A 72,089-nucleotide genomic window follows, 5' to 3' on the forward strand; every position below is an offset into this window, starting at 1 on the left:
TCTCTCTGAACGATTAGAAACAGCAAGATGGAAATTGATAACTTTCTTAGCAGCCTCTTTACTCTCAGCACACAGCAACAACAACCAAACACTTCCTGTGTATAGCCTTCATGAATACTGCACTGGCCACTCAAAGCCAGGAAAACCTATACTCAGATCAATGCAGGGAAAACAACTAGGTATTTTCAGCACATACTTATTACTGCTTTGAACATGCATGTGTAAAAATTCAGATGCGTAAACATGTAAATAGCAAAGCATGTAACCACTGAATGGGTACATAACTAGCTCTTTAACCCATTTAAACACCTCTTTGTGTATAAAATAACATTTAAATTTCCACTTTACATTTATATATATACATATGCGAAACCCTTCCTGGATGCAAACCATGTTGGAAATGTCTAAATAACACTAAACAGCTTGTGTGCTGTATCTTGCAAATGTAACACATGAACATTTCACAGCAAATGGAAATTGGGCCTTGAAAAGCTCATCAGGGCTGCAACCCCAGTCTACATCTCTATTCTGTGTCTCACTGTACATCTGTATAGTGAAAATAAAGGCATTCTATTATATTCTATGGATCACACAGGGAATCACCTTTTGATTTCTTCATTGTCTTAACAATTTAGAAATTCTGGATGTTGTTCTTTCTTTCTCCAACACACAGGAGGAAGAGCTGAGCAGCCATTTTCCTTGTGAAAAGTCTTCATGCTACCCACCACTTGAGAAAGAATCCAAGTGAATTACGTTAAACAAAACTGGGAGTCCGATTTTGAGTGCCAATATTAAAATGTTTAACTCCTGGTGCACAGTTGTTCCGATGTGCACATTTAGTTATAATAGAAACAATCCTGTGTCTGTGCTGCAATACCAAGCTTATCTGGAATAGATAAATCTGCTGCATGTTGGGTCTCCTTGCCCTTGATAATCCACATCTGTTCACATCAAAAGTGAACTTCTACTTCAATACAATTCTAAAAATCACATCTTCAGCAGCCAACTCAACACATATTTTGGGTCCCTCACTCTAGCAAGCGGTGAGCGCAGCGCATGCCGTGTCCGATGTGAAAGGGCCTTGAAGCAGATTTGGCTTGGCTTGAAGAATGTTGGCCACTTTGGAAGGAATTTACCAGACAACTTCCTCCTAAATATTTTGAAGACTGGCTACCTGGCTTTGAATACAAAGCAATCTGAAATAACAACAACAAGAAATTAATATAGAGCATCTACCAGGCTGTTATAAAAACATTCAGCACTACCAACACTAATAATATTTCATTATTAGTATTGGTAAAAAAAAGATAGCTAATTGGCAATTTTCAGTTATAACATCAGATCCTGAAACTAACTTACATTTCTTGCAATTTGCTGTCATGAGGTCCTCATATCATCTGTCTTTTCTGAGCTTTGGTAGAGTATTATTGTTGAGTCTGGTCCCAGTGATTATCCTTTAGATGCAGGTGACCATGGTGATAAAGATGAGGCCTCTGAAGACGACACTGCCACTCCAGTAGGTTCCTTCAGGACCAAATAAGTGGAACCTGGCAAACTTAATTTCACAAGTACAAGTAAATCAAAACTATATTTATATGAATAGTAGACAAATAAATTGACTTAGTTACATTCCATCACTGCACTCAAATTGCCCCCTTGTAAAGATAGAAATCCTGTACATAAATCCTATACATGTCTGGGGCCCGGATCTCCTCCAGTCGCTGATGACCTGGGGGGCAGCGTTATGGCTCCCCATACCCACTATTAGACACTTACATGGAGAAATCTTATGAACATAAACGGGCCCACACACACAGGTGTATACACAAGTGTTCAGACAGGTGTACAAACAGGTACTCACACACCATCTTGGTTGGCTGCTGCCTCTAAACATATAATGTATTATTAGCACTGTATGCTGTTCACTCAATATTTATTACTTACTATTACTGATGCTTATGGTTGTTGCTGTGGTTTTCCTACTATGTTGTCTGCTTTTTGCCCTTTTTTTCACTCTCAGCAGGCGATCAAGCAGATTTTCAGTATCTGTTCTCTCTCATTTCCTTTTCTCCTCTGTTTTTCTTCCCGTCTCCTTCTGTTATATCCCCGCCTCTCTTTCTTCCTCTATCCTGTCCCCCGGTCCCATCCATTCTGATTGTAATAACTAAAAATGAAATAATAATAATAATAAAGGTAGAACAAAAAGCCAGACAGGCGATTCCAAAAGAAATAAAAAATTGCCCCCTGCGGACGGACTATTCTTCAAGCTCAGGTCCTCTACCAGAGGCCTGGGAGCTCAAGAGTCCTGCGCAGTATCTTTGCTGTTCCTAGGACTGCACTCTTCTGGACAAAGATCTCGGATGTTGTTCCTGGGATCTGCTGGAGCCACTCGCCTAGCTTGGGAGTCATTGCACCTAGTGCTAAAATTTACATTGGATTTATGAAATTCAGTGCATCATAAATAGACAAAGTAAGTTGAACTTTTCAGATTTTATTTCACTTTTCCTGTGTAAAGTTTGAATCTAGCCAGATTTTTAAACATTTAGTATTCTCTGATTGGTTAACAGGTTACCTGGAATAACAGTTTGTGTCTCCCCAAAAGTTTGAGTGAAGAGCAAAATAAACATGTATGCATAAAAGAAGTGGGGGAGTCGATCTGTTGGGTACCTCAGTTCAACTTCTCATTAAAAAAGCCTGATTGGAAACACCTGCCGGTAGGAAGGACCGATAAAGACAGCAGCATGTCCTAAACACGTAACTCAGATGTACGCTGGTGTTTGGTCGGAGCTGATGTGTGTGGACCCGTGGAAATGTGAGTGCTTTGCATGCACAGTCCAGCTGGAGGGTTTGTGAGGACAGTGAGTGCAGCTACTGGAGTCATGGTTGCCCGGTTCTTAATTGCAAGGTACAATGTTTAAATGTATTTTCATGATATGCACTTCCTGTACTTGAATGTGAGGCTTTGGTCTGGTTTTATCTTGACTGTATTTGTGCTGCTTGACAGGTTTTTACTGCTTTATGTTTTGAGTGATGTGAACTATTCCTCAGCTCTTCCCAAAGGTGAGCATGTTGAAACCTACTCTAATGATTTTATGAAATGACAACTTTATGTCTTACCTGAGGAGTCCAGTGAAGTCCTGCCTGCATCCAGAATCTGCAGCATCTCTTTAGATAATATTTGAAAGAGGTTTAACAGTATTTACACTGGAACAAAATATGTAGTATGTAATCCAGGCAGTTTTTTTCCTCTCCCCCACTTCAGGTGATAAAGCTGTTGGTCACTAAACAGGTCTACCAGTGTACCTTATCAGGACTTTGCAGCTACTGGGTTAGGGTCGAGATACCTCATGCTCAAATTGGCAGATTTGATTTGGTTAAAGCAGGGTATTTAAATGGCTCACAGCACACTGAGAGGTAAAATGTAACGCTGAGTTTGCATTACTTTAACGTCACAGCCGGGTTTCATTTAGTGGGGGGGAAACTCTACAGGTTCCATGTATGATGCATTAAGTTAACTTGTAGATGTTTAGATACCAAAATCTCAACTTATGTAATCAGTCATCGTAAGCATGGTGTTTTATCTTTTTACTTTAGTAATTGCTTTGAAAAGACGGAGTTCTTCAGTGTTAAATTTGGAAAAGGAAAATTCAAGCTGGGTAACTGTAGATGGTATAAATGTATATGAATATTATGCTTTCTGTGAGTGGATCACACAAATTAACAGACTTCCTTCCTCCTGTTAAGAGTATAAGAATACAAATGTCTTTGACACTGGCTTAATAAACTCAACACTGAAGTTCTATCTAAACAATACTGACAAACTGTAGATGTGTTCTAAGCTTTACCAACATGATTATAATCTGTACTCATACCCATGTTCTTTCTCAGCCACAAGTTCTGTGCAGCCTAGAACGTGGCAGGGTGGAAGAGGGGAACAAGATGTGTATGGAAATCCTCGCCCTTTCCAATACATGAGGGCTCTGAGGCCGACAGATCCACAGATCTACCCTAATGTGCGTAATCAGGTTCAAGTCGAATCCCCAAGATCATATCAGCAACGCTCTAATATTCCCACCAACAGACCCATGGAAACATCGCTGGTCCAGCCACGAGCACACAGAAACAATCTTGTGGCCAAGCCCAGGAGCTTTGACATAAGCCTGAGGATTCCTTTTGCTCACTCTCATGATCGTGCTAATCCTCCTCGGTACGGACCAAGCGGCCTTACTATTGACAAGAGTTTTAATAATCCCCGCAGAGACCATGCCCATGATCCTTCAAACCTGGGCTACCAGTTCAGCTTATCCATTCCCTTTTCACATGGTTCTCCACGCCCTCCAGGTAGCCAGGAACATCACGGTGGACGTCGACACAGGCCTGAGAAAGATGATTTGAGTCGTCAAACAGAGCATTTGCCAGTTCACACAAGGCTGTACCCTGACCAGCATCATGATGAAGGCCGCCTGCAGGAGTTTGCATTTCCGAAGCCAGCTGGAGAAGAACACCCATCAAGGCCACATCATCCTCAAAGATATGCCGACCCTTACAGTGGATACTACAACTTCCAGATGAATCCTACGTGGAATAACTACTAGTGGCATTACCGTGGACCTCATTGGGGTCATGTAAAGCATCCATCTTCTGACCCTTGGCCAAATTTCCATCGGTCAGCTTCAGACTGGCATGGATGGAAGAGATGACCCAAACTCACAGGGCAGAGGTGGGTCATTAGTTTTTAGCTATTACAACATGGCATTTCATGTTGTTAAAATCTGTTCCTCACAAATGTCTCCTCCTTTACAGCTCTACAGTGCAAAAAGGATGATTTCCTGTATTTATCTAAAATAAAGTGAAAGCTCCCCTGTAGTTTCTCTTGTCTTTTGTCAGGTTGTCTGAAAGAACGGCTGAACATTTGGGCTGAGGTTAATTTTCAAGAGCTATTGACCATTCATGTCTGAGTCTTGTCCTCATAAGCAAGAAGCAACAAGTCTATGCCCAAATCTGCTTTTTCTAAATACTTCGGTGATGTGCATTTTGAACCAACTCCAGTCGTCAGTTTCACGAGAGGCGTATCAACACCATTATAAGTATTCCAGACTTTACACTGAATCAAATATCCCATCCCGATAGTTTCTTGTATACAAACATTGTAGAACTTCAGTTGAGTGCCTGCCATGAGATTGCTATTAATATTGCTATTCCTTAAAACAGTGCATCATTGTGGCTGAAGTAGCAATAGGACTAATGGTAGGGAAAAGTGGCAGAAGATCTTTTGGAAAGATGTACTTGAGTTTCAGGGGTGATTTATAAAAGCTGGACGTCCCAGGTCTGGAAAAGCTGACAACAATGCATCTTTACACAAAACACTAATACCTTCATTATTCAAATATAATTTGTTTTAAAGAAGTTGAAGTGCTCCACACCCACACGGACTGCTAAACCCCAGCAAGCACAAAGGGAATGTGCAGCTGACCAGAAAAATGCTTTAATTCAGCAGCGTATTGGCACAATGATGCATCCTCTAGGTGGACAAGTACTCTCTGTAAGAGCTATTGCATCAAATGTGTTTGGAGGAACTGGTGAGCACAAACTGGTTGGAGTGTAATTTGATGGTGCTCTGTTGTGCAGAGTTTCAGGTTTTTCCAAAATTTGAGAGATTCACCTAGAACATCTACAACTCACCAAACACTTTTGTTTAAATAATTGAAGAAAAAAAAGGGTTGTGGAACTGTTTTGTGGCAAGGCACACTGACTCCAGTAGTCTCTTTGATACTGCACCGTGCAGCGTGTAATATTTGGCTAATGTGTACTCAAACATGTAGCCCCCAGTACAGTCAACTTATAACTTCAGTGAATAAGTCAGACTTTGCACTGTTTTGTTTTGTGTGATATTTAAATATGATGGCTGTCAAGTTTTTTCAGTAAACCTTCTTATAGTCATAAAGAAATGTTTTTGCAAAATATTTCAAATTGTTCTAACAAATCTGTGCTCAAAGGAGTTCCTCCTGCTCGAGGTGTCTTGCAAGAACACTAGCATATAATGTGCATGCTGCGTTATTGCCATCACATGTATGAGGCATGTATTTACTTTTTGTACTGCACTTTTTCTTACTGTTCTTGCTTCTGTTCCTTTTTGGTACAGATGAGTTAATTCGAAGGCTTCCACATCTCAGCCGACAACTGAAACAAAGCAGCTGACAAAAAGGCATCTGTACCTCCAAAAAGTGATGCAAGAGGCTCCTACCACCAGCAAATGTGTGGGCGTGTCTCACTGTCAGACAAGCTATAAAACTGTGGACTGAATATTTTTTGTTTGCATTATAATTTAAAAAAGAAGAGAATGGAAAGGCATTAAAAAAAAACAAAAAAACATTTCCCCTCGTGATTACTCTTGAAGGCCACGGCATCCTTAAATATTATTCTTCATCTCTAGTTTTTGTATCTCACCAGGCTGCCAGCAAGCCCATCTCTTGCTGTACAAGATTATAGCTCCTATAAAGCAAATGAGCAGAAATTAATAATGAACTTAGATTAGTTGAGTTTACTAAAGATTCGCATGGAAACCTATTCCCCTAGACCAGTAACTAGGCAGGTGGAATGTGACAAAACAAAGAGGGCAGCACTCAACAAGACTGAAGAAAAGTGCAGCCTCATGAAGACTCTATAGCACCCTTCAGAGGCAGAAACGTTTATTACAATGAATGAGCACTTTTAAACATGCAACTATTCAAGCTGTTACACAGTATTACTGTGTATGACCAAAATACGAGGTTGCATGGAAGAAACTGTATTCTATGGTGTCACCAATGGACTTTGGATGCATGTGTGTGATATTTTCAGACTACTTAAAAGTCGAACAAATAACTGGACATTAGTGTTTTCCATTTTATGCTTTTCAGTAAAACACGTATTTATGGAATCATGTCCCTCTATGATTTAACCATAACTCACTAAAAAAACAACATCAGAATCAGAAGTCATCTCAGTGAGCTATCAAATTAAAGATATTAGTCAGCTAATCATCTGAATATTCTACTGCACACTTGAATCCTTGAGGCTAAAGCATAAAAAAGCTATACTTTTAAGATGCATCCATATTCAACTGTACAGTTCTAGTTTTTGTCCAACTAAAAGTTCCAAGAGCAGGAAAAACGTAGGCTAAATAATTAAATCGGTAAATGTCACAGTAAATAAAAGAAATCTAAATTTATTTTATGTTTCAATTTGTCAGCCTAGTCGAGGAAATGAAAACAAAACATCTTTACAGTTTTTAATCACAGAATATATTCATCACCATCAGTGCAGCTAAATAAAATTTTATTGTGGATGTGAAAGATCCACTGATAAAAATCCAACTAGAGTGAAATAAAATATGTGATTAAGGAGAACAATTTACATAAACAAACATCAATCAATTTCTTTCCCTTAGCAGCACTCTTCATGCACATTTGGGCTTTTTCAGCGCACAAATTCAACCTGTATAAATCTTTAAGGCATGTATCACTCACTAGTCCCCCTGCTTCGGAAGACATAGCCAGGCTACTAATACAAGGTCAATGTAAATGAAATAAGCAGCTATTCAGTTGAAATGAAAAACAAAGCCCCACTATGATGATATTTAGCAGTTATTTCTGAGCTGGCTGCACAGTGCTATTAGCAAAGAGGAGCTGGGGATTTTGTAAACTGAATTCTCCTGTATCTCAGCTCCATCTTCAACTTCAAGTTAGCTTTGTAATACTGAATAAATCATCTGCAAAAAGACCTTACAGCTCCTCTAAGGATCAAAAAACGGCTTAATTATCCAAGATCACAGATGCCTTACATTGTTAATGTGTTCTGAGCAGTGTGTTACAGTTTGCTGGTGAGCTGAGGGTGTGCACGCGTGCTGCTTACTCCCGGAAACCCTCCATCGAAAGAGGCGTTGAGCACCTCGTCCAGGTTTGTGGCTGTGATAAAGTCGAGGTTGGCTCTGACGTTTGCTGGAAGCTCCTCCAGGTCTTTCTCGTTGCGTTTCGGGAGGATGACGCGCTTCACTCCTGCCCTGTGTGCAGCCAGCACCTTGTCCTTAATCCCGCCCACCTGCAGAGGACGGGCCACACTTGTCTGTCAAAACTAGAGTGGACTAGAGATGATCGTTTTATGTGTGTTTACTACGATAACTTACTGGCAGCACAAGCCCTCTTAACGTGATCTCTCCAGTCATGGCGACGTCTGATCTGACCAGTCGGCCGCTAAACAGTGAAGCCAGGCAGGTGACGATTGTAACACCAGCAGAGGGGCCATCTTTGGTGACGGCTCCAGCGGGGAAGTGGAGGTGGATGTCTGTCCCCTCTAAAGGATCTGAACCCCCCACCACTGTTCAAACACACACACACAGTTGCACAACATAAGTTGTTTTGTATTTCTCTAAAACTACAAAATAGAATATAAACACTGGTGTATCTGGACTCACTGTTTGTGAGCTGGTAGGTTTTAGCATTCGCTCTGAGCCAGCTGATGGCCAAGTGGGCAGATTCTTTCATAACGTCTCCCAGCTGACCCGTGAGAGTGAGCTGACCTTCTCCCTCCATCCGACTGGCCTCCACAAACATGATCTCCCCACCAAGCGGCGTCCAGGCCAGGCCGAGAGCTACACCAGGCAGGGTGAGCCGCTCAGAGACCTGCCAATATGCACACGTGAAAACATCTTTTTCAATCCTCATAAAAGTACATAGAAAACAAGTTCCACATGACCTGGAGAGATGAAGGGAGAAAGGCAAATGACTTTAATCTGACAGGATGAGCAGCAGCTGTATGGAGCTGAGAGATCTGCTCACAGGCTGCCTTTATAGAGTCATGGATTGTGATGGAAACCAATCGCATCGGTTGAGGTCCAGAAAATTCAGGCGGTCAAAAATGTTCATGAGAATAAATTCTGCATGTTTCTGTAATAAACTTGTGGATTATGAACACTGCACATGCTGCTCTTTCTCTCTCTGCTTACCTCCATTTCAAACACTGGAGGCCCCAGGATGTCTTTCAGTGCGATATGATCAATCACTATGGGCAACTCTGGAGGTGCTGCCTTGTCTGAAAACAAACATTACAGCAAAACATTCACTGAAAGCTAAATCAAGGACTGCCGTGTGAATAACTGCATTCAGTTCCTGTCTAGAAACAACAAAAAATCAACAAACATGGTAACACCTGCAACATTCAGGATTCAGAAAAGGGTTTCACAAATTTGTGGATAACATCACATTGGCTACATCCATATTTTTTTGTAGCCTGTGGTTCAGAAAGCTACATGTCAAAGAAACAATATGTGTTGTTTATACCCATGTTCGTGCAGTTAGGTGTTAGGAATATTCTTACTATTTCAAGTGAACGTAAACACACTGCAATCATCAGATCTTAGAGATTGTTTAGTTAAAAAAAACAACTACATACACCAGGCTTCACGGGGAAAGGGGAAAAAAATGGCAGTGACATAGCTGCGAATGAGAACGAAAAACCAGCTGTGAACACATATACATAAATCGCACCAACATGACGCAAACATGCACACACGTAAAAGTCAAACAGAAACACAAATATCACAGATGAACATCAAAAACCGCTACCACTTAGAAAATACAAAAAGAATGCATGAGAACATGTATCAATTGTGCGCATGCACACACACGCACACACACGTGTGGTTACCTGGAAACACAAAGGCCGCATTAAAGAACAGAAAGAAACACTTATGTCACGTTTATCCCATTTTTCTGTCTTTCTCTGTAATTAAACCACTCTACCTAAAACAAAATTTCCGGTCTTCATGTCTGCTACTTAATGATGCAAAAATGAGTTTTGTAGTTCTTTGTTTTTATTTACTCTACTGAGAATCCCGCAGACAAATCAAAAACTGAGTACTGCTGTGTAATATCCAGTGCTTTTGAGTAGGACACTGCACAATAAGGTTTATTTAGGATATTAGCATAAAAATCATAATGTTGTACTTGCGAGCATGCTTCAGATATCTAACACCTGACGTAAAATTTGATTTACAAATGATCATTAGACAAATAAACAACCAATAAGTAATTTGTCACCACGTCAAACATCTGTCTGTTATAACATCACATTATGAACCAACATCCATCAAACTGCTCTGGTCAAGATTTACTCAAAGTTTATTTTTCCCAGGCTCATTTCAGCCCCTTGTACCCAACACTCGCACTCTGCAACAAAGAACAGAAGCACAAGTGTTTTAACTCAACATTATTAACGGCTGTTACCCGAACTATATTGTGGGAGATATTTCTCCTAACGTATTAGCCAGTTGTTGCTCACGTGCAGTCAGTCTTTGTTACTATGTCTGTAGTTCTTTGTTTAACCACACAGATAAGATCTGTGTCAGTTACTCGCGTCATCTGTGTCGCCAAACTAAGTCACAGGTTGACATGAAATTTATTCTGAACAAGCTCAATCGACTTTTCGAGATGTCCAAATAATATCAGTTAGTTTTACAGTGTACAATACTATGATACCAAGTAAAATATGTTGCTGTTCATTACATATGAGGCCTGTTACATATGTTGTTGTGATTTGGCCCAATATAAATAAAACTAACCTGATTGGATGAGAAAAAAATTACATTCGATTCTGGATTACAGTAAAAAAAAACATTTACTTTACATTATGACTCAAGCAAAAAGGGATCTTGCAGTTCAATAAGACTTTGGAAGCTTGTTTCCCCCAATGAAAAAAAAAAACATGTTTTGCGATCCATGTGTCAGAATATGGTGTTATTATCTTAAAATGTCAAGATAGGTACCTTAAAATGTTGACTTACTAACTCAAAACTTTGAGAAAAAACCCTGCAAAATGTAGAAAATAACTTGAAATTTGAGTTGAGTCAAACATTTGCGGTAAAAGCCTGAAATATTCCATTCTGAAGTGCCTTCTTTCACCTGCACAAAATCTCAGAGAGCTGCTAAAACACTAGTCCTTGTTTCTATTTTAGTTATAGGCTGGTTTGTTGTATTTAACAGAGGAAAACCCAACAACCATAATACCCCCTATGAGCAAGCACTTTGGCGACAGGGGGAAGGAAAAACTCCCCTTTAACAGGAGGAAAGCTCCGGCATAACCAGGCTCAGGGAGGGGCAGCCATCTGATGCGACCGGTTGGGGAGCGACATGGAACACAGGTTAAAAGACAGGATTAACACCCTACAATAATACATGCCTCAGAATGCTAAATGTTAGACTTCATGGCAGTACAATTAGAAAAAGGTTGAACAAGTATGGCTTGTTTTTGGAAAAAAACAAACATGTAGCATATCTGCACAAACACTTCATACCAGCTGTCAAGCACAGAATTGGACGGGTGACTGGATTGGATTTGGGTTTGTTCTGCTACCACAGAACCTGAGCACCTGAGCATTGAGTGGACTATGAACTCCTCAGTACACCAAATTTGTTTAGAGTCAAAAGTGAGACCATCTGTCCAACAGCTAAAACTGGGCTCAAATGATGCAACAGGACAATGACCCCAAGCTCTCGAGCAAATTCCACCACAATATGAGAGACTGATGAAGTCATACAGGAAAGAATTACTTTAAGGTACTGCTCCTAAAGGAGGTTCTAAAAGCTACTGAATCACAGGGTGAACTTCATTTTACAGGACCTATGAAAAACTCTTTTTTTACATGGCAGTATGGTCTTCAAATACATAAAAGAAAAACCCTTAAAGCAACAAAGCCTAAACACTCTGGTCAAAAAGGCATTAGCAAAATCTTTTTGTCATAATAAGTAAGTAAATAAATAAATAAATTTATAAAATAAATAAGTCCAGTGATGAGTGTTTCATTTTGCTATTATTACTGAAATAAATCTGTGTTAACTAAGATGCTCTTTTCTGTTGTACTTCATCTTTCAATATTTGTAATGACTCAACATTTGGTATTTAATGCACAAGCTTTGTTAGTGTGTAGCTCTGTGCTGTTCTGCAGCTAAAGCTTCAAATTAAATTCCACAGCCCGACCAAGATGGAAGGTTCAGACCCTCACCTCCATGCTGTTTTGAGTTTTCAGGGGTCAAAGTCTCTGTCTTGGTGAGTGTGTGACCCTCGGCAACCTTGACAGCTACAGCTCGGCAGATCGCCCCGATCTTCCTTTCTAGTGAGCGCACACCTGCTTCTCGGGTGTACCTAAAAGAGGAAGAACAAACAGAAGGACAAATAACAGATGACTAAAACACAGCTGTCACTGAGAGTCACAGTGTGATCAGGTAGGGTTAAAAACTTGGCAACACTCTGACTGTCAGTCATGTACTTGCTCTTTGTTTTGTCCTGTAACTGTAATCACCTGAAAACCTGAGAACCCGTCTCTCTCCTTTTTGAAATGTGTTTTTTTTTCTTATTTGTTTGCAAAAGAGATCTACCCAGATCAACCTATATATTTTCTATTTTTTGCACACTAACCAGACCGCCTCTGCATGTCAGAAAGACATGTGAACCTGTGATACGTATTCTACATGTAAGTTTACTTTTATAAAATTATGTCTGTCGAGTCTCTTTTAAATGAAGAAGCTATAACAATCATTCTCACAGATCAACGGTCACTGAACAAATCATCTCTCTCACAATTTCATTGTTGAAAATTCACACGTGTTTCAGTGTGTTTCACCACCAGTATCTGACACTGATGCCGCTGTGTGCTGCCGTTAACATAAAGCTTAAACGGCTATGCAGTCTTACAGTCTTAGGTGACGATGACTGAGTTTGTGTGAGATTGTACCTGCTGATTATGTCCGGTGTGGTGCTCTGAGGTATATGCAGCTGTTGAGGGGTTAACCCATGCTGCTCCAGCTGGTTTGGAATCAGGTGGCGGTGAGCAATCTCCACCTTCTCCTCCTGGGTGTAGCCTGAAACAACAGTAATAAAGAAAAACAACAACAACAACAAAACAGGGAGATCAGATGCTAGATTTCACTCTGGTCTTAAAATGACTCATAATTTGTATCTTTCAGATTTGGATTATGTCATGTCCTTTGAGGAACACAGGTGCCCATTTAACAGGAAAATATTTTTTCTTTTAATTGGAAACTTTTTGGACTTCTATAGTGGAGTTCTGGGAACGTATTTTCAATAAAATAGAAACCCTCTTGTTATGATAACCTCTGATAAATCTGCTGAGATATTTCGTCAGAACAAAGTGACTAAACCCACCTGGTACCTCCAGCACCTCCATCCTGTCAAGCAGGGCCGGGGGAATGGTCGCTGTAGTGTTTGCTGTAGCGATGAAGAGCACTTGTGAGAGGTCAAAGGCCACATTCAGGTAATGGTCTGTGAAGCCGTGGTTCTGCTCTGGGTCCAGGACCTTAGCGTGCACACAGAAACCCTTTTATTTTGTGTGTGTTTTTTGTAAACTGTGCAAACTGCAGTAAGTGGGAACTTTGTGGCATCATGGGGCAGGAATACTAATAACACTTGTGTTATTATGAAAATTATTATGTGTTGTAGTGGTTAATTAGGTAGCTATAGCAACCAATTGGTGGATACGGTATGTTGCATGTTTCTACTCGCTACTGACAATTAATCCTTCAAAACATTAAGGTTTTGTTTAGGGAGTAAATAACCAGAGAAGATGTGATACTACATCACACGTAACCTGAGAGAGAAACAGACTGACCTCCAGCAGAGCAGCTGCAGGGTCCCCTTGCAGGCTCTTCCCCAGCTTGTCCACCTCATCCAGAAGGAAGACGGGATTATTGACGCCCACTGTCTTCAAACCATTGATAATGCGGCCGGGCATGCTCCCTACATATGTACGCCTGGAGACATGGCAAAGACACAAAATGATGCTCTACTCTGTGAACTTTTCAGTTTCAAGCAAACCAAAGGCTCACGATATACCCTAGAGATATGCACTGAATTACCAAGCAATAATATCTGAGAAAAAATAAACACAGATGCGACATTCTCTGTAGTGAATAAAGCTAATGCAAGCAAGCTTCAAGTGTTTGCTAGCATGTACTGGCTGAAAGCAGTTTGTGGGCTTCGAAAGTAGGAAATAAAAATGATTTAAATCACATAAGAACATCAGAAATATTTTTAAGTTGAACAAACTGTATAATCAATTGTTTGAAGAGTCTGGTCCTTATTTCTGCTGTTGGTAGGACATGCACATGTTTCTTATTTGGGTGTAAATATGTATGTGAGCCATTGATTTAAAACAACACGACCATCCACGTAACCCGAGATGAACTCTTTTGCCCCATTCGCCTCTCTGCTCGCACAGAGACTCCAGACATGACACCCATAACAGTAACAAGAGGATCTGTGTGATGTGGTGTATGTGCTTGGCCACAATTTGTCTTCCAGTTGGTGACAACCTTTTAACACTTTCTAACAAACACAGATTACCAGTGACCTCTCTTTATTTTACAGAAAAACAAAGCTTATATTTACATAAGGTCATCTACATAAAAGTAAAAGTCCAAGTCAGAAGAAAACAAAACCAACAAATGTGCCGAATACTTTCAGACTACTGTCCGAATCCATTTATGTCCTTTATCCTTCATTTAAATTAAACACAAGTGGACTTTAAGGGATGCTTGAATGATATCAGCAGGCTTTCCCAAGAAATTTCATTACATCTTAGTACAGGTTTTGGACTTAATAAAATAAAAAAGACACTATTTTACTCTAGCTTTCCCAGTGGGGAGTGTTAAGGAAAAACTTGGGATAAAATACATGATTTTTCATAGTGAGCTTCATTATTTGTGAGTGTGATTTATAAACAGAGATGGGCAGTAACGCGTAATCTGATTACTTTTTTCAGGTAACGAGTAAAGTAAGGGATTACTATTGCAAAAACGGTAATTAGATTACCGTTACTTTCCCGTAGGAACGCTGTGTTACTGCGTTACTAAAACCGTGATTTTTTTTGCGAGAGTGTCTCATGACAGTGACGTAAGCGAGTGCGACATTCGTGATAACAGCTGTGTGCAGATCAACAGTGGATCATATATCGAGTGTGGGAGAGAGTATGAGCGTGCGGCGTTTAAAGCGTGGAAGTACTGACCTTACTTTGAGTTTGATTCCATAAAAAGTGACAAAAACATTAGCGTCCGTTGTGCGTGGGAAGAAAACTTCTTTTTACAGCGGAAAAAACCCCTAAACTTCCAAGCAAGCACCGAGTGTGGTACCACGTAATGGGAAACTCACAGAGAAACTCGCGGATTCTTCCACTGACCGCTGCGGCACACCTGCACCAGAGCACACCTCCGCCTACCTACTCCTGCTTTACAGGTGAAAATAGAGCAAAAGGACCGCTGAGTCTTTCATGTTATTTATTTTGTGTGTTTTACTTGCATCTATGTGAAAGACTGAGTGTAAACACACAAAAAAAATATATTTTATGTGCTGGAATGTGTAGAAAATAGGTTTAAATGTTAAACAAATTTCTTCCAGTCAGAGAATGTTGCATATAATTTAATTTTTGCTTGATACATAAATTTAAAAGATTAAAACTAATAAAACAAGTTTTAAAAAGAGACGTTTCCATTTGATTACATTTTGTATGATGGATTGTAGAAAAAGTAGAATTGGGCTGAAAGATCTATCACTTTATCACCTCTTCAGGTTGTAAATCGTGTTTTTAAAAAGTAACTAAGTAACTAAGTAATTAATTACTTTTGAAAATAAGTAATCAGTAAAGTAACGGGATTACTTTTTGGGGGGAGTAATCGGTAATTAGTTACTTATTACTTTTTTCAAGTAACTTGACCAACACTGTTTATATAGCATCAAATGTAATGCCTTATGTTACGCGAGCTTGTGTTTTTGCTCCACCACACGTCCACGGAGCAATTTAAGTCCCAGCATGAAAACAATATACTCAAGCACATTTCTCTAGCCACTTTAAAAGAGTTCTACATAACAAGACTACAGTAATAGAATAGAATAGGATAGATTTTATTGTCACTGTTACAAGAACAATGAAAGGCTGTTTGGCACGAATCCTGCCTAAGAAAAAAGAACAAAGATCTACCTGTTAAATTTTACAATTACATATTGCTTTATATTTATTTATATTGCACTTATTTAGAGTTTCGCTCATGCACACCTTCACAAAGTTCCTAATTCCAAAGATGCAATATCCATTTGTGACTGGTAGGGCCACTGTGAGCCTGCAGTGCAGTCAGTGGACACATTAGTGTCAACAACTGGTGCAAAAGTTTGAATATGACGACGAAAGACAAAGGGAGCATTTACCTGCATTATCTTAGTTTTCAGGGGTGCTCCTTGGTGGAATCATCCAGTAATATATTATTATTTTAGTTCAGGAATTAAAATACTGGCACATTCAGCTGGTGTCCTAAGTCTGGAATTTGTATCTTTACCCTACTTTTAAAAAAATTACGCTGCAGGGAAACAGGGATTTAAATAAAAATGCAGACTCTATTCCAAAGAAAGCAACACGCTTTGTGTGGGTGGGTGTGAGTAGACCACGGATCTCAAACTCCAATCCTCAAGGGCCGGTGTCCTGAAACCTTTCCATGTGTCCCTGTTGCAACACACAGTAGTAGTTCATTGGTAAAAGAGTATAGAACTTGACTGCATGCTGAGGTGGCAATTCAGCCATTTGATTTATGTTACAGCAGCTCATGAGTGAATGAACATGACGCAATAAAAGCACTTTTGTCATTTTTCCAAATATTTACCGGTAAATTTCCTTAAAATTACTTGAATAGGGTTGGGGGTTGCCACTTCAGCATGCAGTCAAGTTCTATAGAGTCTTGCTAATGACCTACTAATTGTATTCAGATGTTTTTGAACAGGGACACATGGAAAAGTTTAAATTAACTAGTCCACAGCCACAATAACAATCAGTGTCCAGACGAACAGAATCAGCTGTTCGTCTGTTAAACCAGTTTTCTCTGGTAAAACGGTTAAAAAACTAGCATATCTCAGGTCTATTATTGTAGTTTGTATTTTTTGGGGGTTGTTGCTATACATGGGCAACCTGAAAACTCACAGTCTACACTGTGGACACGAAACCTTCAGTTGCGTAACAATCTTATGAGCATACCTGTGTCCTCGGATGTCAGACTGGTCACAGACGCCTCCCAAAGCAATTCGGTGAAATTCTCTGCCCAGAGTTCGGGCAATCGAGCGTCCTACACTCGTCTTACCGACTCCAGGAGGGCCCACAAAACATAAGATGGGGCCCTAAAAACAGCAGATACAGCAGTATGAAACTCAAAGATTAATACATAACAAATGTAAGAAAAGTGCTTTGTGTAACACAAGATTTCATCTTTAAGCATCCGTAGACTGGGATATTAAGGAAGCACCTTGAGTGATGTCTTCAGCTGCCTGACAGCTAAATACTCCAGGACGCGTCTCTTCAGCTTGTTCATGGCGTAGTGATCGTTGTCCAATAGGGTACGTGCAGCTCGGATGTCCAGGCAGTCTAGAAGGTTTAAGTGTTTTAGGTGAGTTAAATGGACAGGCTCTTATATAGCACTTTTCTACTCTGAGCACTCAAACCGCTTCATACAACTAATTCATTCACCCAATCACACAAGCACTTTTTCTAAACTGTTAAGTGCTCACTATCTAACATTCATACACATTCATTCACACTCCGATGGATGAATCGGAGAGCAACATGGGGTTAGTATCTTGCCCAAGGATATTTGGCATGCAGACTGGAGGAGCCTGGGATAGAACCACCAACCTTCCGGTTAGTAGCTGACCTGCTCTAGTAGCAATTTGAATGTGAGACCAAAGAAACATACACAGACATCAAAAACCAGGTAGACAATTTGCCCCACAGTGGTTTGGCAAATTTTAGAGGTCCATCAATCAGATGTCAGAGAGCAGCGCATACTTTGGTTGTGACCTCTGACACTGCTGCTAAATGAACCCTTACCCTTAACATTTGGAGTCATTACTTATATTTGGTTACATGTTTACGCCTGCAATCAGCAGGGACAAACCAGAACAGTTCTTGTGAAATTCAAGCATTATTATGTATGCTGGGACGCTGTGTAGCGCCATTTAATTTGGCCTGATTCAGTCCACCCAACTAACTGTATGCGCAAAGTGGCTGGTTATGAATAGCCAATAACACTTCAATGAGTTACCAATACAACTCCAAGCTTTCAAATAATTGGTGTCCAGGATATGTTGACCTTAAAAATGTAGCTTAAAGAGTGCGAATCAAAACCCAAAGAGACTGAGAATGTTTATTTCATTTTGATTATTGTTTAAGAACGCATTAAAAAGATGACAGCCTTAATCAACGCAGTAGATGCTTTGACCTGGAAAGCAGACAGCTGCATATCAAAGCCTTCTCAATGTCAAAGTCTGTAAAGTTTTTACTGTCACTACTACGGCTCAGTGAAATCTACCAAACCCAAAGAGTTTAACTGAGCTGACGTCCATTAAAAGTTGTCTGCAGATTAATTTACCTTTGGTGCTTTTGCTCCATGGCAACTCCACCATCAGGTCCAAGTAGTTTCTGGTCAGGGCATACTCAGGCATTGACTGAGGCATCTTCTTCAATCTGACAGATTGAAGAGGAACATGAACAATCTAACTGAAGTATTTAAGGCTAATTACAGTACTGGATCATGTTTACACAGACACCAAACAGAGCCAGATCTAAACATGGTCTAAACAAGTAAAAGCAGCAGCATTATTTGTGTTTGTGAAGTATGCACAAATACACTTTATATTGTGTATATGTTGTATGAAATTTACCTTTTGAGTTCTTTCAGGCAAATTTTGAGGGCAGCTTCAGGCATGTTCGCCCCATGAACCTTCCTCTCCAAGGCTGCTGTGTCATCACCATCATCATCTTCATCCTCCTCATCCAGATTGAACTGTCGACCTGGGAACACTGTACCTTTCCGCACCAACACCTAAACAGAGGGGAATCCCAAATGTGAGCACGAGATTTGGAATGTAAATCACAGTGTGAACATACAAGGACTGCACATCTGTTACCCTCTTCTCATTATCAGGACTCGTCTTCCTGGTTTTCTGCAGCAGTTTTAGTCCCTCTATCTGTCTGGTCAGCATGGGCAGGGCCTTCTTAAAGCGCTCTTCCAAACTCAATGCATCCAGGACCTTCACAGCACATGGAAAACAACACATTTTATTTATTGTGAAGATTTATTGTTGAGGGAAAAAAAAGTCAAAAATCACATCAATGTGTGCTTTCATGCTAAAAAAATAAAGCACTAAATCCTTAAATGGCAGAATAAGTGGAAAGTTCCTGTATTGCTTCAAAACCCCAACAAATAGTGACCTCTCTCTTTCTCCTCTAAGTATACTGTCAAATATTGTGGATATCAAGGACGTAGAACAGAAGGAAGAAGAGGAAAGAAAGGTAGAGGAAGAAAAAGAAAAGTAAGAAAATGTAAAAAGTGGAACAGTAGGAAGAAGTAGGAGGAGGAGTAAGAAGAAGAAGAAGAAGAAGACTAGAAGGAAAGAAGAAGGGGGGGAGGAGGAAGAAGAAGAGTCCGCTTCCCTTTTACGTCCCAAGTAGTTGCCATATCAAAAGGATCACCATATTTCAGGGTGTAGGATGCCCTTCCTGCAGTAAACCTAGGATTTACTGCAGGAGGGGCCACAAGTAGTTTGGGCTAAAATGGGTATTTGGCAAAAGCAGAGCAACTGAAGTTAGAACACTTGCAGAAACTGTTTGCATCAAGATTAAAACCTTTTTGATTTCTAAAAAATGAATAAAAACATGTTGGCTCTTCTAAAGCTTTGATTGTGTATACAGTTTGAATTCACCTGGAGTTTCTCCTTGTTTGAGGTGCGGATCATCGAGGCAACAACGTCAGGTAGAGTTTCCCTCGGCAGACTGTCCAAGAGGCGCCTGAACTTGGCCACGACTGGAACAGACATGTCTAACATACCTAACAACTACACACACACACACACACACACACACACACACACACACACACACACACACACACACACACACACACACACACACACACACACACACACACACACACACACACACACACACACACACACGTGTAAATGTGTAAACAAAAACAAAAAAACACAATAAATCAAGTCCAACTGCATGTGTATGTTTTCATCTTCAGTCTGATCCATCACATCATGCTGCAGCACAGCACAGTTTACTTCTATATTACATTTTTAAAAAGTTGCCTGTTTCTTATTATTCTCAAAAATGTTCATATTTCACAGTTTGGTAAGTTTTGAAAATAATTGACAACAAGCTCTTACATAAACTGCCAATGCAAACATTGAGATGAAGTTTTTATAAGTAAAGGGCATACAGTGGCAGCTGCAATCTGCAGATCGCTTCATTGTAAAATGACACGCACAAACTTAATTTGTACATAGATTTGTACATCCCACTCTGCTGGTTGGATGTGCAAACAGGGTTTAGGTGGAAAGGAAGTCAGGAGGAAACCCAACTTCCGACCTCAGTACAGAAGTCAGGATCTGATATATTCAAAGCAACATCTAGATGAAACAGCTGCTTTATGAGTTATTGTTGTGGATAGATGACACTTAAACTGAGCTGTATGGCCAAAGTTAATACTTGAGAGGAAAAAAAGTAGTTTGTGGTGAAAAAAAAAAAACAACAACTAGCAAATATTTAAATATGACAGTAGAACTATATTAGGCTGTTTGGCAGCCAAAGCAGAGAAAAGATTCTAACCAGAAAATAACTGACAAGCTGTGGAGACAGCACACGCTGTGCGTGCACAGCAGCCTAAAAAATAATTCAGAATGACATGAGCTGTTCTACAAAATCATCTGCCAGCGGTGACTTACAGATGAAAAAAAATAAATAAATACATTTTTAAAAATCGAATAGTTGACTGGGTATCAACAATTAGTGTTTATTTAGCCATTTCATAATCTAAATAAAACTTTTTAAAACGTGCATTATAATTTAAGGGACTATTTTCAAATAACAATATAAATTTACTGAAGACGTGGCATTCCCTGTTTTTCCCCTCAAAAGTAATTTTTGTAAAAAAAACAAAACAAAAAGCACATTCTGCTAAATTTAACAACACTTTCGCCAGCAGGGGGCAGCATTTTACCAGTAGGTGTTTTAAAAATGTTTTCCACTGCTTTTTCAATTCTGATGATTCTTTTTAACTATACCTCAATTTTCCACAAATCTAAACACGAATGTTCACAGTTTAGAGTATTTTAATGCAAAGTGGTATTTCATTAAAATACAGCCTGGCCCCAATCCAACTTCAGTTAATATTTCTTCAAGACAACACATGTTAAAGTCGTTTCAGTTGTTGTGTCTAATTTTTTTGCCTAAATTATATATATTTTTGAATATACAAACACATCATAGATTTTGCAGGCTGTGAAAAATCAAGAAATGTTTTAGTCCACATATAAAGTAATTTGCTGAATGCAAGTCTCTTTGTAGGCAACAGCTCTTGTGTGTATGTAACACTTTAGTGTATATTAAAGAACCCTCACATGTCCGTCAGTCATCACTCTTCAAGTCTGCACCGCCCTTTTGGCATTTTTTTCCTCCTTACAAAGGCATTTTTGTTTTTAACTTAATCAGTTTTTCAAGACATGAATTTTTTTACGACCTCACTCTCTTAAATTCTTAAACACACACACACACACACGCGCACACACACACACACACACACACCTGTACAGCAGCCTGGTAGAACTTCTCCGACAGCTCCCCCAGCTCTCCATCATCTGTTGCGGTGGCATCTCTTTGTGGGGTCGTATACCGCTCCAACTGATCTAACTGCTTCACCTGTCATTTTTTTTTTTTTAAATAAAAAGTGAGTCACATTGTGAGGCCACACATACTTGTGTATTGTGCATTTCTAATATGCTAAAACATGTTTCATTACTTTATTTAATGATGAAATGGTGTTATAAAAGTCATACACTAGATGATCTTGTTTAAATGCTGATAAAAGAACTTTTAATTCACACCGGGTAATAAAAATGTATTCTCACTATCACTCAATTTAATCCCATCTTAATAACTAGACAGTGGAGGTCAGTGATTACGCCGCAGTACAAGTGATGCGTTGGTTTTAGAAAAGTGAGCACTCCTACTCTGAATGGGCCAGCTGCACATGTGCTGGAAACCCCAAAACGGCCCCTGAAAGAGATACTACACAACGATCAGTGTCCACCCACATCTGCACAATTTGACTTTTAAATGATTTACAGAAAATCAAACGTGTAGTAATTCATGGAGGGAAACTGCCAAGACTTTCCGAATAAGGAATCCATCTTTCTATAGATGTAGATCTACGGAGCACGTATGAAATGCATCAGGCATCCTAAGCTGACTTGAAAGTTGTTGAATAGGAACAACTGTGTGTCTGTAGCTTCCCATGTGCACAAGGAGTTATAATCTCAGCCTTAGGCATGTCTGGCTGACTTGCCAACAAACTTTATTTCTGCAGCTTATAACTTCTGTTGAACCTCTTGCTGGACTTGGCAAGTAGTGGAATCAGGTGACCTTTAACTTCTCAGACTGATTTTTTGTTGTTTTTTTTTTAGGGGATTTATAATGTTCAGCTATTGCTCCTTTTTCTCACTAATGCTACTTCTATTACTTGTGGGTTTGCATGATTTACAGTTCAGAAAATTCAATATTACACTTGACCTTGGTGCAGTCCTCCACTTTACTGCTTGAATCAAACCAATTTAAATCTATTTTCCCCCTTTTTTAGTCAGATTTCTTCTGATGCGCTGGACCTTGGAAAAAGAAGGCTTGAGCAGCAGATGAGTGGGGCTTCTGTGCTGCCAGCTAGAGCTATGTGCCTGAGATTAGCATATTAAGGACCAAGCCATCTATTATTGGCATGATGTAAAGCTGAGAGTAGAAAACCAAATCAGAAGCAAAATGTTTGCAGCAGTCTGTGCAGAAATCTGAGCTTTTGGCTCACAGGGATCACTTGTACAGTATGGGAACCCCATTACCTGAAACTTTTGTCATGTTTACTATAAGCATAAAAAACATTAACAGTGTGTTTACAAAGAATATTGCTGTACAACAACAGGAAATAGCAAAACATTTCTTATTATCTACCCTCAGGCAACTAGTAAATACAGTGTTGCAGGAAAGAATACTTCTTACATTGACTAAATCAGAGTACATCATCAGTATGTAGTGATACTACTGCTTCGTTACAGGTACAAAACAGAACACTTATGATGACCACTGTCGCTCATTAAATAGACAGCACATCCAGAAACTTAGGTTTATCTTACAAAAAAAAAATTGCTCCAATATTTTAACATCAAATCAAACCGACAGCTTACCTCTGCCAGGACAAAGGGTCGCTCTTTTAACAGACTCGATACACTGAATCGGCACAGTCCAGTGATGAGGAGGGTATAGTGAGGTTTGGGCCAGTTACTGCCCACTACCTGCACTGCAATCCCTGCTGTACCAATTCTACACAGACACACACAGAGAGAGAAAGAGAGTGTGTGACAGATGAGGTGGCCATTGAAAAGCAGTTCACTGAAAGGTTGCATTCTGCAGTACAACAAACTGTTCTGATTTTAAATGCTTGCAAAGCCTCAGTATTCACACCTCTGATCGTGTTGGAGCCTTTCACAGTGTCATTTAAGCTTCATATAAGCAGCAAGTGTGCTGTAGTGTGTGGAAAATCAACCATCTGAGTTTCATTCAAACCCTGTTACATTTTAAGTATAAGCGCCAAACATTTACAAGAGCAAGTGCAAGTATTTCCTGTCCTTCACTGCAGAGGATTATAAGGATTTATTCATTCCATCTCAAATCAATGTGGTCTTTCTGCTCAACTATCTCAGATTTTCCTAAAAAAAAAAAAGCTCTTAATTTTTGAAAAAAAAAAAAAAAAAAACAGTGATTTTTGTTGTTGTTAAGATATTAGTAGTTTTCAAGATACATTTTCTTGAAAAATGGTCTGGTTTTTTTTGCACTTGGAAATAATGAGGGTGCATTACAGCATGAATATATCTCAGAAATATTAAAGATAAAAGCCTTTAATTCAGTTATAATTATTACCTCAGTTATAATCAGAGCCTCACCTGGAAATGGCAGAATTGTGTTTCATTTGGATTAACTTACCCACTGATATCTTCTAGTATTTCAAGTATTTCTTCTACAGGTTTCATTTTGCAGTGTCACATATTTTTTTAGTGCATCTTTAAATATGGAACTTTATACAATTGCTTGATTTATTTTTCACATTTAAACTAGTCATATATATTTAAAAAAGCCTTAAATCATTCATTCAATCATTCAATCAAAATTGAAATCGTACATTTTTTTAGGGAAATCTGAGAAAATGTTCTACAATTTTTATGATTTAAGATAGCATGACCACCTTCCTCACAGATTAACTCAGTGTCGGACAAACCATCTTTTTCCTGGTAACCAATCTAGAGACAGGAACACGCTGTTTGGTAACCTACTGATCTGGAGTCCACTGATTAAAGGCTAAAGTCCGCTTCTCTGTGCTTGCCCGGTGTTCCAGATCAACTGGCGTTTAGATCAACTGGCGTTGGTGGAACAGATGTGTGTCAGTCTTGCGTTTCAGGAGCTGCTACCGACAAACCAGCAAAAAAAACGCCAAATGTGTCATCTGTGACACTTGTGAGGTTGTCTCAAACACACTCCGTCAGTCTTGATGCTGTTGAACAACAAAATGTTTAAAAATGTGGCGAGTTTACCTGGTGATATCCTCATGCGCGACGCGATCGCGAAAACAGCAAACAAGTAACACCACGCCGATGTTGTTCACAGGACAGCAAGAGTAAACGATTGGGAGACTGTTGTCGTCGTTATCGTTCCACTCGCACGGTTTATTTCACCGAATTCAGCGTTTTTGCTCCACAACTACAGCGAGCAGTTTACTTTGTGCACTAACATGGAGTCGAGTCAACCAGCGCCACCTCTGGCCAAGTGCCACAGCCTACAGCCAGATCAACCTGTGACACACATCTGCACCACGTTTGAATTCGTGTCATGCACATTTGTACCTTTCAATTGTGTCTGTTTGTGCGTCATGCAAATAAACCTTTGAAATGAATGAAATGATATCATGTATTTATTATCAGCCTACATTTGTACAAAATGCCAAATGACATACACATAAGAATCACCATCCTGATATCAATACTTTTGCCCACAAGAAAAATGTCGTGAACAAATATATGACACACTAATATTTCACCAGTGTTGTAACATCACATGTCGTTAGCATAGTCTGCCTGTGTCTTCCCTCTGCAAACGAACATTTCAGAGTTGGTTGTGATATACAGTCTGCATAAGTGTGGTCAATCTAATAAACATTTGTAAGGAGATGGCAGTTACTGTGAATGTACAGCAGTTACACAGTGATTAGTAATAAACAGTCAGACAATGACTCTGACAATCTCATTCAATCTTGCAGATTGAATGCACCTTCTGTGGAAAGTGGTACCACACAGTGTTGTGGACAAATGTTGTGGGTGCTAAATAAACAGAAAAAAGTGATCCCTGTTGTCTTTGCTTACTGATTGTTTTTAGTGTTGACAATCCACATTGCTGCCATTGCATCTGTCAACATGTTTGTGGGCAGATTTGGATGTACCAGGGGTAAGTGCAGCCACTCAGCCTCTACTCAATGTGATCATAGCAGCAGGTGCAGATGTGTCACAAGTTAATCTAGTAGTAGGCTATGGTAGTAGTGGACTGACCTCCATTTGAAACTGCTCCAGCTGCTGTGTGATAGTGGATCTGCCACAAATTGAAGATCATAAGCAAGTTTTGGAAATTAACCCTTGAATTATGTTGAAGAACAAAAAAATGACATTGATTTTGTTGCGGGTCATTTAGATCCGTACTGTGTAAATCCACTCAGAATTATCCAAAAACTGCAATAAAACAATAGCAACTTTATTTTCCATCAGATAAACATGTAGAACACAGACATACAACAGTTAGACTTTCCATAACTATTTTAGGAACAATTTGGTTTTTCGTTCTTACAAACACATTTCTTTTGAACTTGCCCAACGTTCTCAGTTTTTCAATGCTCAACATTTTCAATTTTGTCCACATGATGGACAGAATGTAACTGTGTGCTTTCTGCAGATGTACTTCTTGCATTTCTCACAGAAAGTGCTTGTTTTCAAACAGGCATCTTCCTAACTACGATTTAAAACAAAAGATTTCTACATCCCCTCCAGTCTCACAAACAGATGACAAACCAAGCGACACACCTGAGTCACTGACTTTCTTAAATCCACTCACTCTCACTGGCTGTTTATTACTAATCACTGTGTAACTGCTGTGAATTCACAGTAACTGCCGTCTCCTTACAAATGGTCATTAGATTAACCACACTTATACAGACTGTATATAACTCCAGCCATGTTGATGAATTGCCTACACAGCAAAATCTCTAGTGTTAAATTAACACTGGAGAGTGTCTATATGGGTCCACACCTCTGAGTGTTAAATACAACACTGTTGAGTGTTAAATTAACACTTTTCACAGTGTTATATGTTTAAAAGTAACCTAGTCAGTTTTGAAGATTAACAATGGCTGACACTGAGCAGTGCTGATTTTCTAACACTGGAATATTTCTAACATTTTGAGTTATTTTCCAGTGTTAGAAAATCAGCACTGCTCAGTGTCAGCCATTGTTAATCTTCAAAACTGACTAGGTTACTTTTAAACATATAACACTGTGAAAAGTGTTAATTTAACACTCAACAGTGTTGTATTTAACACTCAGAGGTGTGGACCCATATAGACACTCTCCAGTGTTAATTTAACACTAGAGATTTTGCTGTGTATATTGGCTGGAAATATTAATTTCCAGGGAACAGACACAGACAAACGATGCTTACAGGATGTGATGTTACAACACTAATGAAATATTGATGTGTCATATTTGTCCAAGGCGTATTTCATTGTTATGGAAAAAGAGAATATCAAAATCATGATGACCAATTGGAGTGGTGATTTCTATGACTTTGTGTATATAATTTGGGATTTTGAACAAATGTAGGCCAATAAGGAATATATGATATCATTTCATTCATTTCAATGGTTTATTTGCATGACGCACAAACACACAATTGAAAGGTACAAATGTGCATGACACGAATTCAAACGTGCTGCAGATGTGTGTCACCAGTTGATCTGGCTGTAGGCTGTGGCACTTGGCCAGAGGTGGCGCTGGTTGACTCGACTCCATGTTAGTGCACAAAGTAAACAGCTCGCTGTAGTTATAAAAGCAAAAACGCTGAATTCGGTGAAATAAACCGTGCGAGTGGAACGATAACGACGACAACAGTCTCCCGATCGTTTACTCTTGCTGTCCTGTGAACAACATCGGCGTGGTGTTACTTGTTTGCTGTTTTTGCGATCGCGTCGCGCATGAGGATATCACCAGGTAAACTCGCCACATTTTTAAACATTTTGTTGTTCAACAGCATCAAGACTGACGGAGTGTGTTTGAGACAACCTCACAAGTGTCACAGATGACACATTTGGCGTTTTTTTGCTGGTTTGTCGGTAGGAACTACTGAAACGCAAGACTGCCACACATCTGTTCGACCAACGCCAGTTGATCTAAACGCCAGTTGATCTGGAACACCGGCCGTTTCCGACTTCATGGCTACAGTAAAAGTGGAGATGTTTCTAGAACAAATAATAGTTTAAAAAAGGGGGGTAGGTAAAGTACATGCTCAAATATGCATTGAGTTTCGATTTACCCAATATTCAGTACATTTCCCCTGACGATGACACACACTACAGACGTCTAAACACATAAAATACTCCTGTGTACTGGAAATATATTTGATCTTCTTCCTTATCCTGCAGAGATGTTGTGACCTGTTACGTTTATGACAACTTGAAGGGGACCCATCAGCTGTATGTCACACCTCCACACAACAACCGTGTAAACCCACAGAAAGCTACACAGCTACAAGTTCATTACTTGTGCAACGTGGGGAGGTCGTCGGTGTCGTGCTCCGGGTCTCTGGTGTTAGGAATCACCCCTATGATGGTGCTTTTCAGCGAAGTCCCCTTCAGCAGCCGCTCTCGGACAAGGTGCATGTTCCGTGGGGAGTCCACGCTGAACCTGACCGTGGAGCCCGGGAGAAGAACTCCTTCGTGGGTCAGCAGCAACGGGAGACGGCTCGGTATCTGAATTGCACCGCCGGAGACCATTGTCCAGTTTTTGTTTTTTAAATGTCGGTGCCCAGTGACTGTTTTATAACACAACTTCAGTAAACACCTACTTGTTTTGCTGTTAAGTAGGCCAGCCGAGATCAAACACAAGACTTCCGGGTAGAACTTTCAAAATAAACCTCTCATTGATGCCCTGATGAGGACATTTAATTTCTATTGCAAAAAAGAGAACTCGTATTCGAAGCAATTTAAAAACTACAACGCAACTGGGAGTTTTTATACTCATTTTCAAACTATTTTTACATCCGAAAAAGCTTTTTTCTGTCATTCTCCCATATCGTAACTTCCTGTCGGAAGTTGTTGGATGGGCTACGGTGAATGCAGAGGGACAAACAACATGCGTTCGCATAATGATTTCAAAACAAAACAAAACAAAAAAACGAACTTTAGACTGAGTAAGCTTTCACGATTTTATTCGTTAATCTGTTTTCAGGGTGGAAGAAAATAAGAATTTTGAATAGTTGAATTGAATTGAATTGAATGCTTTAATGGCCATATGCAGGTTGCCCCGCAGAGGAATAGGACCTCCCCCCCCCCCCCCCCCCCCCCGACCACATGTCACATGGCAAGCTGCACACTACCTACTATTATATTCATTGCATAGTATAGTTTAAAAAATACTCCTCACAGCCAGATAAATTATATTTCTGATATGTTTATGCAATGCTGATTAAGTAACGCTGATTAGTTAATAATAAACTAATTTTAAAACATCAATCTGCACAGTAGCTCTACTAATAATCAATTAAACTTTTTTAAAAAAATCCCCAACTTGCATTTTATTATTCAAGATTCTTAAAAATAGTAAAATAATAGTGCACAATCATATTTGGACACTCTTTCCAAAAACACAGGACTGAATACAGGGTTAGTTGATAAAAAATAGCAATTTATTATTTATTTCTTTAATAAAAGTATTCTTATAGCAAAGTACAGTTTTTAAAAAAAGAAAATAAATATTCAATATCTCGAGTATAAAAAACAACAACAAATCTGTTCCTAAGATCTATTTTCTGACAATAAGCCATCCATGTGTTTGCCAGGCAGGAAATATTACTTACTTTTCACAAAAAGGGATTTTCGAATACATCTCGCTCTTGTGGTTACAAAAAACAGCCATACATTTACATGTGATTGAGAAAGTGTGATAGAAATACACCAATTTCTGCTGTTCCTTGTCTACATCATTCCAGAGCATCTTTTGCACATGAGAACCAACCCAAGTTTTGCCCCTTAAAAATCTGATGCTAAATATAATATATGAAAATCATCGTTCTCCCTCCAAAAGAGTGACAAGATCAGGCTTGCGAGGCTTACGTGTATATTTCATGTTTGGAGTGAATTCATGAACAAATTAGAAAGCATTTTTCCATACGAGAAACAAATACGGAAGTCTTATAAATGAAACAATTTTTCTAATGTGCAAAAAATGCAAATACATGTAATGCAGTTTTGGATAACTTACATTTATATTTCAATGTTATATTTCATTATTAAGTCATATATATATGTGTGTATATATATAATTTATTTTAGTTTAAGTTAAATTCTTTCATGTTTCATTTCAACAAACAGTATCCTTTAACATAACAATCTTAAAGGGAAGGATAATGACTGCTCCTAGCTGGTACGATAAACCAGTTCTTTTTTTTTTGCAATGTTTGCACAGGCATTTCAAGTGTGTTTTTGAAACTGTTAGCATTGCTAATGATAATAAATACATTCAGCCCTAACGCAAATAAGGGGATATGGGAATGTTGCACCATAAACTGACTGAACCAGTATGTTGGGATTTGAAAGCAATGAACGCTGTGCATGGAAAGTATAATGAGGAAAAACAACAGTCTAAGGAAAACAGTGGCACATGATGGGGTGAGCAGATTGTCTTCAGTAAGTGACCGTGCCAAACAGTTTCAAAGGCCGACCCCACCCTTCATGCTGTAACGTTATGAAACGCTGCTCTTTTTAACTGCTTGAAACTTGTGCATTAAAGAACTATATCAGTTCAAATGGTAATGTTTTTCTCAGCATTGTCTCAAAGCAGGTTTAAGGTTTGCCTTCTATACTTCAGTGGAGAACCTGTTAACATAGTGAGTTAGTTAATTAGATTAAATCTCTTTAAACGAAGTCTATTTGTATTCATAAAGTTTAAGTTTCCTAAATAAGCCAAATATGCCTCACAAATCATTGAAACTACTACCAGAATGCCTGTTTTCTTTTTCTACTGTTATGTTTATGTTTCTGTATGTCTCAAGATTTCTTTCGAACACCTAGCCTCAACTTCACGTCACCATCATCAATAATCAAATGAAGCATGTATAATAGAGTTTTACTCAAACAACAAGAAAATATGAAGTATGCTTTCAATCCTGATAAGAACAAATGACCTTTAGGTAACTCCCTTTAACTTCTGCTCACCCTTGCCTTAAGTAGTTAAATGTGTTGAATGGCCGAGTTTAGAAATATGGCTATGGCAGCTGAAATTAATTGATGGTTGCGAGCTGAAAATATTAGCATAAGCTGCTTTGTTTTAATGGCTTGCTGTTTTGCTTACTTTTCTGTTCATTTTACCTCATCCAGCTGTTTTTTTTTCCCCACCAAACTGCAGTTTGGCTGATAATAAGAGATAAGAAAAATTCCACAGAGATGTGCTCCAGTGTGGGGGAAAAAACTATGCAACCCATTACAGTTGTTGATGTTGCCTTGACACAGCAGCTGCTCAGTAAAGATGTTAAGCATTTACTGTATTGAAGTGTACATGATCACATCCAAGCCCCTGGTTAGTTAGCAATTTTGAGAATCAGAGTTAATTATTACCAAAGAAGTGGTTAGGGTGTGAACATTTCAGCATGTAAGAAGCTAGATTTCTGGCTATTAACACACCCCGAAGAAAGCTGAAACTGCACTACTTTTTACTTCACTACGTTTGTCGACTACTGTATTTGACAAATCTGTGTAGAGGGCCTTTTTTAAGTGAATCTTCACTGGCACTCCAAACACTAGCTGCTGAGGAAACCACAGAACTATGGATGGGTCTGTTTTTTTATGTGCACTACGCCTATCATAAAAACATTTTTTCAGTCAGTATTTATATAGTTGCACATGTAGAATAGAATCTCTAAGTCCAAAACTCCACTGAAGAAGCACCATAACACTTTTTGTGAACTTTGAAATGCATCTTGAAGCTTGTTCCCGTGCGTAAAGGTTTAAACTCTAAGTGATATTGCATGAAAATCTTGTTGACTTGCCTACATTTTCCTTTTTTCCCACATATTTACAGTGCTTGTCAGCCAAAAGTCCAACTTCTGTAGTAAACTGTATGTTTCTCTTTGCCTTACCTTCTCATAACCTTGCCTCGATTTGAATCGTTTAAGGGGTAACTCTTAACTCTGACAGAAAGAAAATGGCAGAGGAACCTGATATTAAATCTCAGTATGGATGTGTTGAAAATGATTTGAATGCTGAGAACAATCCCACAAGATTTCTAATGTTCCAACTACACTGAGCTGAATTTTACATTTCGGTTTTGCAACTGTCTTTGTGTGCATTTCCAACATGTTCATAGTTAAAATTCTGTGAGGGGTAACTCAAGATAATGGACAACAGACAGAAGTGTCAATTATTATTATTATTATTATTATTATTATTATTATTATTATTATTATTACATATTTTTTTATAGAATATAACTTAACTATGGGGCAAACAACATCTGACTGTGATTTAACTTCATATTTAAAATGCTAACAATCATTTGAGCTTTGTTTAGCTAGTAAGTCCTCAAATTATTTAATAGTTGCCTCGTGAAAAAAAATCATAAGAGATCTACAGCAAGTATAAAATGCATAGGTTGGATGGAGGGAGATGAATGCATTTTCCAATCTCATTCTTTGCATAATAAACATATAGGAAAAAAATACATAAAATGGAGCCAAAATGAGCACACATTTTTCAACAGCCTTGGCTAAGCAGTCTGGGCAGCTGTATAAAAATGTACAGTCAACAACTGTAGAATAAGACCAGTAGTTATCAGTTTGCATTTACGCTTGGAGTTCATATACACTGCTCCTGCTTTAGCACACTGATGTTCAAAAGAGGAGAATTCTAGCAAATGTACAAAGTCAGCTGAAGTTTCCCAATCTGTCCTCGGCCTCTGACGTGAACCACACAGACTCGCAGGAACGCATCACAACTTTTTGAGCAGTGGTTTGGCGAAGCTGCAGGTGAGCATTAACCCTTTGTTTAGAAAGAATCCACCTTAGATAAAATATTGACCACACATCAGTTCAGTCGCTATTTGTGAACATGAGCAAATCTGATCCAAAAACGCTATAATCTTAATCTGAGAGGATGCCAAGAGACAATGAGCTGGCATTTTTACTCAAAAATTCATTTGATGTCATTTAACAGAAAGCCTTTAGGTTCACAAAGGTTTGAGAGATATTATGTCTTTAATTTCCATCTGCTTTGACACACAGAGTTATGAGGACAAACTCTGGATAATCTTAGCTCTATATAGCAGATTTGGAAAAGACTTATTGATGTTCACAAATCAGGTCTGAACTCTCATTTCAGTGTGTATTGTCCTTTTACCCATCTCCCTATAGCTCAAGGGAAATAATACTAATCCCTAATCACTAGGGACAACTTGACTCCGCTTGCTTCTTCTCAGCTTTCGGGCTGCATGTCTTTCTTCCTGCCTTTCCGCCAATGAGAAACTTCACAGTCTGAAAAACAAATGAGAAGAGAAACTAATTTAGGCGTTTACACATTAGCTTTCCTCATCATGTTTTATTGCCACATAATCAGTATAACAATATAACTTCTCTTTCAGGCAAGTGAAAGATCATGCCAGAACAGATCCGAGACCTTTTTGAAACAAATCCCCTTTGGAGTTGTGTCATCCAGTGAAAAACTCTGCCTCTCGTGCTGTTTTGTCAGGTGGTTTTAACGTTGTTGCTGATGCGAGTCTTAAACAAAAGTTAAATGCAAACGGTGTTTTTCTGTGCATGTGTGTGCTCAATCATTTCACTTTATCAAAATCTTGAGACACAGTTCATCCAGATGGTTTGGCAAAGGCTGCAGGACAACTCAGAGCATCAAAAGTTTGGCTAGGTGTTCCAGGCAGGACACTTACATAACACAGCAGTGCTAGAACCCAAAAAATAATGTGTGTATACTGTCATGATTCCCAACCACAGCCTTCTTATAAGGCATCTAATTTGACACTTGCTTCCTTGCTGGAAAGTCTACGTTACTGAAAAATGTACTTCCACTCTATCATCCCTGAGTTTCATAAAATATTTAGTCCTGTCTGACAGGAAACATCTGCAGAATCTTAGCTAATCCAAAATCTGAAAAACAAATGCTGATGCCTCTTTAACATCAAGACTGACATTATGTAATGAGCTGTTTGGGGAGTTTATACCCGACATCATCTTAACGAAATGAACCCATTTAAAAGCTGACATGGGATGGTTCTTAAACAAATTACAGCCTACAGTGTCATTTCCTGTCTTATACTTACAGTCTTCCTGAACGTCTGCGTTGGAAAAGCATTCACTGAAGAGGCAGTACATGGTGCGGCACAAGTTGTCCAAGAGAGACTTTGGAGTAGCAAATCGCCAACTAGACTCTGGCATGTTTTCAGGCTTTTCTGTTAAACTATCCCAAATGTCCTGGATTTTCTCTGGAAGGTCCTCTTGGAAGACCTAAACACACAAAAAACACAAACACATAGTGAGTCAGTTAGCCTGAATCAAAAAATAGGGATCAATAAGGTGTTATTAGAATAAAATCTCTTCTATCTTAGAATGTGACACTGGCAGCTATAAGGTCTGTATACACTTATGTGACTTGATAAAATAGTACAAAAGCTTACTTGATAAACCAAAAAAAGTAAGATTGATCACCATAAATCGCATCTTTTCCACATTATCCCTGCATTTCCATTCAGAGAAAGCCAGCAGATGCTTTTAATTCATATTACAGCCAGCTGTCCAGGTTGACCTTTAGTCTCCAAAAGTTTCATTTCACACACTTCATACCTGTACAGACCAGCCTTGCAGCCACCCAAGGGCTCAGGGTGATTAGAGTTTTGAGGCTCTGGTATCTAACCTATGCTTTGCTTTGAGCGCAAACCTAAAATTAACCAACTGTGTGGATTCCTTTAAAAGGAAACTCGGGACCTGTCCTTTTACACCGACTTGTGGAAAATAGATTCACTTGGTCTGCCAGTTATGTATTTATGGAGTATCCTGAATTTTAACTTTTTGTATTCTGTTTAACACCAACTTCACTTATTTAGCAGTTTTTCAATTTTAAAGCTTTTGGATTGGTAAATGTTAAAATTGGATCTTCAAATTTTACAATGCTTGGATATAACAGGAAGGTAATTAATGGAAAATATAAACTATTGGGTTAACTAGTAATTGTGAAAAAATTAAAGGGAAATATACCCACAGTAGTAAAAGTGACTTTCTGCCCTAACCCTAACCCTTACAGGAGAAAGTTCATTCAATCATTATAGTGGTCAGCTATAATGGCAAAGCCATTATCCAGCAACGATCAGGACTAGACTTTCAAAGTCGGCTTGTTCAGTCATTTTCAGTCCAGACCCAAAGCTAGCACACTCTGACTGGCATAAAACAGCATTTTTGCACCGACAAGATGATTCCCAAAGATCTATTAACTGAAAGGCCTGGGATATGAAGTAGACTTGACAAGCGGTGGACAAAAGAAGAAGTGACATGCCTAAAGAGCTGTCTACAGCAGACAAACTGAAAGGACAGGTGGACAGACCAAACAGGTCAGAGAAGAGCAGACGAGATGCATCCTGACAACGTGCCATCAGCTCTATTTTATGTCATATAAAGGCGTAATTCAACCCCCAGTTTTATCGGGGTTTATCAGTTTATAACATGTATGTGGCAGGTTACGTCACAAACATAGTTAACTTTCTTACTGCAGCATGATGAGGAATCCTAACATCTATCAGCATGTCTGTGAGATATTTTATGTTTTTTTAATGCCACCTTTCTCTCATTTTCAGGTAAATACAGTGGTGAGAAATAGCTTTTTTCAGCTGAGGCAGCTCTCTAAAGTAAAACCTTTTATTTCTTTTTGTGACTTGGAGAGAGTTTTACATGCATTTGTGACCACTCGCCTTGATTATTGTAATGGACTTTATATTGGTATTGATCAGGCTTCACTATCACATTTGCAAATGGTCCAGAATGCTGCTGCTCGCCTGTTGACAGGGACACACAAATGTGAGCCCCTGTTCTTGCCTCCTTACATTGGTTGTCTGTCCATTTTAGAATTCATTTTAAAATTGCATTGTTTGCTTTTACAGTTTTAAATGACCTGGCGCCTTCTTACCTGTCAGACCTTCTTCACCGATACACTCCACAAAGGTCTCTCAGATCAACTGACCAGTCACTCCTTGCTGTCCCCATGTCAAGACTGAAACACCGGGGGGACCAGGCTTTCGCTGTTGTGGCCCCCAAATTATGGAATAAACTGCCCCTCCATATTAGGCTGGCCCCAACACTTGAAATGTTTAAATCTTTTAAAAATACACTTTTTTTCAAAGGCTTTTAGGAGTAGGACCAGAGTCAGCCTGTAGTCAGTTTTAGTCAGCTGTTGGTCACTCTTAATCTTTTTATTTTGTCAATTTTATTCATTGTAAATCTTATTGTCTATTTTACTCATGTATTTAATATGTATACAGATTTATTTTTATCTTCTTTTTATTTTGTATTTATCTTGTATTTATTTTATTGTTATTTATATTTATTTCTCTGTCTGCTTAATATATGGTTTTTAACTGCTATCTCTGTTTTATTATTGGAAAGCACTTTGGTCAACTTTGTTGTTTTTAAAGTGCTATATAAATAAAGTTGGATTGGATGGGATTCATTTGATTGGCTGATGTGTGTGACAGACCAAAAACTCATTAGCCCCCTAAGAAGACATGATATAGCTTTTGGAAACCTTATTTTTTTTTGTTATAATAATTCTTTTGGCATACTGGTGTGGAAATTGTTATGACTAAACACATTATTTCACCTTAGTCGATACTTTTTACTACCTCCAATAGAAGTGAGGGGGGGGAAAGCCCAACTGTAACGTGGAGATTTTCTTCCTTTCTGACCTCCAGAGAGATGTTAAGATTTCTGATCATGCTTCAGAAAATGTTTGTAATAGAGTAACCTGTGATGTTTTAAGCTGGTTGGGAATTTGTGAAAAGAAAGACTTAATCCTGATAAAACTGGAGGTTAAATAACAGCTTAAGATCACATAAAACAGCGCTGATCGCATCTTGTCAGCATGCAGGCTGATTTCACCACTTTGTCCGTACACCGAACATGAGAAGGAAAAAAATAAAACACAGAGAGGGTAATGTCAGACTTCAACTTGTTGGTCGAGTGAACCACCAGTGCACCTGACTCAAACAGGCTCTCCTCCACACAGTTCTCTACAACCTAACAGGTGGATTTTCCCATTTTACTGGAGCAGGCAAACAATGAAGAACCACTGACTGCTTTAAAGATAGAGAGTGAAAATATATCCTTGTTATTATTTTCTTCCTTATATTTTTTTAATATAAAACTCATTGTTACAACCAAGGAAGTGCAAAGTGACCCCTTTAGACTGTTGTTTAGGTTTAGTTTCCTTGGTTTCTGTCACTAGATAGCTAACATAACCACTTTAAGGAAGGGAAACAGCGATAAAAGGCTGAGGTATGCCAAATTGCACAAGGACTGGAATCAGCCCAAATCTTTTGGAGTAATGAATCCAAATGTGACATTATTGGTTCAAATCGTCACCAATGCATACAGAGGAGATCAGCAGAGAGGTACAACAGTGAGTGTCTACGGTCATCTGTAAAGTGCATTGGATGCTCTGCCATGGTTGGATTTCAGCCAGTGGTGATGGAGATCTTGTTAAAATTGGTTTTGAGATTTTGATCCAATTTTAATTTTGATTTTTTGACTTTTTGATGGAATATCATCTTGAAATCATCTGATTGGTAGAGGTTTGATTTTTCAGCATCAAAAAATAATCCCCAACACACTGCCAGAGCATACCTGGACAGAAAAACACACTCTGAAACTCTTTTAGCCATGGATTGGTCTCTCAGGATTTAATGTTATTGAAGCCAGAAAACAGAACAACAGGCAGCCAAAATCCAAAGAAGGCTTTGAATGAATAAGCTTTAAATAAAGGTGGTCATACCAAACAATTCTTTGGAGCTCATTAGAATTATATAAACCCAGTTTTTGTCTTATATACTGTATTTTGATGTATATTTACTCATGTTTCAATACGTTGGTGCACCTATTTTCCATTTTCCTACCAAATATAATGAAATGTGGTTGGTTTGGGGGTTATGTAAGGTCCAAAAATATGATACTGGAAAATATGACAGGTCGCCTTTCTGTACCAAATGTTCCATTTTACTCAGTCAAGAGGACAAGAGAAAATGCTGGACAAAAAGAAGAACAGGATGTAATTATGTTCACAGACTTGGTCAGATTTCTTCACCTACTGTCTGCTGAAACTCGGAAATAGGAAGAATATCTGCTGCTCTGCTGCGGCTAATGGGGATGTTAACTAAACTAAACTTACAAGCAGGACAGCTATAGAAATTAATCTAAATTGTCAGATGTTTAGTAAGCTGTCTAAACTGAATAAACAGGTCTGGAATGTTTACTTTTGACTAAACACTACAACATAGAAAAGACCCAGGTTCTAAATATTAACAAATACAATCAAAGCAACATTAATACCTAACATCAACTGCAGTTCTGGTGCGCATGCTGTATAGAAACTTACCTCAGCAGGATGTGACTGCATAAAGACTGCCTGAGCATCCTTGAAGCGTCTTTCCAACTCGGCTGTGTAAGGACGTGAAGGATGTCTGGTTGGCAAAACCCAGAGGATCTAAAAATTCAACTTGACTTTAGTTTATACAGCATTAAAGGTGTTGATTTGTTCAGCAAGGAAATGTTAGTGCATAAAGTGTTTAATATAAAATAATTAAATGCTACACAGTGTTAAGGGAAAATGTAACCATTTATTATGAACTATTATTACTGGAACACTATCAGTGTTATTTATAAGAAATTCACAAAATGAACTAGCAGTCCAAAGACGTGCTATATTCATAGATTAGAATCTCCAAGGCTCTGGGCAAACCTTTAAACACACAGTAGTACTGAGGTAGCAAGGCTGGTGAGGTAGGACTAATCACTAGTACATACATTTACATATAAAATAAAATAAAATTGAAAGTGCTAACTAAAACAAAAACAGATCCACCAGTCAAAGCCACTACCACTCTGACAGTGCTTGTAGAAACTGGTCCCCCTCCAAACGTAAAAGCATCGAGGCACTCAACAGGAACAGGTGGTATTGAACTTTCAGTTTTATAGCACAATAGGCAAGAGGTGGACAGCGTTTTCCCGCAGGTTTAGTTCATGTTACTCAAGCACAAAATCTTTCCAAATTTTCCCAAACATTTCCTAATTGTATGAATGTCCTGTGGGTAACAAAGCAGCCTGAAGGAGTATGTTAAGGGTGGTTGCAAGGGTGGTAACCTGAGCGGCATGTACAGGCATGCAGCAAGTGACTGAACCAAAAATTCTGGCTTAAATGACAGGGTGTGTTGGACTGATGTTGTGCAAGGAGTTTGTCATGTGAATGTGATAAGAAGTCAAGGTCTCAGATGGACTGTCTGAGCTAGCTTGCAAAGTTAAAGCTCATTTGTGCTTCCATGTGTCCCCATGGGTCGGCATGATGTAAACTTCATTATCTGCCCATCTAATCGAGGATCAGCCAAAAATCTGTCCCGGACCACATGTGCATACTGAACATGCCCCACAAAAACAAAATTGATGCTTGTTTGCATTGTACATCTAGTGGTTGCTGAATTTGCTTAATTAAAAAGTTCTACGGCCCAGTCTGTGTGTAGTAACTTGTTTTTCTGTGTTCAGCGTAAGCGGCAATTGATGTGCCAGTTCACTGAACAGCATGCTGAAAAAGAAGACTATGAGCTGTCTGTGGTCCTGAAATATGAATAAAATGGCGTGAAATTTACAGATTTTATTTATTTCGTTGACATTTCTTTGGCATGACATGAAGCCTTTTATACTTAGTGTGGAGATTTTTTACTGATATTTTCTGTTCACCACTAAGTGCTTGAAGTTGCCTCCTTTGGCTTGTCCTGACAGTATGTTTTAAACACCAAGCAAACATTCACATGTAAACTGGACTTTAAGCTGTGTCCACATCTCAAGCCACACTGCTGTGTAGCTAAACAGGATGGCACCAGGTTTTCCAGGCTCTGCATCCCCTTCACATGTCAGTCATGTGAACCTTTGCTCGCATTGGTAGTTTCTTTAACCGCTTTCCAGCAAAGTTAGAATCAGCTCAACCTGGTACCCACCCATTTTCAGCAGCCAATTCTTATTTTGCCTGCCAAAGCCACAAATCAAAATTACATTGGAATTCTTTGGTCTCTAGTCACCACATGACTGCTATGATTTGGTGCTATGAGTTACCTTAGGGTAGAAAAATCTGTTTTCCTTTTGTGTTTATTTTTCCATCAGCCCGCCTGCTCAGCCATAAAGTTAACTTAGGATAGCTAAATTATCTTAAGGCCCCTCTCGCCCCTCCTCTGACATGTACAAGAACAAGTTACCGAAAAGATTATGGGTATGAATACGTTTTACAAAAGAAACAAGGGTATAAATAATTCCAAAGCAAAAGGTTTTATATCCCTGCAGCATTACTGTAAATTGAGACTAACTGGTGCGTCATGCATTTGTCTACATCCAATTAAATGTCTAATTAGCTTAATGGGCCGATGGCCCCAGCAGTCTCTCATCAGCTCTTCTTAGACAAACAAATGATATACGACACATCCACATTTCAGAGCAACCAGCAACACAAACAGGTTCCACTAGTAACAGCTCTGTTCTTACCTTTTTTAAAACACCTTGATACACTTGAAACCACAGCCTCTGGAGAACCAGGTCATTCAACCCCTCTGTTCTTAACTTCTGATGAAGGAAAAAGAGGAAAAAGACAAACTCATCACATCACCATTCACACTCAGACTTTATTAGCAAGACCTTCTCAAAATATTTATATAGAAAACAGAGGTTGTCTTATGACTTTACCATTCGGCTGATATTTGACAGTCTAAAGATTTCCCTATTATGAACCTTGATGGTGTACTCGATGGGGAAGTTGTGTTTCTGTAAAGGAAAGAAAAAGCAAAACAAAAATTACCACATAGATTTTGCAACCCAACTTACTTCTTTTATGTTTTGTAGAAATTTACTATTTGACCTGACACATGGAAAGAAATTTCGATTTTCGATGTTTTTGCCCACACAGGGAAGATATAAATGCTCTAATTATGATTACGTTCCCATGTGGGTCAGTCACTCGATAAATAATCTGTTTACCTATGTTTTGTTTAAAAAACCTTGCTAATTTACGTTGCAGCATTTTTGTCATGCACATACAAGTTCTGAGCCCACATGTATTAAGATGCCAGTGATATCAAGTTTCATTATGGGAACTGTAAGAACACGTTTTTGGAGCTTGTCCCAAATTAGGAAGAAGTCGGAATAATTCCATTTTCCTCTAAACCCTGCACCACTGACCCCACACCACATGCCTGCAGTCATGTCATCAGTGTCTCACCATGTACCGTCGTCTGTGGCTGAGGCTGTCGTTGATCGTCCTCAGTGGTGTGCACATACTGGAGTGCGTTGGGGCCATCAGAACGGGAGCTATCAAAAACAGGCCTATGGAAACAAGAGTCACACAGCACGAGATTAACTGTACAGTTAATTTCTTTACAACGCCCTTTCACAGGGCTCTGCTGAAATTCTTCAGATGCAGTTTGCATGTGCAACATTTTTGTGCATGTGCGTATGTTTCCCTGCTCCCAGTGTGACTCTTTTACATGATCAGTTAACATTTAAATTTTAACGGAGGAAGTTAAATACCTTAGAGAGCACATCAAGAAGATGAGTAACACACTGAGATGCTGTATACATGTAGCTATTTTCAGAATTATTAGAAACTCACTCTGTGTCAAGCATGTGTTTTCATACATGTGATGCTTCCTTCTGTCAACATATGTGTCGCCTGCTGGTCTCAAGTTAAAACAAAGAACTTACTTCATAAGCTCATGTGGTTTTGGACTGGAAACCACAATGCTATCACCACTGTGATATCTTAGACAACACCAAAATGTTACCTTTCCAGGACCTAAACTAGTACTCAGATGTTTGTTTTTAAAAAAGTTAACACTGATACACATGCACCATTAAACCAATTTGCAAAACGGAAATAGCGTCAAGGCCAGCCACCCTTTTCATTTAAGCCCATTTCTTTTCATATCATGCAAAAGAATGGATTAAAATAAATAACTGACGTCAGCATTAACGAGGTCTACATTTTTTCCTACCTTTTATCACCCAGATTTATTATATTGTTTATATACTGATGGGATGAGTCTAGTTATTTCATTCTTTGTTTTCTGACTTGGGAAAATAACATAAACAAAACGCCATATGTTCTAGAGTTTTGGTTATGGTTGGAGTTAGGGATCCTCATCAATGACAACTGTGTGTGCTGTGTATGCCTGACAAAGGGTCTGAGCAGATGGGAATTAGCTGGTAGCAAAACTTCGTATAAGGTATCCTTTCATTTGTGAGATTATTGTTTTTGTCCATGTCCTGACAACAACAACAACAACAACAATAATAATAATAATAATAATAATAAAAACTACCTAATACTGTGTAGCGTATAGTAATTACCATCTTACTACAATGACCATGGCATATGTATTTCTGTAGCTTAACTGCTCCTAGTTTAATTAAAAATAAACTACATAGGGTACCAGGAATATCAACATCTACACATATTTTTTAAATTACTTTTATGAAACTCAGGTACTTATATGTTATATGTCTTATGTGTAGTGGATGATGTCAAAAAGCATGACAAAAATTACGTCTACATTACATATATGTGTACGCTGCTGTCTGTAAATTAATTGTGCTAAACATTTTTAGTGCAGTGGCTCTTTGGGGGTCACTGCAATGTGTTGTCATGGATATCTCTAAACACGTGTTAATCACACAGTGATGCTAATAGTGCTCGTAACTTATTACTTTGTCTTATGTAATGAATATGCTGTTTGCAAAGAAGAAGAACAATAAATATATGTTTTATTATTCATAAAGAAATAACATACATGTTTGTCTTTTTTTTTTACATGAATTAAAATCAACTTTGGCCTTAATTCTTTTAAACTAGTAGGACTTCTAAGACATTAGATGTTTGGATGTCATAATACCAACATGACAGCTGTAAAAGACGGTAAGCTCCGATTAGTTGTGGAGCAAAGTGTACCCTGTCATGTCTCTTGGTTGAGTAATACTTTATGACTCTAAAATCACATGATCTGATACACTGATGAATATATGCAGCATACCTGAATGGCGACACTGTCATAAGAGTCTACAGTCACTTCATATATTCGAAGCCTTTAATGAACGCAGCTGCTTTTATACATCCATCTTCATTTATAGCCTCAGCATGAACGGTTGGGTCAGCTGTTTAGAAAGCCACTTTCATGAGAAAAGTCAAACAACTTAACTCTCAGCACAGGGTCACATTTTAGCCACAACTTAAGAAAGTTCACAGGGCAGCCAACAGCAAGGAACAGACAAGATGATTAGTCTTAATAACATGGTGAGCGTGGCCCCACTGCAAAGAGGCAGCCTGTTTTAAGTCTGTACAGTATGTTCTTGGTCACAGGGTAAAGACAATTACAATTTAGCATACCTCTTGTTAAATCTGTACAAAAGGACAGTGTTGGTTTAACAAGTTACAAAGTAACAGGTTACTGTAATAGGATGAATACAGACATATAATGGAGGATTTAAGTGAGACATTACAGTCAAGGTACTTGCTTTGTGGGGATGATGCATTGTTGTTTTAAACATGTAACCCTTCAATGATTTTCTATAGCTTAGGGGATAGTCCAGTCCTAAAAGGTTTCACAGAAAGGCAAATGTGCAACTTTACTGTAAAACTATTTGAAAAAACAGCACTTGAAGGAACTCCTTAAATCTTGGTTTTACTAGACTTAAACTTATTCTAGTGAGTAAGGTTATTCTTTCCATGTGATCTTCCAGCTTGTTCTCTTGTACAGCTTCAGGACAAATCTTTTTTTTATTTTTTATCCATCTGATAGCTGTTAAAAAAGCCCCCCGGGTAAATGAAAACTTACACCTTCTGGTGACAATAAAGGAAAGGTCCCAAGGTCTCTGAGGAAATGATTGATCTAGTTTGTCTTAGCACGTTTTGTGTGAACCTCTACTCGGGTTATTCTGCAAGGGGAAAAAAAGGTGACTTTCTCTACCGTCAGAGATTAAAATGAAGTTCTCAAAATCTGACATCTTCTATGAAAAGAACCATATGGATACTTGACTCCACTGTATGTGTTTGAACATGTGCCAGTTCCAGAATCTTCTCTCAGTCTCAAATTCTTTCAAGGTACAAAGCTCAGGAAAAGAAATGAGGCATGTAAAAGCCACATACTACAGAATTCCTTTGGCTTAAATAATCACACCTGCATCCTTTGAGCTCTATTCAGACAGTTGTTGAGTACGTCATCATTGTCCTTGTGCTTTCCTTTTAAATTATTTAGAAGAGGGTGTACATGGTTCATAAATTGTGCTCCTGTATCTGAACCTACGTGTCAACACATGTTGGTGCTATTCACGAGGGAATGTTTGCGACTCTGCCTGTGTGTGTGAAACTCATTGGATTAATTTCTACTGTTTCATTTTTGGCTAGTGTAGTATCCAGCTGATTTTAAGATTAAGTTTCACTCTGTTGGTTCTGAATGCAAAATGAATACACAGCAAAACAGGTTTGCCTTACAGTAGCAGACAAAGTAGAAACCCAGCAGGTTGTGTAATGTGAGTGGTCCCCTAAATGAATTCCATTCACTGCAAACACTATTAAAGCATTACCAGACTAATGCCTGAAGTACCTTTTGCTGTTTAGAGACACTTTATTGCTTTGCTCCCTGGACCACAATATTCTCCACATGTGTCATCCGTCACAGAACATCAGGTTTGTATGCAAAACTAATGCTTATGCTTATGTACTTATGGTCTAAAAAAGAAGTTATAAAGTTAAGTTTTAAATGTGGGCTATTATCATTTTTTAAGACAACTTAAAGTCGATCCCTTCTTGTTTGTTCTGTTACAGTAAATTACTGTAAATTTAACAAAGTTTATGCTCCACTTCTACCAATTATCAGTTTCTACTCGAATGTATAAGTACATTCGAGTCAAACACAGACCATTTTTATGGAACTGTTCAGAGTCTCTTAATGATAGTGTAATAAATGATATGTGACTGCAAGCATAGGTGACAGCAGGCAGTGGATTCAATGTAAAAGCCTTAACAAGACTTATGATAATAGCTATTTACAATAAGGCCATTTTTAATTCTTTAAATACTAATTTAGTTTCAAAGCCACACCAACTGGGAAAAAACAGCACAAACTATGATTTTAATGCGCAAGAATACATAAATGAGTGCTGCATTTCTAGGTGATGAAATTCAAACCCACCATTGTTAGCCCACCTTTAAATTACCAATAAATTAGACTGAACCCCAGTGCCTCAAAACGGCCCCTTAAGGCAGTTCTATGCTCTATTTGGGGCCTTTTAATTTGATTTTGCTGAAATCAGAATTTATTTACCAATAAGTTTGCAGTTACCAGCTTGAGAGATGACATTATCCTATCCCACTGAAATCCATGCACTAAAATGAAGTGTAGCAATGGAAAAATCCAAACTGAGACAGGTTATCAGACTAAAACTGTCATCACTTACGCCATTGCTTTTCACGTTGATGCCATTCTAAGTTGGGCCAATTAGTGAAGTCACCACTTTAGAACACAATGGACACAAGTCTCCCAGTTCATCGACAAAATTAAGCCTTACATGGGTTCAGCTGCCCCTAAAATGAGTAAGCTACAGTGTAGATAAGATAAGAACCGAAACTGGGATACTGTGGCTGCCAGTGTTAGTTCCAATAGGAAAGCTCATATCACCTGATTTCCCTGATTTTGGAAAAGTACCACGATTTTGGAAAAGCACCAAGAAGGCAAATGTCTATGTCTATACACAGTGTGTTCCCAAATGTCATTTCTCAATCATTAATTCTACTCCCACTTATCCTATTCAGTTGCTGCACAGCTGGACCCCATCAAAGAAATTCTGAAGGAAGAGGAAATAAGCTGGACCATGCCCCTAGACATCACAGCGATAAAACACAAAGACAAACATTCACACTGATGTTCAAAGGCAGGTTAGAGTTTGTGAGTTTGCATGTCTTCGAATTGCAGGAAGAAACATCTGTGAACACACAATGAGAGGTTTGAAAAGCAAAAGGCCTGAGCTGAACCCAGGAACTTCCTACTTTAAGCGATACAGTAGTTTATTATAAGAACTTTAATGAGTCAGCATTTAAGATAAAGAACTAGTTATAGACAAACAACAAATCTCTTTAGTTATAGGAGTTGGTAGATTACAAATTGCCTAATCAAATGTAATGAACAAAGCAAAATCAATTATTACCAAGACTGCTAAAGTGAAGTACTGAAAACAAATGTGCTCCAGATTAATATTTAAATATAAAAAGTGTAAGTCTGTATTGTCGGATGACGTATAAATACTTTTCTTTTTTCATCTGTGATGTTTTTGCTTTCATTTTCTAATGGAAGTTGTTTGAGCCATTACAGGTTGAAGCTTCAGCTTCACCTTTTTTGGACTATATAATTATAGACTGACAATATTGTTGGTTTTGTTGGTTATTGTTATCTATTCATTTCCGAGAAAGGTGCTCTCTGTTTATGTGTGGGTCACACCTACAGGGTCTTTGAGTTAAAGAGCAAGCAACAGTTGTCTTTGTGATATTGCGTGTATCCTTCTACCCCATTACTAAGGCATGTATGTGTTTTTTCCTACTTCCTCATTCCTCATGGCCCCCAGCTTTCACTGTTCCTGACACTCAATCATCAACAGCTCTGCAAGAAGCCTGCGTACCTGACAGATCAAGCTCTGCAGCATTTCTACCCTCACTACTTGACTTTTTGGCACTCCATTTGTGTACTTGTGCATGTAAAAGTCAAACGAAGAATGTAAAGTCTATAGTCCATATTTAATCAGAAAAACAACCCATCTTCTCTTCCGTCAACTTTCCTGGGCATCTTGGTATTTCCCCGTCTCGTAAGCCTCAATCAGACCTCCAATCTCCACACAGAGACACAGTTCTGACCCAGCTTAACAGGAATGACTTCTTGTCAGTGTTTAAAGGTGTCCTGTCCAAGTCTGCGGATATGTATAATCCCAACTTTACTCAGTCTCTTACTCTATTCTTCTATGTGACAATTGTGGCTTAGTTTGATCTGTTTTAATAACAAAATGTTCACCAAAGTTTTATATTCATTTAAGTGTTACTATGATGTACTCATGAGGTTTTTTTTTATTAATGAAATGTTTTAAAATTCTCATATCTTCATATCATGTGAAAAAAATATCTGCATTGCCTAACCTACCGAAGTGTAACTTTGCAATCCTTCAAAAAAGAGTTTTAATAAATCTCAGGGACTTTGCCTCTAAGTGGAAAAATAAACAATGCTTTGCTAAGCTATGCCATGCTATGCTAAGTTAAGCTAAGCTATGGTATGCTATGCTTGTTTTTAAACTCTTATCCTCCCATGCATTCTGCTTGGATGAGCCAAAACACAAATTTAAAACACATTATATCTATGACTGGACATTTACATACATAAACCAAAAAGTCCCGCCTCCTCTGACAGAGTGCCTTGTATATTACCAAGTATAAAGCATTCCTGAGCATGAGAACTGTTAGGCTACAATCACCTTCAAGCTTCCCACAGTCATGGCCAAGGAACCCTTGAGTATTTTCTTTAGGTCTTTCCAAGTTTAAAATGTGAATGCTCCTTAATAAGGGTATGCAATTAGATTGCACACTACAAGGTTAACAGCTAACCCTAACAGTCAGAGTCTGGTCCATTCAATCAAAACTGGCTTTTTTCCACGTTGTCAAGATAGTGGAGACATGTTTTTATAAAACAATAATTTTTTTTCAGAGTTCTTTTAATGAACCAGCTCTCTGCACCAAAATCCCCACATTCAAGGGCTCGGTGACCCCAGGTTTCTTCCAAAACCCTATAAACATGCATTTTAATTATTGACAGTGCAGGCTGCCTCACAGTAAGAAGATTCTAGGTCAGGGATTCTGGGCCAGGTTACCAGCAGGTACCAGGTACCTACTGGTAACCTGGGGGGTTAAAATAAGCCAGGGGATTTTAAAAATCTAAAGGTATGACTTTCATTTTCAGTCAAAAGTACAAACACTCCTCCTCCTCTTAACCTGATAACACAATTCTGTAATGGGGACAGATATCGCAATGCATGACACTAGGGCTCCATCTCTTATGGTTTTGATTATAAACTGCCCACAGTCTTTTTTGTTTGTTGGTTGGTTTTAAAGAATTTGTAAACAAAGGAAAATGTTTCTGTCACTATTTGGAAGCATTATGGGATTTAGTCAAGCAATCGCAAAGGTGTGTGCACTGTTTATCTCAGCAAAGTTGTGGTTGAAAAATGTAACACACAACCCTCTGATGTGTGCTGTGGCAGCAAGTCTTCAGTTACAGTCTAGGAAGAACATAAGTGTTCCTGCCACTAAAGGAATTTAAATTAACAATAATTAACTAGGATGTCAGTAAGCAAACATTCAGAGCATGGCTACGGTTGCACACAGTCTATATACAACCATGTTTTCATTTTCTACAACAAAACACTGAGAAACCACACAGATTTTACCAGATGTCATCTGTCCCTCTTGCAATATTCAGGTGTTTGCACTAGAAGAGGTTGAAGCACAGACTGTATTTGCTGGCACTGTAAAAATACATAAAACTGGTTTAACTAGCTATCAATTCTTACAATTTCTAATAGTAGGTTAATTAAAATACGTGATGTATTAAGCAGCTTAGCCTTTAAGAATCTTTTCCTTTTAGCCGTTGCCAAACATTTGATGATGTTTATGCTTTAATAATGAAGTGCTGACAGTTTCCCATTTCTCTCTATTGCAACTCCTCCATTTAACTGCTTTTACGAAGCTTCAAGTGTTACTACTTAAATTTTGAACTAACATTTTTTAACAGCAGCTAAACAAGTAGGTTTAAAAAGTACATTCAGCATCCAGCCAGACATCAATGTCTTTTCATTTTGACCAAGTACAAAATCATAGCAAACCTGAAACTTAGTGACAGCTATTTGAATAATTTATTCAGTTTTTCTAAATAAAATTACATTACAATAAGGTACCTGAAGTATTTTACTGTGATCAGGAAATATGTAAAGGTTCCCTGCACACAACACCGTGTTCTGATATTACTACAGGGACATACAAAGCCAATAGGCAACAGATGTCTGACTGCTTTGGTGATAAATTGTAGTAAATCCATCACCTGAGATTGAGTAAGAATTTGTCTGCATTTTTTTTCTAGTTGCTGTAATGCGTCTAAAACCCATTTATTATAAGGATTACATATCTATTACAAGGTTGGCAAGATAGATGAAAGCTGAACATATATCACTTGTGGTTGTAAAATGCCTGCAGGTGGTGTACATGGGCCCCGGGGCGCAAGGAAACTGAAAAGAATGATATTCTAAAAGAAGAGCTTGACATGCATTTAGCTAGTCAGTGTATTCCTTAAATATGCTGATGCAGCATAATCGAAAACTGGATGAATTCACCCATCTTTTTTCTTTGCTGTTGTTTTTTTTGAGTGTGTGTGCCAGGAAGGATATTCTGTTATGTATTTGTATCTAGATATGGACACATAAATACATATTTATATTTAATGATTTATGACTGCTCTTCTTTTTAAACGCTGATAAAAACTAGTAATCCTACTTGCATGGTACTTTAAATTTGAAAATTCCTCCGTATATGTTTCCATTTTTCTGCATTAATTTTCATGCAATTGAAACATATCTACTGGGTCTTTTATAAAATTTTGACTTTGGGCATATTTTAATGTTTTCTGCACACCTTCTCAAAGTATGCAGTTTACTTTTGTTGATTACCAAATGACCAAAGTGGTAACAATTGTGGTTCTGACACGTATATTCTCAGGCAATGCTCTATTTTCCAGAGAAGCAATGCTTTTTTTGGTTTGCAGCAAACCCACATGTTCACTTTACAAAAGATTTCAAGGACAATCTGCAAAGTAAATCTTAGAAAAGTTTCACGATTCTCACACTTCCTCTGTAAGTTCTTGACAAGTATACATACATATGAGTGTCTACATGTCAGGTCAGGTGTCAGGTTAGCCTGGGGTCATTTAATCTCCTCGGCTGTCTCAGGAGTATTCATTCTCAGACAAACAAAAACAAATTGAATATCTGACTATTTACAGGTCTTATTAACCTGATACAATACAGCCAATCTTTTCAAAATCAGGACAACCAATAGGTTATTTTCATAAGCATTTCTGGTAGAAAAAGAGTATTGATGAGTTAATGACTACAGGCATGTGGCCCACCCATGATGCAACCAGGATTGGGCTTTGATTACAAGGAATGCAGTGGGTATTTGACACTAGCATTAATCACAGATAGACAGGTTTGACATAAGGGCTGAGACCCTGAAGACCTTCTGTTACTGTTCACAAAAAGAAACTGACAAATAGTATTTAAAATTGATGTTGCAGTTTTTTAACCCATAACATGGGAAAAAACAGACAGGCATTCATGAAAAGGTAAGTAGGTTTTAATAGCATTCTAACCTTATGCAAGACACACAATAATCAACAATGGCTATTTGCAACTTTATTTAGGTTTACACTAGGGCTGCCACAAACGATTAGTTTGATAGTCGACTAGTCACCGATTATTTTTGCGATTAGTCGACTAATCAGATCATGCATCCACTGGACGTACAGCGTACAGCTTATTGCACCAGCATGCATCTGCTCTGATATAACTATCATTAGCTTAAAGCTTTAAGTGTTTAAGGTCTGTGCTAACTAAAAATAAAGACAAGATGATAGTTTATTAAATTTTAATTAAATTTGCAGATTGTTTCGGTGAAGTTTAATAAACTCCTTGCTATCTAAAATATAACGGGACACCGGAGTATATTCTCAAGCATTTCACACTTCTGATAATCAGCTGTCTGCTTGATGTTTATTCAGCTGTGTAAAAACTATAACTTTAATCTCAGCCAAACCGATTTACTCAGGAACAAATAAAATACTAAAAAAAGCCAAACAATAACATTTTTAAGTTATCTAAGTGACTTATATTACATGTTTAACCTGAGTAGCGAAAGACGGCGGTGGGTTTGAAAACGATTTGCTGGGACTCCGCTGTTCTCACGGGCTCTAGTGAGCCTTGCCCCCGGCTAGCTATCGAGCTTTTGAAAATATGTGGTGTCTTGATAAACTGAGCCGATATTTGAGGTTTACACAGCTACATTCTCGCCTGAAAATATGTTAAACGTTTATTTTGTGACCCAGAAATAATAATAAGAGTAATATTAAAACTACCTAGCTGCCACCATTGTTGGAAACTGAGCTGGGCTGCTCTATGAATTCTGGGACACAGCTTCTTCTTCTTCTTCGGGGTTTAACGGCAGCTGGCATCCTTGTACATGCAGTGCTGCCATCTTCTGTTTCAGTCCGTTATTACACTCTTAAATCCTACTACTTACTGCGTCTTTTGTGATCTTACAAAGCTTCAAACGACGCGTTGACTATTAAATCAGTCGTCAACGATTTTGATAGTCGACGTAATCGTGACTAGTCGACTAATCGTGGCAGCCCTAGTTTACACTGCATGCATCAGCTCACCTTTACAGCTAGCAAATGATGCTTTACATGTATACCGAGTGTATTTTACAGTCAATCAAAAATATTTGCATCAGGAAATAGAAAAATATTCTAATACAAATTCCTCAGGCATCCCAATCTAAACATTATCTCATGCATCATGACGTCTGGGCACGAAAGTCTGGAAATGTGCCACGAAAGCATATCAGACTGTTTGGCCACTGGGCAGAGAGCAACCTTACAATCCCCCGGCCAAATCCTGTGACATCATGTCATAAATGCAAATCTATGAGGACATCGGCGATTAAATGCAAACTTGTATTTCAAATGTAGAACTGGTCACTGCCTTGCTAGTGTGCCACTACTTCCTGCACTCACCGAACGATATGTTACAGAAACACACTGTTCTAAGTTTCGTGGTTCTTTTGCAAGACATGCCAACAAACAAACCTTAATCAAGTTCCCACACGTCAGACAACGCACGCACACAACATCGTGCTTTAACACAGTATGAAGGCCTATAATGAAGAAAGGCATCCTTCCTTCTACCTGTAGGTGTCTGCAGGGATTCACTCTGCTAGGAAAAATGCCCAATTCTTCATCTTAGTAATTCTGAGAAACCTACTCTTACTAATATTATTAGACCAAAAGAAGTCATCATCCCACAAAAATCTGACCAATCGTCGTCTATGAAAATAACTGAGTCAGACCTAGAGGGAGTGAAAGAAAACACACAAAAGTAGCAAAGTACAAAAACAATGAGGCCATGGTCATTTTCCCTTCTAGTTTCACTGTGTCTCATACCGTCATCGCATATCTGCACAGAAAGCCCCTCTAGCCGTCTGCAAACTTTGAACAGGAACAACACACAAAAACAAGATTCACACACACACTTGCACATGCCTCTTACCTCCCAACAGGCAGACTGCAGTGGACAGCTGAACCATACTCTTTGGTTTAAGTCCTCTCCTCACTCCACAGGGCTTTGAACTCAACACAGTGAGTATGTAAAAATACACAGACTGGACGGGCCACACACACACTGCAGTAACACTGTGGTCTGAAACTCTTGTGCCTTCAGTGGGACGCACTCCCAGCTTTAGGTCCTCATTGTACTGTTGATCATCCAGATCCTTTAAATGGCTGCTGAAACAATCTGAAACAGGAAACAAAAAGCAGTCGAGCATTAGACATTAAGATTTAAAACCAAAATTACTAAATGTTTTCACATGTTTATCTGTAGTCATAAAAAGGTTTGAACGAACGGCTTTGGTTCCTACATGTAGCTTCAGTTATCTTTATGTTTCATTCATAATGTTACTCTTTTATTCCACAATGTCACATTTTATTTCCTGATTTCCCTTTTTACTTCACACACACCTCGTATAACCAGAAAGCAAGTTCAACAGCTGCTTCTTGGCTTAGCTTGGTGACACCTGACATCTAGTGCAACAAGAAAATTAGCTGCTGCTCTAAACAAACAGTACACATACACATGACCTAATATCTTATATTTACTTAGCCTAGCAAAGGCTGCACATAATATCCAACTAGCTAAACAAGTTTATGATAAAGAGACAGTGCAAACAGCAGTAGCAACAATTGGTTTTAAGGAGCGACGAGGTGAAAATGTTAAAAAGAAATCTCTATAATCAGCCAATTAATCACACTGTAACACTGCACACAAGAGCTCTGAACCTACAAGAAAACTGACACTGAGTAGATCTGTTTTCCCACAAGACAATGATCCCAGACAAGCCAATCAAAGCAGTTCAGTCAGAGGTCCCAACCTCAGTCCAGTATCTTACTTCCAAGAAGAATCATAAAAAACAAGTGTCTCTGCAGGGAAAGCTTTTTTAGAGCAATGACAGGTTGAACTTTAAAAATAACCAAGAGTGCCCAAAACATTTGCTTTGTTCAAAGCTATATATTAAATACTGGGGTGTGTTCCAGGGCAAATGAAAGATCTGACCAACATAACTGGGAAGTTGTTTCATAGCATCTCATGGCCATCCATTCAAAAGATATTGAGATATTTTAGTCTAGACCAAAGTCCTGGACCTCACCAAGTGACTTTTACTGCCAGTTGTAAAGCTTTCCTAGCATGGCTATTTAACCAAATGCTTGCACTGGGTTTAGGAGCTTTAAAAGAATCCAACATAATGAAGTCAGAAAGTAGTGTTTTTGTGCTGCGTCACCCCCGATCATCTCACAATGTGAAAGTTAAGCTTCTTGTAGAGATTCCAAAACTCCTGTGCGGCAAGGATGACTAACCCACACGACCAGCTGCTCTGTGTTTGTGGTACTTAGTCAAGTTGTTGAAAATGGAACCAAATCTAATGTCTGGGTAGATATTGCTTAACATGGTGATTCTCAAATGTTTGTCAAAGTTGTGTATATATATATAAAGTTATGACTGTGTTTTTACATTTCTATTTGAGTCCTTTGCATAAACTAATTTACAAACACACAGGCAAAATCTATGAGTTCAAAAAAAGAAATTAATTAATTAAACTGTCAAAGCAAAGCCTGCTCATGTGCTCAACGGGCCTCAGCCAAAATGTATCAAGTGGCAGGAAAACCTGGCTAACACCATCAATTTGCCATCAGGCAAGCAGAAATGGCCCTTAAACATCATACATCCATTTTGAGAGAGATTTCCAGAGAACACAGTGTCTCAACAAGAGCTCTAAACCCGTTTGTTCTGATAAAATGATGGAGGGAAATTATATGATAAGTGGAGTTTGTTTCAAAGCAGATAAAAGCTCACACTATACCAGATACTCTCTTGCAAAAACCAAATTACAGCCATCATTCTAGGTCCAAATGCTCATTATAAGGCTTTCTGTGACAATAATGAAGATTTTTTTTCAATTTTCTTCAAACAGACGAGTGTGCTACATAATTTTTGTTTGCCCTTTGGTGTGCTTTAAAGTAATAATTTTCAGAAACATTCAGTTTCTTATACAACCTAACACAATGTCAACCAAACTCAAGCTAAAGTTTACACACACTCACACATTTACAAAAAATACACTTTCGATTTCTTACAGTACTTTGTACACACATCTGCTTCATACTGCACTTGGACAGAGGTGAACTTCATTTCAGACCACTCACAAAGCGGCACCAGCACCTATGCTGTTATTAAAACCTCAGAAATACTCAGAAAATGAGCACAAACTGCAAACAGCCATCATCAATGAAGACCAATCTTCTCATTAGCTGTTCCAATGAAAGACAAGGTTTTTCAAGAACTCCTGCTGCAATAGCAAATGTGCATGTCTGATATATTATATTAAATTCAGTATATAAATAACAGGGCTGGTGCCAGATGCCAGTTTGACACACCGGTTGAGCAAGTGCCGTTTTTGCCTTACAGCTCCAATGTAGTGACTCAGATTTAAGTCCCACCTGCCTCCCATTGCTGCTTTGCTTTCGTTGACAGGAAAAAAATATATATCAGAAAATTAGAAACATTTCAGGCCAAGTTTGGTAAGCCTCTATCCAATATCTTTTTCTGTGGCTAAACACACAGCTTCTAATTTGTAAAATCACTAAAATTTTCTCAGTATACTTTAGCGTGTCTATTTGACACCAGAGAAAGGCATTATTATTATGCGGGACTTATACATAGTTTGAGTGTCTTTTTCTAATCCTCTCTCACCTTCCTCCTCATCCTTATCTTTCGCAGCCTGATGATAAAACTTTTGTTATATCCATTGCTGCATTCCTCAGTCTCACATCACACCTCAGTGACTTCACTGTTGGTAAAATATGTCACCAGCATTTAGAGGATTGTGACATTGAGCCCATCCGTTGCTTCAAATATCAACAAATGACTTCAACCAACCGCTGGAAAAATAGTCAGTGCGTGGCACAAAAGATAAGTCACCTTTTACTCACACACCTCTCCTGTTTGTTGCAGTGTTGAAATGTATCTGACGCAGATGTTTGTGCAGTTTAGCTGCAGGCTACTTGTGCTTTGAGGGCCCAAGCTCCCCTCTGAGATCGATAAGGCTCCTCTATCCTTCACAATCTAGGCTGTGGCAACTGCTGCAAGGTTTTGAGATGTCGCCACTGATTGTATAACTCAGGCATGCAAAACTGTCAATACGCCCATACTGTCACACTTGCATGTAAGATTTTCTTTAAAAAAAAAAAAAAAGACTAAGAACAGAAGAGAAAGAAAAAAAAAAGCAGCTCTTAGCATTAAATACCCTCCGCACCTAACGAAACCGAAAGTAATGCCGGACCGCTCAAGGCACAGCTGCACACACGAGCACATGCAGGAACACCCACAGAGAGAGAGAGACAGGGAGAGACAGTAAAACAATCACACCTTTATGTCCAAAAATGAAATCTCAAGAGATTAAAATCTGCCTCCAAGACCACGCAAATGGCACTTTTCTCTCTGTGAGTGCGCTCGTTGGCATGACCATTAATAGCCCTTAAAACCCTACAACAGCCACACACCTAAGTATTTAACTCTAAATGCAAATCAAAACCAATTTTACATTTTAATCTTAAAATAAAGTTTCAGTCCTCAGAGATGAAAATCTGCCAGAAAGTCAGCGTTTTCACTTTTCACAAATGACCTCACTCCCAGACTATCAATTTGGTCCTCACCACGTAGGCTACAATATTACGCAGGTACACACATACCTCCAAAGTCCCTTTGCCTCGCACTCCCAGGGTGAGAAATCCTTTTCAAATGCGACGGTTGTAGTGAGCCTTTGTTAAATGCGAAGAAAAGCTGAACGATAGAAATCCGGTCTTAATCTTGTCAGTGAAGGAAGTCCACTACTGGATTTGTCCATCCACGGAGTCCTGGTGCGCTGTCTCAGTGTGCCGCCAAGTGCGCCACAGGCTGCCGTTCCTTCGGTCAATTCCAGTCACCACATAAATAGCTGCCAAACCTTCAAAATAAAAGCACGCCATCCGGCATAGACCCTCCCCTTGAAACGAAAAAGAGTCTATACGGACATTTTAATCATTTCAGTGGCTATAAAACTGACAACTGAGCGAAAAAAATACTGAGCAAAATATGACTCATATTTGTTTATGACAAGACTGAAGGTTTGCCACCTCATCCAAGAAACACAGACTATTCTCCTTATTGAAACTGATATAGCATCACTGTATTAGAAGGTTTATTTATGTAACAATTACCTTACTTGTATTTTAACAATTTTGACACCCCATCATTAACTTTAATCTTCATACCTCCAGTAACTGATTCATTTAATAAAATTAATAATACAATTAATATTTATTAAATATGAATTTTACTATCAGATTTTACACAGTTTTGTTTCCACACAGCCTGATCCATTCTGCTGCTAAACCTGTGAATTGATGTTACACTGGAGAGAGATTGATATATCGTTAGCTATTTGCACATATAATGCTATCGGCATTCATAACAGCCAACTAATGAACATTTAAAAGAAAGACGAGAGAAACACCCTTCAACAGCGATATGAGTGTTGATTTTTGCATAACTTGTCCACCAGAGGGCACTTTATGAGTTCCACGTTGGCAATATTTGCTGGGAACAAACCAGCTGATCCAAACAGGTTACATGAGTAATGACGACTTCAACTCAGTTTTATTTAAATAGCATCAAATCCCAACAACAGCTGCCTAAAGGTGCTTTGTATTGAAAGCTAAAGACCCTACAATAACATACCCTAAAATTGATTTGAGACAAAAACTGCATTCTTATATTAACTTAAAAATGTTCATAAAGAACTACACATAAAAAGCATGTTTTGTATGTCTGGAAGAAAAATAAAGCAATAAATCGGCTGACATATCAGATTTTTATATCACCAAGTATTGGTATAGGTTTAAAATTGTGTATTTTTAATGAAAGCCAACTTCCTTTTAAATGAGTCCTTTAATTCTTCCTTAGCAACATAGAGGGACACTAAGTGAGAAACATAGTTTGGAAGTTTCAGCCGGAATTGCCGGTGGCTTTCCCACTCTGGCTTGACACATGAAAAGAGAAAACAGATGATACCTGGACTCGTGCTAATTTTCCACTGGTCTGCAGTGAATATGTTTTCATTCACCTTCTTCACTGCTCTTACAGCTCCGTTCACAAACTGTTCCTCAGCTTTTCCAAGGTTGTCTGGTGCACTCACCTTTGTGAACTAAAGTCCTGCTGGGAAGACAAACACTGAAATGCAATCAGAGGTGAACCAGACTGGTTATGTGGCACAATAAATAATGTCTGCTCAGGTTTTTAAAGACCAACTTGTATTAGAAGACTGGAGATCTCAAAGACTTCTTTGACTTTAAGATTCAAATTACCCATATTTATCTCTATTCTTTTTTGAGGGCACATTAATTAATAAACAGTCTGCTATTCATAACTGCTTATCTTGAGACTCTGTGGAGGGTAAAGCGGCTGCCTGAGCTTGCACGATGTGGTATATTTCACTTTAGATGGGAGCCAAATCATACCAAAACACTCAGGACCAAATCCTCACCACAACCACATGTCTCTCTCCAGAATGGCTGCTGAGCTCAGATGGGAAAAGCCCACGGGAGTGCAGGACATAGCCACGGACATTGTTTTTGAGGTAATATTTCCATTAGGTCATATGAGATCACATTTGCCAGAGTTTTCTAACCATTACCAAACCAAGATTAGGCACTCATCAAAAAATGGAAATGGTCAAGAAAAAGAACCGACCAATAAGTCATAATTTAGAAAATTTAAAAGACTTGCTGTTTGGTTCACAGAGTTTGACTCAACAAAATGATTTCTCACACCATAGCAAACATTCAGAAAGTACCGTAAATTCATTTATTTTCATTTACAGTATAGACTGTAAGCATCTCTTATAAGCAGTGTCTCACAGTAAGTTGTGATTTCTTCTGTTCTGTATGAAATAATGAGAGTGCAATGTTAATCCCTGCAATTACTGTCATCAAAACATTCATAGTTTACATCAGAAAATACATAGAGAGTGCATTGTGCAGCATTTTGGCCGCCAGCAAACTATAACACCCTGGGAGCACTTGTCATTCTGATGGCACTGTTTCAATCGTTACCTTAAATATTTACTTTTGAGAGATAAATCCAGAGCAAGTTATGATCAATACATTTTGCAGCGCTGTTTAAATGAGTTATGTTCAGGACTAGCACCTCTGTTTTGGAAATGCTACAGACAAGTCAGGAAACAGACTACACAGAGAGAGAACAGAAATACATGTTTGGTAATTGATAAGGTGCATTCAAAAATGATAAATTAGGAGAAAGTGTTGGTCAAAGATTAAACAAATGTAAGGCAGAAAGAGTAGAAAATGTAAAAATCACCTTTTTATCACTAGCAATCTGAGCATTTATGTTCAGGAAAAGTCAGGACAGTGGCCAGATTTATTAATTTCCCACATGCACTTCCAATATGTTCCTGCTAAATTATGGTAAGTTTCTTATTTATTTATGTTCAGGCACACATTTAATGTAATGTTGTGACTTAGATGTTGTTTCATCGACACACAAAAGTGGATAAATACCTAATGAGGTGCTTATTATTTGTTGTACGACTTCATTAGACTGTAACAACAGCACATTAAAATATTAATTCTTTATGACTCTTCACTGCTGAATTTTAAATCTTTGCTAAAAGGCTCCGTGTTCCAGAATAAATACCAGAAACATGATGTGTCTGACTTTAGTGAAAGTGCCGAAGCTATTCAAGGTCAAATATTAAACGATACACCTAGCCTCAAGACAAGATGAGTCACATGATTTGCATTCTCATGATCTGAGCATTCAGATGATGCCATCAGGCCCAGTGAATGAGGAGATTACCTTGACATAAATGAAAGTGGTACTGAGAGTACAATTTGATGATGAAGTCTTATTCATTCGATGCTAGCACAGCACAACACTTATTGTTGGAGCTTTTTTTTACTTAAAAATGTGCTGCGTAACAGCTTTCTGTTAAATAAAGCATCAAATGCAACATCAAAAAACAAAACAAAAAAAAACCAGAAAATAAAAACATCAAAAAGTACAACCATAGAAATGCTTCCCCTTTGCCAAAAACAGTGACTCAGCTTTGGTAGAAGTGCTTGGTTGCCACCAGTAAAGAAGTCTGTGGTTGTACTCGGAATTGTTATTGTGTAGAGTTCTGCATTTCTATTGTTCACTGTTGCCTAAATGCCAACTCAACTGAAGATTGGTTAACAATAATTTTAAGGTCTGCAAATGTAAAATACAATGTAATATGAAATATTCCCCACTTGTAGCGTGAGACTTTAAACCATGCCAATAAAACAGACTGGGGAGTCTACAGGTATGGACACAATGCAGAGAAGTCTCTCCATCTCTCACTTCTTCCTCCTCTCTCCTCCACATCTCAGTGATACCGAGAAAGGCTGAGAAGTCCAACTCATAACACTTTGGTCAAGAGGTCATTTGTTTATTCTGGGCCAGTGAAAAGCGTAACCAGCAGCATTTTCATTCCTCGCATTGGAGTGAGGACAGAGGATAACCAGTGGTGTTTTGTTTTTACTGGATTTTAACTCATAGAGAAGAAATGTCTCCGTGCACAACGTAAGCCATGCACAACATTTTTAATCACCATTTATGGAAAATGGATTTGTGTCAAATTTCAGAAATCCAGAGTTTTATGTTTGGCTGATTATCTTTTCCCATTCCGGTTTTATGTTTTGCACAAACGCTGCATATTTATGACTCGTAAACGCCATAAACTTAGATAAGCAGTTCCTGCACAAGCTCCAAGCTCCAAGAATGCATTTTCAAAAATAACAATTTCTTTAAAAATCATTGGTGGTGAAGTACAGAACAACACAAACATATTTAAATTCATGTAAGTTTCCACTTCGCATTAGTATCCCACAAGAAAAATGATGGACTTTCATTATTAATAATGCAACTGAATTCTGTCTTTTGTTGCGCTTCTGTTGTTTGTTAAATTTCAGACATCTGGTGTGTAGTAGAGACCTAGCATTAAAAATGTGCATACGGCAATCTGAGTTACAAAGCTGATGTCACCTGAGTAATTCACAGGTAAAAAGGCTAAATTATAAAATTCTCTCAAAGTAATCAGCTACTTGCAGACACCAAATGCCTTCTAAAGACGGCTAAGTGTTGGCAGTAGGACTATGAAGCAATAAGCTGAAATGTTAATTCATCCTCTTTACATCTGGTTAGTCTCTCATATAATCATGCAGCAATATAATGCACAGAATCCACATATCCATTGCTATTAGTTAATATCATTCAGACTTTAAGTGGGCATTAAGATTAATTTAATGCAAAAGTGTAGTAAAAGGGCATAAATAAAACAGGCCTGATGTGTTTGTCTAAACTTTTAGCTAAGGAATATTGCTTGCATTCTTTAGCGTGATGTATAGATAGAGGAATGACACACAGTTATGACACTTAGCTGAGTTGAAAGTTATAGGTCTGGTCGCAGATTTGTTGCCAAGGTGGTACACTTGGTTACATGTTGGTGATAACTACTGGGCTCTTCTACATTGGATTTAAAATGATCAAATGGTCATAATGTATGCAGTTCATTTTTCATTTGACATTTCATGCTTCAGAAATTGACACTGAAGGGTTTGAAGCTAACCACATAAACCAAAGAGTGAAACTAAAAATATACAAAGGAACAGCAATGGTTCCAAAGTGCAGTGTCAGTTTTATTGAACTGAGATAAAATCAAATATACATTTTAAAACAGTTGAACTACGTACTGATCTCAGATTCTCTGTTGGTGAGAGTTTCAGGTGTCATATGCTACATTTGCTATTAATGGACAATATTAGAATGTGCCCAGAAATTTTTTAAAAATTCCCACTTAAGTTTAAATAAATAAAGAATGAAAGCACCAACAGTAAAAATGAAAAATAATGGGATATTAAATTGTGAGGGACACAACTGGAACACACTTTTTGGTTTTAAAGTTTTACCTGCAATGTTGTGCAAAGAGGAAAAAGTTTTGTTTTTTTAATAATAATATTAGTAATTTTGATCATGTGATTCAGATACAGTTTTAATAAAGCTGCAGTTAACAGTAGGTTAATCATATTCTGGGGGCTTCAAGTGTAAAATCAACCCTTTGTAAAGCACATGTTTGTATAGTTTGTTGTTCACACAGCAAAGGCTCACTCTGTAGCTGTAGCTCAGGAGGTAGAGCAGGTCATCTTCTGATCGGAAGGTTGGTGGTTCGATTCCTGGCTTCCCCTAGTCTGCATGCCAAATATCCTTGGGCAAGATATTAACCCCAAATTGCTCTCCGGTGCATCCATCGGAGTATGAATGTGTGTGAATGTTACTTAGAAAGCACTTAGAGCAATGTGCTTGTGCGAATGGGTGTGAATGGGTGAATGCACAAGCGCTTTGAGTGCTCAGAAGAGTAGAAAAGCGCTATATAAGAACCACTCCATTTACTCTCAGTCAAGAGTTTTAAGGCAGATCATTATATCCTGTGGCTGTAACTGATCTTCTGCGCTGCATCACTCTCCATATTAAAAGCCGCACTTCACTGACAATGTGGTTTTCCTGCAGTTAAAGTTTCCATAGCTTTTCTCCTTATTCAGAGGAATCAAAGACATGTTTTACATTCAGCCTGCCAAAATACGCAGACAAGGCTAGAAGTCTGCCAGTGTGTTATTCTGTAATGTTCCTCCTTGCTGTTATGTCGTATTCACTGTTGAAGTGAAGCAAAGGCACAGTGAAACAGGATTGAGATGAGAAACGGCCTAAAAGAGCCAGCACTGAACAGAACTGGGGCTATTTGGAAAGGTGACGTCTTCCAGCTGGGAGGAGCTGGTAGAAATTACTGGAGTAAAAACACACCGACCTCACTCTGCAACTGGACTGAGGACTGAAACCTTAAAGTACAAGATAATGTACTTTCATAGTTGATCCATATTTATTGTGAGCAAAAAACTCAAATAATTTAAGCACCCACTCACATCACATGTGATGACAGTACTAAGGAGACTTGTCTGGGCCCAACTGAGATTGCAGGTGAAAACATCTCTCAGCTCTCTGAAGTTTCCACATCAGCCAGTTCTGGCTGATGGTCTGGGAGAAATCTTCTGCATGTGAATAAGACTGAAGAAATTGTGATCAGGGGATGAACAGGCTCTATTTTGAAGGACGTTGTGATCCTTTTCCATCAGCCAGTTGAGACAGGCACAGTGTCCTTTGCTCTGGTCTGCTGGTGGGGCAGTATCAGAACTGGTGACCAACAGACTGAATAAACTGATTAGGAAGGCTGTCTCTGTGATTTGGTGCAAACTGTGGTAAAGAAGAGGGAACTGATCCAACTGTTATGCATCGTGAATAATCCTGACCACATTTTGCATCACTTACTGGACAGGAAGAGATTCCAACAAACTGATTCAGCTACGCTACCACAAAGAGAGATGCAGGGAATCTTTCATACCACATGCAATTACCCTCTATATTACAACACATCTGATCTTTCACATTAGCACTTTACCCTACATTCTTAACACACTGAAGTAACTACTACACTTGACATTGTTATAACAAGCCATTTAAATTTTAAATTGTACTCTATTAACCATTTAAAGTCAGTTTTTTACTTGTTGACTTTAAAAATATTTTATTTTCTGCATGCAATTATTTTATTTTATTAAGATACATAAAACACAGCTTCTTTAAGCTATAGGCAACATGCTTTTATGTTTATCTGAATTTTTAAATACTGTACTGAAGGAATTTCCCAAAGGTGCAACAAATAAATAAATCGTTCCAGTTTTTGTTTTTAATCCTGTCCAGCAGGACTGTCATCACTCTAGCAGTTTTCTGTTTGGAGGAATAAGACTTGTTAGTCCCCCACTGTTTCCCCTATTTAATTTTCAGTGTATAGTGCTACTGATGAATTTGGATTTTTTATTTACTATGAACAAAACCATGACAACAATTAAGATGACTACAACAGCACTCTTTTAATAGAAAATGAATCACTGTTTTTCCTTTCTTTACTTTTTTCCCCTGATGTATCCAGTTGTCCTCATTAAATAAATTACATCCATGTTCGCCACGACCGCACAGTAACATAAGCATGATTCATTGATTAACTGTAATTTCATGTGTTTTCAAACAAGGCAGCGAATCCCAGAAAGAGCTGATTGACCACATCACCCTACAAAACTTCCAGAGAAAGAGGGTTTAATTTTTCCTTCAGTGTGGCAGAGCTTCAGGACAGTGATGACAGATGTGACTAAAGGACAGCAGAGGTGAAACGATGGCTGGAAACCAACAGTAAAGTTCATGCTGCTTCCGTCACTCCAGCCATATGTGTATCAGTCATATTTCCTCCTCTTGTGTGGTCAACTTTCAGTCAGGCTTTGGTTTCAGCTGGAATCTTCTTTGTTGATTTTTTTTCTTGCTTGCCAAGGAGAGTGAGCCTGCAAAGTCATTTAAGTGTGATTTTATCACTTGAATCGATTTTTAAAAAATCATGCCTCCAAGGCACGAGACATGTTTTGCCCTAGAAATAATATAATGAGACGATGATCCGTGGCACGATGAAAGGATGTTATTTAGTATATGCAAGAATTGTAGGAACAAGATTGCCCGTCTAATATAGTTTGTCTGACAAAATTGGCAACCAAGCATCATAATTTAGCTCGCTGCCTGTAAATTGCATTTTCTCTGACCCCAGGGCCCAGGTTGCTTGAATCTTCATGTGATCCAGATTAGGGCTGTTTGTTGATTCATTTGATAGTACTTTGTATACTGCCTACAAATTATATGCGTTCTGGTCGGCTCTGTACCTCACTATTTACATCCCAAGCTAATCTAGGAAGTAGAGTGTCCTTTATTTAGAAAGGTGGAATGTAAGGGTCTGGAGGTTGTATTGTCCTGGCACTGACCTGCAGTGAATGTTTATTTCATCCACCATGACCGCAGTCTTTCCCTAACCACAGCTAGATTGTAGCTGCTATGCGCACACATTGCAAAAAATAAAGAATTTCAAAAGTGTTGGCACCGGAGTTTTAAACAAGACAAGAGAGTCTACAGCTAGGCTGTACTTACGCTAAGTGCCACTTTCTTTATGCTAACATGCTCACAATGAGAGCGCTAACATAATGGTTTTAACAGTTGTGCTTTTCGCCATGTTCACCTTCTTATTTTAGCACGTTAGCATGCTATCATGAGCTAATTGCAAAGTGGAGCTGAGACTGATGGACTGTCATTACTTTTTGCAGGTATCAGGTGAGACATCAAAATATTGTCATGGTTGTGGCAATAGATGAAAAGTATCAGATGATTCAAATCAAATCATGTCATTACACAACAATCCCTCCAAGAGTGGTTGAGTCTTTTCACTCAAAACTGCAAATTTCAACCTCATGGTGGTGCAAGACGAGAAGTCAAAGGATAAAGAGAGTCACAGAGATGCAGCTTCTAGAAGTTTCACAGAGATTTTGACATATTTAATAGGATATCTATATAGTGGAAGCATCTTCATAGCAAGGAAAGTTGATTCCGTGCTTCCTTTATTACCTATTTTAGTAGAGGACACATTGGACCGTCCTATATGAAAGGAATGGAGTCAATAAAGTCCTAAAACTCATACTGATGTACAAATTCAAGGTCAAAAGGGGACTAGAACCTATCCCAGCTGTCATAGGGCAAGAGGCAGGGTACACCTTGGGCAGGTCTCCAATCTGTCAGTCGGTCACTGAGCTGACGTATATAGACCGACAACCATTCACACCTACCAAGCTGATTTAGAATCACCAATAACCTAACTCCATGCTTTTTGGACTGTCGGAGGAAGCCACAGGGACAACATGCAAGGCCCCAGACTGGATTCAAACCCAGGAAATTCTTGCTATAAGTCAACAGTGCTAACCACCCCTGGCCAAGGACATGCATTGAAGAATATACTATTACTACTAATACTACTATTTTCCCCACACTAACTCACTTTCACATTGACTAGGACAGGTTTGGAGTGTGTGTGTGTGTGTGTGTGTGTGTGGACTGAAGACTTTTATATCTGTTGTGTTTGGGTGTTAACTGGGGACATGTGTGTTGAGTGTGACTCTTCTCTGGTCTTGTGCCAGTAAACACTGCTGTCTCTTATTCTCTTATAAACAGCTCAGACTTAAGTTAATACTTGAATTTGTGTTTATTTTTCCTGTTCCTGTTTGCAGGCCAGTGTCAGCTAAAAAAGGCTGGTTGAAGGCAGGGTTTGGCCTTCTGAGGCTGAAATGATTCCCAGCCATGCAAGATCATCAGTCAAAAAAAGAAATTTACCAATTTTTACCAGACAACCAGCCTGCAGTACAGCTATGCATAGCACTATGACAGCTTTTATTCTTGAGGAACTGGACTGTGGACTTTTTTGATTCGATCTGTTGTATTTATGCAAAATACATTTTCTTTTAAAATTATGTTTAATGTATTTTACCTGTAACTGAGCCTGCTCAGTCAGACCTAGAATCTGTGTGTGAATCTGAATAATGACGCTAGAAAGAATGGTGAGAAAAAAGTGAGGCGATTAAGCTTCATTCAAAGATGCATGTTTATACGAATTTTAAAGCTTCTGAGATATTTCTGGACCAAAGATTTCTGCAGGGCTAGCAGCCCTAAAAAACTTCTTATAGAGTCATTTAACACAATCCAGAGTCATCCAAAATCAAGAGTAAGACAATGTGCTTCCATGTTGTGTTTATGCAAAAATCCCTTTTGGGATCATAGTGTTGTATAGGTGTCATGTCGTGTTTGTGCTCTCAGATGTGCAGCAAACACAGCTCCATGTTGATAGCCTTGTTCGTGGTTACCTGCTGTGTTTTTTTTTCTTCGGGTGGAGATTAAAGAGTCAGTCACAGTTCAGTGATTCACACCATTCATTTTCCATTCATGAGCAGCCAACTCAGACAGTTACTGACATGTTTGGCTCAACTGTTTCTAGTTTAGTGAATGCTGTTTTTGAGTCAACCTGGATGTGGGTCCACAAATTCTTGGAAGGATTCCTTGCTCCTGCAAGATGTACTTTTTTTATTTTTTAAGTATGCAGTGTACTACATACAGATATACATGATATCTGACACAAGGAAAATTGGGAGAAATCATTGTGATGTTCTCCAGGTATCATGCATCCAGAATCCAGCGTCATCTGTGTTGCGGGGGAAAGTTTTGGCTAAAGTATGCAGTTCTGTTGTGTATGTTCTGTATGTTGGGTTTCTTATTATGTTTACAGGTCTAGATTAGATTAGATTAGATTAGATTAGATAGAACTTTATTAATCCCTCGGGTGGGTTCCTCTGGGAAATTCGATTTCCAAAAAAGCACAGCACCGACAGAAGTTACAGAGTTACAGAATATTATATATATATATATATAAAAAAAAAAAAACACCCAGCACGCCCATGCGGGCGGTTTTATCCTTCAAGCTCGGGTCCTCTACCAGAGGCCTGGGAGCTTGAGGGTCCTGCGCAGTATCTTAGCTGTTCCCAGGACTGCGCTCTTCTGGACAGAGATCTCCGATGTTGTTCCCGGGATCTGCTGGAGCCACTCGCCTAGCTTGGGAGTCACCGCACCTAGAGGATCGTAAGTTCGATTCCTGCCTGGGGGGCGTCTGTATCCAGTAAGGGTCCTAAGGCTAGACCCCCTATGCTAAGCGAGCCTACCGCAGACATGAGCGAGACAGATAAATATGAAGGCATGCCGGCTCGGACGTCGCCCGGATCAACAAGGTCCGCGTCAGGTGTTGAGGAACCAGGGCACCCTGACGAAAAGTGGGCTACTGGAACAAGAAGGCATCGGTGGGCAAGGGACGAAAACAGGGCGTTGTTGGAATATATATATATATATATATATATATATATATATATATATATATATATATATATATATATATATATATATATATATATATATAATACACACACACATATATATATATATAAATACAGAGACAATATAAATAAAATATACGAAGGGGATAAATAGAATAAATAGGAATAAAAATAAAAATACAAGTGAATTGCACATTTCAAGTATTGAGTCTATTGCACCGTTGACTATTTACAAAAGTATTGCACAGTGAGGTGAAGAGGCACTACAGCTTAGTTGTTCCCCCCTCCTTTGTCCTCCTGTTTCCCCTCCCTCTCCCCTCCAGGGAGGAGTTAAACAGTTTGATGGCGTGTGGGACAAAGGAGTTTTTAAGTCTGTTAGTTCTTGTCTTTGGGAGAAGCAACCTGTCACTGAACAGACTCTTCTGGTTGTTAATGGCCGTGTGCAGAGGATGTCTGGCATGTCTACAGCAAAGAGTTAAATTCATTTTTTCAGTTGTCAAGTAATTAAAAACACATAAGTATGATAAATCAATGAGAAAATCCAGGCCTGCAGAAAAGTAGATTTTTAACTGCCAAAAGAAACCATTATGTTCTTACTTACGGCAAAGAGACATGATAAATGCTTGTTTTCATTTATTCGTCAATTCCCGTCATTCCCTAGGAGCAACTGAAACAGATTAAATCATCCCTGAACTATTTTAAGAGAAAAACACAGAAAGCAGCAGGATTCTGAAGCATGAAGTGCTATTCTGATTACTGAATGAATCAAACTGTGAGGTAGCGTAGTGAGACGGTGTAGTGAGATAAATACTTCCTCTGGAGAGCCACTGTTTTGAATCCCTTCAGCAGCTGGAGTAGATCTGATCTTCCCTGGGCTGTAATGATGACTGCAAGAAAACAAAAAGAATGTACACCACATAAAAGCAGCTCCCAAACACAGGCCAGAGACTTCTAGGCTTTGTTGTCACCCTGCTTTCAAATTGTATCAGTGACATTTTTCCATCTTTGTCAGTGTAAGACTACTTAAGCTGTTTCTACTTATTCTTAATTCCAGTGACCTGATTTTTGTCTCATTATTTTTTAAATCAAAAGCTTGATCTCAGTTGTTTCCACTTAAAATGTCCCAAACGTGCATGCAACTGCAGAACGTGCTGTTCTTGTTCACATGTCCTAGAAAGGGACAAAATCATTGCATTTATTTAAGGCCAAGAAAACATCTCAAGCCCCAGCAAGATTGATTTTTAGACTATGGTTTTGAAAAAAGTTGCACCCACATTGCAGATCCCTGCAGATCAGCAAATACTAGTGGTCAACCTTTCATTCTTTTAACCAAAAGAAAAGAATAAAATTTCATGCCTGTTGTTATAAGGTGATGTTTTAAACCACTAATTACTGCTGAAAATAATAATAAGAGAATTTGTTTTTTGGGGGGGATGTAACCTTTTTCTGCAAGACGGAAGTTAAAAATAGATTTTATTATTTGACCCCTGCAGTCTGCACATGTTTCAGTGAATCAAAGCACCCACACCTACCATGCATTGCCAGATTTGTTTGCAATTAGTACATGTGCTTGTAATCCTGAGCACACAGGCACATGTGCAAAACATTTGGTCTAAAATACAGAGATGAGGGATTTTTTCCCCCCTTTTTTTTAAACCATCTGTAAAATTAATAGCATTAAAAGCTCTGAATGCATGCGATGAACACTGCAGCTTCATTTTTTTTACAAGCTATACTGCCCAGTGTAGGAGGATTTATACACTTAGACATAGCAGAATTTTTCCATCTCATACATCACCACCGGATGGTGCCTCATAAGAACAGAATAGTAAATTAAATAATGTGTTACAATCCCTTAAACCAAACCATTATCCTGTTTAAATGTTTCACTGTCATGTGTTTTGCAACCCAGAGGAAGGCAACTACAACTGAAAGTCCAGCTGGAACCAGTATGAACCTTGTCCGACTTTTTCCTCATTTCCATACACTTTGAAAGTAGGTTCCAGAAATCCCTACAAACCTAAGCCACACAGTTTAAATCCTATGTCATTTGTTATTCTGACTGATGATGTAGCTCTCAGACAGATTATACTTGACGTTGTCCATTGTCCTGCTGCATGACCCAAGTGAGCTTGAGTTTCAGGGCACTAACTGATGGTTGGACATTGTCCTTCAGCAGAATTCATGGTTCCATCAATTACGGCAAGTGGTCCAGGTTCTGAAGCAGCAACGCAGCCGGAGACCATCACGCAACCAGCACCACGCTTTGTGGCAAACATGAGCCGACCCTTTTTGTTCAGGAGTGGGTTTCACTTGGAATTCTCCCATGTTGTCCCGTCTCTTTCTTATTGTTGAATCATTAACTCTGACCTTAACTGGGGCATACACGTCTGCAGCTCATTAGATGCTGTTAGGGGTTCTTTTGTGACCTTCTTGATAAGTACCATGGCTCTCACTGTGGCTCACTGGAATCCCAAAGCCTTAGGAATTCATCTGTAATCCCTTACAGACTGAAAGAAGTCGTTATATTATGGAATGAGGTTTTGCTTTTTGAGATCTTGCTTCACTTTGTCAGACAGGTTTTATTTAAGTAACTTCTTGTTTCAACAGGTCTGGCAGTTATCTACCCGGGATCTTTTAAGATCTTTTAATTTATTTTGTTTATTTTCAGTTTCTCTTCTACTTGCCTGATTACCTGGCCTCCATGTTTAACAGACTTGCTTAGGATTCTGCATATATCTGTTAGATCTGGTGTGACATTCAGTCATTTTATTGAAAAGTACAAAACAAAAAGTCGAAATGTGGGCAAAAAAATGTGAAAAAAGGAAAACAAGGGGAAAAGGACAAGTGAACACATTTTGATGTGAACACGATTAACTTAGTGGGCACAATTCACTCTCAGTCTTCAGCTATCAGATACTCAGTGGGCCTGGACTGTTTATTTCCCTGTAGCTGATTAACTTATGTGACCCATACTGGTGTACAATCCATGCAATGAGGAAGTGTGCTTATGTTTTATGCTTTTTATTAAGTGCTGGACTACACTCTTAATTAAATTCATCACACTTGAGTCAGCCAAAGCTAAAAATCTGAAGCCAACACAGAATTACCAAAAACTGCAGTTCCTCTACCAGCCACATGAGGCAGGCAATAGGGTGATGGGTGTGACGGGTGGATGCTGACACAGGCAAGTATCGGTGCTTCTCCTCTGCTCAACTGGCTCAGTTGTACTAGACCCTAATCCAATCTCAAAGACAAAAGATGAGAACAGCTGAAACACTAACGTCAAGTCATAAAAAGTAGACTTTGCAACCCGGGTACAACCATCCTATCTGGGTGTAGGAACATAAAACACAAAGAGCCAAAATACAGTCTTATTCATAAGGCTCTAAAACAGCTGACCACATGTGCTAAATAAGAAGCTAGACCTCAATAAGAAACAGATGTTTTTATGTGAAGGAACAAGAAACTCAGCGTGACAAAGCCTGAAAAAGCATGAAGAAACTGGAAATATCCGAGTGCATCACACCCTAGCTCTTGATTTGACAAACGTTGCCACAACATTGCCAATCAAAATAGAGGCTGGAATTGCAACTAAACAAACTCTGAGGTCATTTAACACCAGAAAAAGAAAAAAAACAAAGGTTTATATAAGAATTTTTAGAAAACAGTGATAAATTGCCCCTCAAGTAAGCAGGAAGAGAGAAGGCTATCAGCTGTTAAGTACACCTTTCCCCATGTGTATTTCTACCACTCACAACCATCACAGCAGCTTTTGTTGTATATTAGAATAATAATCAGGAAGAAGGGGAAGCTGAAAACCACATACTCTTAGGCACTAATTGATCATGTGTGGTTTCTCTGAACCGTTGGACCGCAGGACCAGCCGTTCATTCACAATTTAACTAATGTTGAGGTTGCACTCATTTCAGCAGTGGTGTGGTGTGGGAAAACAACGTATGTGTGGGGAAACCAAGGGAGAGGTCTGCTAAATGAATAAGGCACTAAATTAGACCTCAAGTTGCTAGGACACAACAAACCACTTAGCAATGAATAATAGTAAACCACAGAATGACACAGAGACCACAAACAACTCTTTGCTTTCCTAACACGCAGGATCCAACATTCAACAGCCATGTCACCGATGACAGGGTGTATTTATCACTGTACAGTAAGCTCATATGGGCTAACTCCATGGAAAACTGTTGGCTTTTTAACATATCCCACAGGCAAGCATATGTTCCATGTTAAAACAGCACCTGCAATTAACTGTGAGACAGTACATGAATAACATAAAGAAAATTAGCCTTTTCTTGTCATTTATTCAGCATATCAGTGTATGAGTGTAATTTAGCATATGATACAATATGATGCACATATCATCCATCCATCCATCCATCCATTCTCTTCCATTTATCCCTATCAGGGTAAGTGGGGGCCTGGAGCTACCATAGTGTGAGAGGCAGGGCATATCCTGGAGAAAATGTTAGTCTGTTGCAGGACTAAAAAAGACAGGCAACCGTTTGGTTCACACCTACGGGCAATTTAGAATTGCCAGTTGACATGCAGTTGCCCCACTAACTGCATGTCTATGGACTGTGGGAGAAGGGCAGAGTACCCAAAGTCAATTCTGATCATTCTTGTTATAAATATGAAATATTTAAAAAATATTATTTTGCTTTGAAACGATGATATAAACTGAACATTGTCCTTTTATACTTTGGGGCTCCCAAAATGTTCTGTGACAAAATGTCTCGATTTCAGCTACATTCGAGATGCTACACACAGCCCCATCTTTCTTTCTTTCAGACAGGTTTCAGCAGTTATAGCGGTCTAACGCTGCAAGAACAATGACCCTGAGGCAATAACTCTTCACCAAACACAAACAAACTGGGGGTCAGACGTTGTAATGAATGCTTTCATCACAGTGCAGTTAAGCAATTTCGAGACTGCAACTTGCATTGCAACTGAAACAGAGACCAACCACTTCTTTGGTTAAAAAGTACACAGAATGAGCTTCTACA

The 72,089-nt window shown here is 38.6% G+C and overlaps 3 protein-coding genes and 1 long non-coding RNA gene across 6 annotated transcripts; 2 read left to right on the top strand and 2 right to left on the bottom strand.

Moving 5' to 3' along the window:
* Positions 1-2,664: 2,664 nt before the first annotated feature.
* On the top strand, positions 2,665-6,439 carry LOC113027253 (uncharacterized). Of its 3 annotated transcripts, none has more exons than XR_013910300.1 (4): positions 2,665-2,905; positions 3,005-3,060; positions 3,889-4,720; positions 6,143-6,439. XR_013910300.1 is itself a non-coding variant. In XM_080304105.1 (3 exons), the coding sequence occupies exons 1-3, from the start codon at positions 2,826-2,828 to the stop codon at positions 4,593-4,595; spliced, it is 843 nt and encodes a 280-aa protein (XP_080160231.1). In that variant the 5' UTR covers positions 2,665-2,825; the 3' UTR covers positions 4,596-4,797. The 3 variants fall into 3 exon arrangements, 1 of the variants encoding a protein (XP_080160231.1); XR_013910299.1 differs by lacking the exon at positions 6,143-6,439 and adding an exon at positions 4,804-4,866; XM_080304105.1 differs by lacking the exon at positions 6,143-6,439 and having other exon boundaries at positions 3,889-4,797.
* Positions 6,440-7,191: 752 nt separating this feature from the next.
* lonp2 (lon peptidase 2, peroxisomal) lies at positions 7,192-28,336 on the bottom strand. Its single transcript, XM_026172986.2, has 17 exons — positions 27,982-28,336; positions 23,317-23,452; positions 21,674-21,787; positions 19,786-19,917; positions 18,991-19,113; positions 18,745-18,905; positions 18,453-18,547; positions 17,331-17,449; positions 17,066-17,205; positions 13,661-13,802; positions 13,198-13,348; positions 12,767-12,893; positions 12,038-12,177; positions 8,984-9,069; positions 8,453-8,660; positions 8,165-8,355; positions 7,192-8,079 (listed from the first exon to the last, which is right to left on the bottom strand). Exons 1-17 carry the CDS (start codon positions 28,212-28,214, stop codon positions 7,849-7,851), a joined length of 2,529 nt encoding a protein of 842 aa, XP_026028771.1. The 5' UTR covers positions 28,215-28,336; the 3' UTR covers positions 7,192-7,848.
* Positions 27,108-28,295, top strand: LOC145429947 (uncharacterized). Its single transcript, XR_013910301.1, has 2 exons — positions 27,108-27,432; positions 27,559-28,295. It is a non-coding gene; the product is annotated as an uncharacterized LOC145429947 (long non-coding RNA).
* A 3,672-nt stretch (positions 28,337-32,008) lies between the features above and the next one.
* On the bottom strand, positions 32,009-56,105 carry il34 (interleukin 34). The gene is made up of 8 exons (XM_026172984.2): positions 55,891-56,105; positions 52,136-52,381; positions 40,956-41,059; positions 40,424-40,501; positions 40,226-40,303; positions 38,076-38,183; positions 33,763-33,946; positions 32,009-32,962 (listed from the first exon to the last, which is right to left on the bottom strand). Exons 2-8 carry the CDS (start codon positions 52,170-52,172, stop codon positions 32,904-32,906), a joined length of 648 nt encoding a protein of 215 aa, XP_026028769.1. The 5' UTR covers positions 52,173-52,381; positions 55,891-56,105; the 3' UTR covers positions 32,009-32,903.
* Positions 56,106-72,089: the final 15,984 nt, after the last annotated feature.

This window comes from Astatotilapia calliptera, chromosome 7 (assembly GCF_964374335.1).
Source record: "Astatotilapia calliptera chromosome 7, fAstCal68.1, whole genome shotgun sequence".
Taxonomy (NCBI): Eukaryota; Metazoa; Chordata; class Actinopteri; order Cichliformes; family Cichlidae; genus Astatotilapia; species Astatotilapia calliptera.

What these genes read in the sequence shown, in the direction of transcription:
- LOC113027253 (XM_080304105.1), top strand. Translation starts at nt 2,826, where the DNA reads ATGCACAGTCCAGCTGGAGGGTTTGTGAGGACAGTGAGTGCAGCTACT. An exon ending in GCCCGGTTCTTAATTGCAAG is followed by an intron (nt 2,906 to 3,004) that starts GTACAATGTTTA and finishes GCTGCTTGACAG; the next exon opens with GTTTTTACTGCTTTATGTTT. An exon ending in TTCCTCAGCTCTTCCCAAAG is followed by an intron (nt 3,061 to 3,888) that starts GTGAGCATGTTG and finishes GTTCTTTCTCAG; the next exon opens with CCACAAGTTCTGTGCAGCCT.
- lonp2 (XM_026172986.2), bottom strand. Translation starts at nt 28,214, where the DNA reads ATGGTCTCCGGCGGTGCAATTCAGATACCGAGCCGTCTCCCGTTGCTG. An exon ending in TCTACCAGGCTGCTGTACAG is followed by an intron (nt 19,918 to 21,673) that starts GTGTGTGTGTGT and finishes GTGTGTGTGTAG; the next exon opens with TTGTTAGGTATGTTAGACAT. An exon ending in AACCTACCAGCTCACAAACA is followed by an intron (nt 8,356 to 8,452) that starts GTGAGTCCAGAT and finishes GTGTTTGAACAG; the next exon opens with TGGTGGGGGGTTCAGATCCT.
- il34 (XM_026172984.2), bottom strand. Translation starts at nt 52,172, where the DNA reads ATGGTTCAGCTGTCCACTGCAGTCTGCCTGTTGGGAG. An exon ending in GCCACAGACGACGGTACATG is followed by an intron (nt 40,502 to 40,955) that starts GTGAGACACTGA and finishes TTTCCTTTACAG; the next exon opens with AAACACAACTTCCCCATCGA. An exon ending in CGCAGACGTTCAGGAAGACT is followed by an intron (nt 32,963 to 33,762) that starts GTAAGTATAAGA and finishes TTTGTTTTTCAG; the next exon opens with ACTGTGAAGTTTCTCATTGG.